The following is a 72,089-nucleotide window of genomic DNA, read 5'->3' on the forward strand; positions in this document are numbered from 1 at the left end:
AGTCACCACTGCACCCTTTGGTTTCTCCTTTCTTGTCTTGTTTCGAATGACTGGATATGACATGTGAGGGGAGGAGCTATATAGCAGCTCTGCTGTGGGTGATCCTCTTGCAACTTCCTGTTGGGAAGGGAATATATCCCACAAGTAATGGATGATCCGTGGACTGGATACACTACAAGAGAAATAAATTTATCAGGTAAGCATAAATTATGTTTTATATCGATTTGAAGGTAAGTGTGGAATCGAATGTTCTGATTATTATTAAAGGGACACTGAACCCAATATTTTTCTTTCGTGATTCAGATAGAGCATGCAATTTTAAGCACCTTTCTAATTTACTCCTTTTATCATTTTTTTCTTCGTTCTCTTGCTATCTTTATTTGCATCTAAGTTATTTTTTGGTTAAGGACCATGGACAGCACTTGTTTATTGGCCGGTTAAATTAATCCACCAATCAGCAAGAACAACCCAGGTTGTTCACCAAAAATGGGCCGGCATCTAAACTTACATTTTTGCTTTTCAAATAAAGATACCAAGAGAATGAAGAAAATGTGATAATAGGAGTAAATTAGAAAGTTGCTTAAAATTTCATGCTCTATCTGAATCACGAAAGAAAAAAATTGGGTTCAGTGTTCCTTTAAGTATTGTCGTCACTTGTTTGTAAAGTGGCGCCAAATTCTGTATCACTGTTTCAAATGTTAACTTGTTTTGAAAGATTTTTATATATTAATGAGGTTTTATACCGCAATAATACATTTACAAATATGTTTTCAGTGATATATCAAACCCCTTGCTTGCAGTTCTCTGATAACGACTGCTTGCCGAAAGTATGTTTTGTTTTGCTTTTGTGAAAGGCTGCAAATTACAATCCATGAATTTGCATTACACAGTAGCATTACAGGGCAGCCGGAGACCGGCTCATAGGAAAGATATGTAGTATCCGGGAGAAATAGTTGTTGGTACAGAAGCAAACAGCTTATTCTTGTTATATGTTGATGCCTTGAAGGAGCATGAGATAAGGGATTACTTGAAGCCAGCATCAGACTAACTGAGCCTTAATGGGGTGGAAAAATGATAGCTCTTATTTTTGTAAACATTGCGCACAGACCTGTTCTTTAGAGGCATGATGACTTGGTGTATTTCTATCTGTTACTCATTTCAGTACTGGCAAATCTGTAATCAGCTTTCAAAAGTGGAACATATCAACATTTTCTTTCCCCCTCAAGACATTTAAGTGCCACTGGAGTCTGACAACATAAATGCTACAATCATTTGTCTAACAATAATCTGTTTGATGCTTACTGTATGCAACATAAACTCCTATTGCTTGATTATTTCTTTAATGATAGCCTTTCCTGAGTGTGCTAATTTTGGTGCAAATGTTATTGTGTTTTACTGCCTGGTGGGTGACAACAACAAACATAATGCTATTAGCATGTAGTTAAGCACAAACATCTAGGCCTTTATTGTTAAATTTAGCTTCTATATAAGGTAATAGACTTCTGCTTGTTACTTTAGAGATTAGAATCAGGCTAAAGTTTACCATCACTCCGTATTTTCCAACAGTGCTATGACTGTCTTTGCTTGTTCGAAGGAAAAAAAGAACAGAAGGCGTACAAGACTTAATATGTAATATATATTTCTCAAGCCATACCCAATTTGTGTCAAATGAAGTTGTTGGTTGTTTTGTGTTTGTGTTCAGTTTAAATATGACTCAATTAAAACATGTACATTTAAAGGGACATTAAACACTTTGAGATGTTAATATAAAATGATAAATCGTATATATATATATATATATATATATATATATATATAAGTCTGCAATATACTTTATTTTGTCCCCTCTTCCCGTAATCCCATTTTAAAATTGTGAACTTTTCCGTTCCTGTTAGAAATGGAAGTGCAGAACACTTATATTCCATATAGCCATTGGCTGTACACTCTAGTGACCTATTTATAACTGTCTCTAATTGGCCACAGCAGAGAAGGTAACCTAAGTTACAACATGGCAGCTCCCATTGTTTTATAGACACTAAAACTTTACATTTATTTTGTCAATATTTAAACAGCTAATGAAATTAAAAAAAAATACATCAACATGTTATTCTCAAACTAATCTTTTCTTTGAATGCATCATTCTATGTAGCATTTATTTAGTGTTTAATGTCCCTTTTAAGGCAAGATTTTTTTGATGTATTAAAAGCAGGAGGTATATCCAGATTTCCACAAATAAAGAAGCTGTCTAATTAGGATTTAATTAACAAGGCACATATATTACTAAACTGCTCGCTCAAATCTGAGTATCTGTGAATGATCACATTATACAAATATGTTCGATTCAATTTGAAAATTTTGAATAACTGTGTATAATCTGAGGTTGCACATTTATAGGATTCATTAAAGAATAATTGCTATAGTACCTAACAGGATACAAGTGGTTTCATGAGTAATTAGCGAGCAATGCTAATAGATTAAAAAACATTTGTTAGTTGCATAGTGGATGAGGCGACAATCTGACGAATAACATTCAGCATTAAAGTTGTGTTTTCCAAATGAAATAAATAGTACAAGTGAACTAGAGGATACTAAATAAACATTGTCGTACAGCGCTGTGATGGAATGACATCCATGGAACAAATAGATTGCTGAGGTCTGCTCATAAGCTGACACAGAGATCACCTACATTATTGTTGAATTAAAATTGTATGCTGCTGAGTTTCATTACCGAGTTGTTTTCTCATATGATCATATTACTTTAGGTTTTGTGCTTTAAAGGGATATAAAGGTCAAAACTGAAACACGCATTTCAATTTAAAATAGAATTTTGCATTTTCCAATATACTTCCATAAGCAAAAATGTCTTTAGTAAATGTTATTACTGTTGTCAGTGGCATTTAAACACCACACTTTCTCAGAGAGTCTTATATGACACACATTAAAGGGACACTGGACCCAAATTTCTTCTTTCATGATTTAGATAGAGCATGACATTTTAAGCAATTTTCTATTTTACTCCTATTATCAATTTTTCTTCGTTCTCTTGCTATCTTGCTATCTTAATTGTCAAGAGTCCACGAGCTAGTGACGTATGGGATATACAATCCTACCAGGAGGGGCAAAGTTTCCCAAACCTCAAAATGCCTATAAATACACCCCCCACCACACCCACAATTCAGTATTACAAACCTTGGAGGTGGTGAAGTAAGTTTGTGCTTGATTTTCTTCTGTGATATGCGCTTCTCAGCATTTTGAAGCTCGATTCCTCTCAGAGTACAGTGTTTGTTAGAGGGACGTGAAGAGAGTATCACCTATTGATTCTATGGTTTTCCTCACAGGAAATCTTTTTAAAGGTTCTCTGTTATCGGTCGTAGAGATTCATCTCCTACCTCCCTTTTCAGATCGACAATATACTCTAATATTCCATTACCTCTACTGATACTTTTTCAGTACTGGTTTGGCTATCTGCTATATGTGGATGGGTGTCTTTTGGTAAGTATGTTTTCATTACTTAAGACACTCTCAGCTATGGTTTGGCACTTTATGTATTAATATAAAGTTTAAATATATGTATTGTACTTATATTTGCCATGAGTCAGGTTTATGTATATTTCCTTTTGCAGACTATAAATTTCAAAATTGGGAAACATATTTAGGAAGTTATTTTTTCTTACCTGGGGTATAGGCTTTTCTTCAACTTGACTGCATTTTCATTAATTTTCGCGGGGAAAATTAGGCTCGCGAGGTCGCAAAATGCTGATATTTATTGCGTCATTCTTGGCGCAATAATTTTTTTGGCGCGAAGGTATGTTCGGTGACGCAAAATTCGTCATTTCCTACAACTTAGTTAACGCCAGGTTTCCTTGCACAAGGTTGCGTCTGCTATGACGCGAGTTGCGTCATTTCCGGATGTTGTTAGCGCCAAAAAATTTCACTTTGCGTTGCGCCTAATACTTGGCGCCAAATAATTTAATTATTTAAACCCCACTTCCTATATGCCTCTTGCCTTTGTTTTATGCTCAGAGGGCTATGCTGTTTGCATTTTTTCCCATTCCTGAAACTGCCATATAAGGAAATTGATAATTTTGCTTTATATGTTGTTTTTTTTCTCTTACATTTGCAAGATGTCTCAATCTGATCCTGTCTCAGAAACCACTGTTGGAACCCTGCTGCCTGATAACAGTTCTACCAAAGCTAAGTGTATCTGTTGTAAGTTAGCGGAGATTATATCTCCAGCTGTACTATGTATCAGTTGTCATGATAAGCTTTTACATGCAGAGAATGTATCCATCAGTTCTAGTACAATGCCTGTTGTTACTTCAACATCTAATGTACATGATATTCCTGTGAATATAAAATATTTATTGCTGCTGCAATTCAGAAGGCTTTGTCTGCTATTCCGCCTTCTAATAAACATAAAAGGTCTTTTAAAACTTCTCATAAGGTTGACCGACAACATACTGAATTATCCTCCTCTGATGAGGATCTATCTGGTTCTGAAGATCCTACCTCAGATATTGACACTGACAAATCTACTTATCTCTTTAAGATGTAGTATATTTGTTCTTTCTCTATGTCTTTAGCTATTTTAGCTAGAAGAGCTTTGTGGCTCAAATATTGGAATGCTGACATGGTATCTAAGTCTAGATCTCTTTATTTCCAAGGTAACAATTTCTTTGGTTCTCAGTTGGATTCAATTATTTCAACTGTCACTGGGGGAAGGGAGTTTTTTTTTTACCTCAGGATAAAAGATCCAATAAATTCAAGTCTTTTAAGAAACCAAAGCCAGCCCCCAAGTCCGCATGAAGGTGCAGCCCTCATTCTAGCTCAGTTGGTGGGGGGCAGATTAAAATTTTTCAAAAACATTTGGGCAGATTCTGCCCAAAATCAAGGGATTCAGAGTATTGTCTCTCAAGGGTATCGAATATGTTTCAGAGTAAGACCTCCTGTGAGAAGATTTTCTCTCTCACACGTTCCAGCAAATCCAGTGAAGGCTCAGGCTTTTCTGAAGTGTGTTTCATATCTAGAGCATTCAGGGGTAATCATACCAGTTCCGTTTCAGGAACAAGGTCTGGGGTTCTATTCAAATCTATTCATTGTCCCAAAAAAAAGAAAATTAATTCAGGCCAGTTCTGGATCTGAAACTTTTTAGGTTTTGTAAGAGTGCCGACTTTCAAAATGGTGACTATAAGGACTATTCTGCCTTTTGTTCAGCAAGGTCATTATATGTCCACGATAGACTTAAAGAATGCATATCTTCATATTCCGATTCATCCAGACCACTATCGGTTTCTGAGATTCTCTTTTCTAGATGAGCATTACCAATTTGTCACTCTTCCATTTGGCCTAGCGACAGCTCCAAGAATTTTTTCAAAGGTTCTCGGTGCCCTACTCTCTGTAATCAGAGAACAGGGTATTGCAGTGTTTCCTTATTTGGACAATATCTTGGTACTAGCTCAGTCTTTACATTCTGCCGAATTTCACACAAATAAACTAGTGTTGTTTCTTCAAAGACATGGTTGGAGGATCAATTTACCAAAAATTTCCTTGATTCCTCAGACAAGAGTCACCTTTTTAGGTTTCCAGATAGATTCAGTGTCCATGACTCTGTCTCTAACAGACAAGAGACAAATAAAATTGGTTTCAGCTTGTCGAAACCTTCAGTCTCAATCATTCCCTTCAATGGCTATGTGCATGGAAGTTTTAGGTCTCATGACTGCAGTATCGGACATGATCCCCTTTGCTCGTTTTCATATGAGACCTCTTCAGCTTTGTATGCTGAATCAATGGTGCAGGAATTATTCAAGGATATCACAATTAATATCCTTAACTCCCAATGTTCAACTCTCTCTAACTTGGTGGTTAGATCACCATCGTATAGCTCAAGGGGCCTCTTTTGTTCGTCCAACCTGGACTGTAATCACAACAGATGCAAGTCTTTCAGGTTGGGGAGCTGTCTGGGGATTTCTGACAGCACAAGGGGTTTGGAAATCTCAAGAGGCAAGGTTACCAATCAATATTTTAGAACTCTGTGCTATTTTCAGGACTCTTCAGGTTTGGCCTCTGTTGAAGAGAGAACCATTCAATATCACAACTGTGGCATATGTCAATCATCAGGGTGGGACTCACAGTCCCCTAGCTATGAAAGAAGTATATCAGATACTTTCTTGGGTGGAATCCAGCTCTTGTCTAATTTCTGTGGTACATATCCCAGGTGTAGACAATTGCGAAGCGGATTATCTCAGCCGTCAGACTTTATATCCAGGGGAGTGGTCTCTCCATCCAGATATGTATTTTCAGATTGTTCAGCTGTGGGGTCTTCCAGAAATAGATCTGATGGCTTCCCATCTAAACAAGAAAATTCCCAGTTACTTGTCCAGGTCCAGGGATCCTCAGGCTGAGTTGGTGGATGCGTTAGCAGTACCTTGGTTTTACCAACCTGCTTATATCTTCCCGCCTCTAGTTCTTCCAAAGTGATCTCCAAGATCATCATGGAACAATCATTTGTGTTTCTGGTAGCACCAGCATGGCCTCTCAGGTTCTGGTATGCGGATCTTGTCCGGATGTCCAGTTGTCAACCTTGGCCACTTCCTTTAAGACCAGATCTTCTGTCTCAAGGACCGTTTTTCCATCAGGATCTCAAATTGTTAAATTTGAAGGTATGGAAATTGAAAGCTTAATGCTTAGTCATAGAGGTTTCTCTGACTCAGTGATTGATATTATGTTACAGGCTCGTAAATCTGTTTCTAGGAAGATTTATTATCGAGTTTGGAAGACTTATATTTCATGGTGTTCTCATAAATTCAGGCATTCTTTAAGAATTCCTAGAATTTTACAGTTTCTTCGGGATGGTTTGGATAAAGGTTTATCTGCAAGTTCCTTGAAGGGACAAATCTCTGCTCTTTCTGTTTTATTTCACAGAAAGATTGCTAAGCTTCCTGATATTCACTGTTTTGTGCAGGCTTTGGTCCGTATCAAGCCTGTCATTATATCATTCTCTCCTCCATGGAGACTTAATTTGGTTTTGAAAGCTTTACAGGCTCCTCATTTTGAGCCTATGCATTCTTTGGATATTAAACTACTTTATTGGAATGTGTTGTTCCTTTTGGCTATCTCTTCTGCTAGAAGAGTTTCTGAAGTATCTGCTCTTTCTTGTGAGTCTCCTTTTCTGATTTTCCATCAGGATAAGGCAGTTTTGCGGACTTCATTTAAGTTTTTACCTAAAGTTGTGAATTCAAACAACATTAATAGGGAAATTGTTGTTCCCTCTTTGTGTCCTAATCCTAAGAATTTTGGAGAGATCCTTGCATTCTATGGATGTTGTAAGAGCTTTGAAATATTATGTTGAAGCTACTAAAGATTTCAGGAAGACTTCTAGTCTATTTGTTGTCTTTTCTGGTCCTAGGAAAGATCAGAAAGCTTCTGCCATTTCCTTGGCATCCTGGTTAAAGCTTTTGATTCATCAGGTTTATTTGGAGTCGGGTCAGGCCCCGCCTCAGAGAATCACAGCTCATTCTACTAGATCAGTTTCCACTTTGTGGGCTTTTAAGAATGAAGCTTCAGTTGATCAGATTTGCAAAGCAGCAACTTGGTCTTCTTTGCATACACTTACTAAATTCTACCATTTTGATGTATTGCCTCTTCGGAAGCAGTTTTTGGTAGAAAAGTTCTTCAGGCAGCTGTTTCAGTTTGATTCCTTTGCTTATGTTTTAAGTTTTTTTATTTTCAATTATGAGAAAAACTTATTTTTTTGGATGTGGATTTAATTTTTTCAGCGGAAAATGGCTGTTTTTATTTTTATTCCTCCCTCTCTAGTGACTCTTCTGTGGAGTACCACATCTTGGGTATTACTATCCCATACGTCACTAGCTCATGGACTCTTGCCAATTACATGAAAGAAAACATAATTTATGTAAGAACTTACCTGATAAATTCATTTCTTTCATATTGGCAAGTGTCCATGAGACCCACCCTTTTTATGGTGGTTATGTTGTTTTTGTATAAAGCACAATTATATTTCCAGTTCCTTTTTTGATGCTTTTTACTCCTTTTTCTATCACCCCACTACTTGGCTATTCGTTAAACTGAATTGTGGGTGTGGTGAGGGGTGTATTTATAGGCATTTTGAGGTTTGGGAAACTTTGCCCTTCCTGGTAGGATTGTAAATACCATAAGTCACTAGCTCATGGACTCTTGCCAGGTAAGTTTTTACATAAATTATGTTTTTGAAAGCAGGAGTGTAAATCTTAGCATCCAGCCAATTTTAGATTCAGCACCATGGATAGCGCTTGTTTATTGGAGGCTTACATTTACCCACCAATAAGCAAGCATAACCCAGGTTCTCAACCAAAAATGGGCCGGCTCCTATGCATTACATTCTTGCTTTTTAAATAAAGATAGCAAGAGAACGAAGGAAAATTGATAATAGGAGTGAATTAGAAAGTTGCTTAAAATTGCATGCTCTATCAGAATCACAAAAGAAAATAAATTGGGTTTAGTGTCCCTTTAAGTCTTTAGACACAATACACACTAATGCCAGCTCTCTGAGCTTGAATACATGGGCCCTCACAGGATATGTGCGTAAGTCACTGAAAAACAGTAATAACTTTGACAAAAAGCATTTTTACTCTTGGAAGTATATTGCACAAATGCGTCTATATAAAATTTAAATGTACCCATGCACATTTTAATTTTGCCCTTTCTATCCCTTTAAGCTTTGCAGGTTTGTCATTTCAAGCTACTGATTCATTCCTTGTACAATAAATAGAAATAGAATAAAGATTTTTATTATTAGCTTCGTTTCATGCCCATAAAGAAATTACTGTTATTTCCTTTTTTTTTGTCATGCAGTGTGTTCTTTATCAATATGTTCAACAGCAGTTTTGATTAAGGTACTAAAAATTTGGTATTAATACACTGAAATATGTTTGTTTACCTTAACGTATTTTTATTTGTGTTTTCCTGTTTCATTTTACCGCGTTTCAACACCTAATGCAGAAGGATTTAGCTTCAGTTAACGACATTTTGGTGTAATAACAAAAGACAATAAATATTTTCTCCATATAAACGTTATTTCTGTTATTATTTTTAAACAATTCTATAAGCTATTGATAACGAGTAGCACTGACATTTGTTTGCATATTATGTCATCTCAAGCCTTGTTTCTCATTTATCGTTATCCAATGTATCAATACTTTATTACCTTTAATTAACTTATTTGTTTTTTGAAATGGTAACATTTAAAGGGACAATAAACACCTTGAGATTTTTATATAATATCTTATGTGTAATGAAACAACTTTGCAATATATATTTTTTTTCTTCATATAATTTAGCTCTGAAAATTAAGCGTTTTCTACTTCTAAGAACATGAAAAGCACCCTGCTGATTTTTCAGGGCTAATTCTTCTACATATCTTTTACTAATTGGCTGTACATGATAACAATCACAAAACAGAGTACTTTATACTGTACTAACTTTATTATGTGGTTAGCCTTTTTGTCTGCCGACTGAAGCCCAGATTGGTTCCTCAAAATAAGGCAAATGGTGGGTGGAGCTTGGCTATTGAAAAATAATTGCAGTAAAAATGCAAATTTAATTTGTTTTAAAAACATCAAGATTTGGCTGATATATTATTCTATAGCAAAGCAACTGAAACATCCTGTAATGACAAGATGTTTGCCGTCCCTTTAAGCACTTCCCTGACATGACTTTCTGGCATAATCTAGCTAGACTCCTACTTTGTTTGTAACATGTATTCAGTTAAAGGGACATTAAACACTTTAAATATTTCATATTTTATATTATAATATCATTTGTAGTTAAAGGGACGTGAAACCCATTATTTTTTTTTCATGATTCAGATAGAGTATGCATTTATAAAGCACTTTACAACTGAATTCTACTATATAATTTATTTCATTCTCTTGGTATCCTTTGTTGAAGGAGAAGCATGCACCACTGGGAGCTAGCTGAAAGAGGCATATATAGGTAGCCACCAATCAGCAGCTGCTGAGCCTACCTAGGTATACTCTTCAACAAAGTATAAAAAGAGAACAAAACAAATTAGATAATAGAAATAAATTGGAAAGTTATTTAAAAGTGCATGCTCTATCTGAATCATGAGAGAAACCTTTTTGGTTTTATGTCCCTTTAATAAAAAAAATTTGCAATATATTTTCATTATTTTATCCCCTTTTCCTGTATTTTAACTCTGAAAAATGTTAGCTTTTCTATCCCTGTTAAAAGTGATAGCGCAGATTCCAGGCTTAACCCTCATATGTTCCACACTGTCATTGGTTGCACCATCTAGTGACCCTTTTATAACTGAGCCTAATTGTCCTCAGCCGAGAAGAAAACTAGGTTACAACATGGCGGCTCCCATTGTTTTATGGATGCTAAAACTTTATTCTTATTTTTTCAATATTTTAACAACTGTTTTTTTTTTTTTTTTTTTTTTTTTTAAATACATCTGCATATTATTCCCAGGTTAATCTTTGCATTGAATACATTATTGCATCTCATTTATTTACTGTGTAATGTCCCTTTAACATAGTAGGTGAGGTTAAAAAAAAGGCCGAAGTCCATCGAGTTCAACCTATACAAATCTAATATACTTACAAAAAAGCTCAAGTTGAACTTAAATTAATCCCATGAAAAGGTGACCCATTTAACACAAGCAATCATATCTATGAATTCTGTTTCTAGCCAGAAATGTATCCAAACCATTTTTAAATGTATTAAAGGTATTGGCATTCACTACCTCCTTTGGTAATGAGTTCCACAATTGTATTGCTCTTACAGTGAAAAAAACATTTCAGTTGCAGGAGATTAAATCTCTTTGTGGCCCTTCTCTGAACTTTATCTAGGTCTGCCATGTGTTGTTTTTTTTTTTAAAGCATCCTTTCATTGCAACTCAAGGTTTTAGTTCTATTTAATTTAAAAACATTATACATGTAGTAATCTGGGATTTTTATAGATACTTTCTATAATAAGCATTTCAACTGGTATAGAGTCTATTAAGGTATAAAATGGATGTGTGTGGTAAGTCAGTTTGTAGACAACCTAAAGCTTGATTCCACCTAGGCATAATTTGATGACTCTGGATCCATTGATGACATACGCTGAAAGCTGTTTGCATGGGCGTGTGACTCAGGCATCGGAAGAAGACTGAAATAGCACTGAGCAGTCACCTAGTTATCATTGCATACATTTTTTATTTTTAAATGAATTTACCAACTGCCTTTATGACATGACTTGATAGTGCTGTTTTATTTTGTGCTGAGTATGTGTTAAAGGCACATACAACCCAAAAATGATTCTTTTGTGATTCAGATAGAGCATCCAATTTTAAACAACATTCTAATTTACTTTTATTAGCAAATTGTCTTTGTTGAAAAGCAGGAAGCTAAGCTCAGGAGAGTGCACGTGTCTGCAGCACTATATAGCAGCAGTTTTGCAACAATGTTAGATTAGCGAGAGCATTAGATGGCAGCACTATTTCCTGTCATGTAGTGCTCCAGGCATGTGCACGCTACCTATTTTGATACCTCTTCAACAAAGAAGAATGAGAGCAAAGCAAATTTGATAATAGAGCATATAATCTTTAAAAAGTTTCCAATTTACTTCTACCTGAATCATGAAAGAAAACAATTGTTTCTTATGTCCCTTTAATGATAAAGAAGATTCTCGTGTACCCTTTTTTTACATTTCTCAAAATGCTTGTTATTAGTTTGTATTTAAAATATTTGCAGTTCATGCGGATAGATCTCCTGATTGTTGGAGATCTGATGTCTTGAAAGATCTCAAAATTTTGACACAATATTTTATGATCTGTTGGAAATTCAAGACTTTCTAAAAGTTAATTTGAACTTGGCACAAGTCATCCAAAGCTTTTCTCTAACGCACTAGTGAAGTTAACATTATTGCCTTTGTCAGAACAATCTGAAATATTTTTTTTAAACATAGGTCAGGCATATGGAAGTATGAACAGATAAAATGACTTCCTTCTTTTCATTTTTATTTGCATTTTTGTGTGTTTAACTGTATGCTACACACAATCCTACCTTTATAATGTGCACTGTTGGCCACAGAACAGAATATATAGCCACTAGAAAAGGTCTTCGTTGATGGCATACTGAGCATCACTATAAAACCAATGTTATTAAAGAACGCATAGAAGGCATTCAAAACCGTATACAGGTGAATGTTTAATGCTAGTTCATAACTATCCCTGAAGACATAATCCTAACTTCCAATCAAAGCCTTGTATCATACGACTGGCATTTCATGTACACAGCCCCCTTTTTCTTTCTTTTTTTATAGACCAAGTTTGAATGTAATCATTTCCACTCTGGAATCGTTGTCAAAGTAGAACCAAACTTCATGTTGGCTTTGTTTATGTTCCCTATCAGGAAGTGTATTAATTCACAAAAGCCAATCATAGTATACTGAAACTTTATTGTAAAAACATCTTACAACTGTATTAAAGCTATTTTATTTGTATGTCATCTTTTAAGACATTCTCAGGTGTTTTACATTTTAAGATAGCGTTCTCAACTCCAGTCCCCCTAAAAGCCAGATTTTAATGATATCTTAACTAGAGCACAGCTGATAGGGGAGAGCAGGTTAGTAACCATGGTTACTGATCAGCTGATCATTTCACCTGTGCTCAAGTTAACTTATATAATATGCAGGCGTACCTCGGAGATATTGCGGGTTCGGTTCCAGACCACCGCATTAAAGCGAATATAGAAATACAGTAAGTCACACACATTTTTTTTTGTCCCAGTGCATGTAAAATTTATATTTCTTTCATGTAATTAGCAAGAGTCCATGAGCTAGTGACGTATGGGATATACATTCCTACCAGGAGGGGCAAAGTTTCCCAAACCTTAAAATGCCTATAAATACACCCCTCACCACACCCACAATTCAGTTTTACAAACTTTGCCTCCCGTGGAGGTGGTGAAGTAAGTTTGTGCTAGATTCTACGTTGATATGCGCTTCGCAGCAGGCTGGAGCCCGGTTTTCCTCTCAGAGTGCAGTGAATGTCAGAGGGATGTGAAGAGAGTATTGCCTATTTGAATTCAATGGTCTCCTTCTACGGGATCTATTTCATAGGTTCTCTGTTATCGGTCGTAGAGATTCATCTCTTACCTCCCTTTTCAGATCGACGATATACTCTTATATACCATTACCTCTACTGATTCTCGTTTCGGTACTGGTTTGGCTATCTGCTATATGTAGATGAGTGTCCTGGGGTAAGTAAGTCTTATTTTTTGTGACACTCTAAGCTATGGTTGGGCACTTTATACGTAAAGTTCTAAATATATGTCTTTAAACTTATATTTGCCATGATTCAGGATAATCAGTATTCCTTCTTTCAGACTGTCAGTTTCATTATTTGGGAAAAAAATGCATATGAATAAATATTTTTTCTTACCTTAAAGAAATTTTCTAATTGACTTTTTTCCTTGCGGGCTATTAGGCTCGCGGGGGCAGGAAATGCTTCAATTTATTGTGTCATTCTTGGCGCAAACTTTTTTGGCGCAAAATTTTGTCATTTCCGGTGCCATAGTTGACGCTGGAAGTTTACACGTGGTTGCATCATTTTTGACGCATGTGTGTTACAGGCGTTTTTTGCGCCAAAAAGTGTGGGCGTCATACTTGGCGCCAAAAAATGTGGGCGTCATACTTGGCGCCAAAAAATGTGGGCTTCATACTTGGCGCCAAAAAATGTGGGCGTCATACTTGGCGCCACTTTTTTTCACATTATTTAAGTCTCACTTTTTTGTTGCTTCTGGTTGCTAGAGGCTTGTTTGTTTTGCATTTTTCCCCGTTCCTGAAACTGACATTTAAGGAATTTGATAATTTTGCTTTATATGTTGTTTTTTTCTATTACATATTGCAAGATTTTCCATAAATTATTCCTGGATCAGAACATACTGAGGGATTCCTGTTGACTAAGAAGTCCTACCAAAGCTAAGTTCATTTATTTTAAATGTTATGAATCTTTATCTTTAGCTATGGTTTGTAATAAGTTATCATCATAAACTTTTACATACAGAATCCATTAGTATTTATGCTTTATGTATTGCTTTTCTTTTTACATCTTATGTATAAGATATACTTAGAAAATTTATAAGAATATTTTTCTGATTCTAGGTTAAAGGCTTTGTCTTACTTTGCGCCTTCTATTAAAAAGTTTTAGGTCTTTTTCAAACTTCTTTTTGATGAAGTTTCAAATAACCAACAACATATTGAATTATCCTTCTCTGATGATGTTTTTTCTCTTTCAGAACTTTTCTTCATCAGATATTGACACTAACAAATCTACTTTTTTATTTTTTATTAGAGTACATTTTCTTTTTGTTGAAAAGGTGTTGATTATTTTGGATATTGAGGTAACTAGTTCTTTTTCAAAACTAGCTAACATTTTATTTCTGCTTATTTTATCTTCTGTGTCTTCAGAGGTTTTTTTCCATTCCTTCATACTAGGGAATGGAATAGGCTGACAATTTTCTTCAAAGGTTTTAAATTGTATTCTTTCCGGCAGTTAAATTCAATTTTGAGGGTTCTCCAATTTAATGGGGCTATCTCTACTCCTGCTAAATTATGCTATTGTTTCTATAGCAAAATAGTATTTCTCTTGTTAAGTGTATCCAGTCCACGGATCATCCATTACTTATGGAATATATTCTCCTTCCCAACAGGAAGTTGCAAGAGTCCACCCACAGCAAAGCTGCTATATAGCTCCTCCCCTAACTGCCATATTCAGTCATTCTCTTGCAAGCCTCAACATAGATAGGAGGTCGTGAGAGTCTGTGGTGATTTATACTTAGTTTATTCTTCAATCAAAAGTTTGTTATTTTTAAATGGCACCGGAGTGTGCTGTTTTTCTCAGGCAGTATTTGGAAGAAGAATCTGCCTGTGTTTTTCTATGATCTTAGCAGACGTAACTGAGATCCATTTGCTGTTCTCACACATTCTGAGGAGTGAGGTACTTCAGAGGGGGAATGGCGTGCAGGTTTTCCTGCAAATAAGGTATGTGCAGTAAAATATTTTTCTAGGAATGGAATTGACTAAGAAAATACTGCTGATACCGAAGTAATGTAAGTAAAGCCTTAAATGCAGCGATAGCGACTGGTATCAGGCTTTTTAATAGAGATACATACTCTTATAAAAATGTGTTTTAAAACGTTTGCTGGCATGTTTAATCGTTTTTTAACGTACATTGGTGATAACACTGTAATGTTGGTATAGCCTTAAATGCAGTAAAAGCGACTGGTATCAGGCTTATTAATAGAGATACATACTCTTGTAAAAATGTGTTTTAAAACGTTTGCTGGCATGTTTAATCGTTTTTTACATATGTTTGGTGATAAAACTTATTGGGGCCTAAGTTTTTTCCACATGGCTGGCTTAAATTTTGTATAGAAACAGTTAACTTAAGCTTCCCACTGTTGTAATATGAGTGGGAGGGGCCTAATTTAGCGCTTTTTTGCGCAGTTAAAAGATGAATTATCCAGATTCCCTCAGCAGTCCCATGAATACTACAGGACATTTCTTAAGGGCTAAAAAGACTTCCAAAATCGTTTATAGGGAAGGTAATCCACAGCTCTGCTGTGGCAGTTTTGTTGTGTCTGTTTTTAAAAACGTCTATGTCGTTTTTTTTATCTGTTTTTTGCATTAAGGGGTTAATCATCCATTTGCAAGTGGGTGCAATGCTCTGTTACCTTATTACATGTACTGTAAAAATTTCGTTTGTTTTACTGCCTTTTTTCACTGTTTTTAAAATTTTGACAAAATTTGTTTCTCTTAAAGGCACAGTAACGTTTTATATATTTGCTTGTTAACTTGATTTAAAGTGTTTTCCAAGCTTATTAGTCTCATTATTAGTCTGTTCTAACATGTCTGACATAGAGGAAGCTCTGTGTTCATTATGTTTTAAAGCCATGGTGGAACCCCATCTTAGAATGTGTACCAGATGTACTGATTTCATGTTAAACAATAAAGATCATTTTTTGTCTTTAAAAACATTATCACCAGAGGATTCTGTCGTGGGGGTAGTTATGCCGACTAACTCTCCCCACGTGTCAGACCTTTTGACTCCCGCTTTAGGGACTCACGCTCAAATGGCGCCAAGTACATCAAGGGCACCCATAGCGTTTATTTTACCAGGGGATTCTGTCGAGGGGAAAGTTATGCCGATTAACTCTCCCCACGTGTCAGACCCTTCGACTCCCGCTTCAGGGACTCACGCTCAAATGGCGCCAAGTACATCAAGGGCGTCCATAGCGTTTATTTTACAAGACATGGCAAAGGTGGTGTATAATACTCTGGCAGCAGTATTAGTCAGACTACCTGAAATTAAAGGAAAGCAGATAGCTCTGGGGGTAGATACAGAGCATACAGACACTTTAAGAACCATATATGATACTACCTCACAATATGCTTAGTCTGTGGGTGATTTTTTTGTCTCAGGGAAGATGATTTAAGCTGATTCTGATATTTCTACATTTAAAATTTATGCTTGAGAACCTCCACTTGTTGCTCAGGGAGGCTTTGGCTGCTCTGAATGAATGTGTACAATCAAATACTTAGATATGTGTACCAAGCGCTAAAGTTTATAAAAAGGCCTTAAGCTTACTAACAGATTAGCCTCCTAGCAGGCTAAATAGTAGGTAACAGAATAGGGGGCGATAGTAAGCGCTGAATAGCTTAAAAGGCTGGAAACTAAATTCTGGCGAATAATTTATTCCATATACATTCAAATTAAAATCACAGATAAAATGTTAAAACACAATGTTCATATATAAATACAGTAAAATTCTGTTCATGGATCCATGAAATATTCCAGGAGTTTTGTACCTGGCTACTTTAGTTATACAAAACCTTGAATATAGCTATCTCCAAAGTTCTTATGTGTGTTTAGGATAGATTAATAAGTAGGTTACCTGACTTTGGCGTTCTAGATATGGTTCTATTGTCAGTAGATGAAAAAAATGTGTGGGCTGTGGTTCAGATCAAACCAATGTGATGTGTAACAATAAACAATAAACAATATATCTACTTTCAAATAAACATTAAAATCTCAGCACATGATGGTGTAAAAACATTTGTTCAAACTTCAATACAAAATTCAAAAAATAATGCAATAATCAAAGGCGTGTGAGATCCGTTACCGGACCAAGTGGAGGAGGGGCTGTGAAAGAACGTGACGTTGATGCAAAAAGTAGGTGTTTAACCCCAGAGAAATGTGAATCCACACTAGCGCTAGTGAAAAAAAAATTCAAAAAGAAAAAAATATATAAAAAATATATATAAAAATATAGAAATATATATATATAGTTCAATGTAGATCAATCTTGAACAGATGAAAAAAATGTGAGACAGATGAAAATAATGTGTATCTTCAAAAATAAATGAATAATCCCCTTGAAAAATAAAACAAAATTATCCGCAATCCAAAAGTGTAAAATTACGTAAAACAAATATAAATTTTGATGGGCAAAAGTCTTAATTGGCAGAGATTCTATATAGGTGCTCCTAAACACAGAGCCGCTTCAGCACCCTAGGTGCCAGATCCGGAGGTGGTAGTTACCAACTGGTAAGTGATATTGTTAGTGTCTATGATGGAAGTCCATATAGTATATATAGAAATGTTCATAAAGTCAATATCACAAAAATGTAAAAATATAAAAAGATGAAAAGCCTGAAAGAGAAAAAAAAAGAAACAATAGTGCAACACTGTATATAAGGGACAATAGTGGTATAAGAATCAAGCTCACCAGTATGTCTGTCAACGCGTTTCGGACACGATTTGGCCTTTCTCAAGACTATACTGAATTTGTGTGGACTGGGAGCTTATAAAGCCTAGATGTGGGATTGTTTGTGGGCGGTTTTGGCGCCAAATTTTGAGAGGGTAATCCCCTTCGTGTTTGCCTCAAAGCATCTCTGGGAAATTTTGAGAGGGTAATCCCCTTCCTGTTTGCCTCAAAGCATCTCTGGGAAATGTACAAATATTATCTTAGTCTAATTTTCATCATAGTTTTCTATCTTCTTATATCAGTATTGGTTATATGATATAGTGCAAATTATCAGAAATTTTTTTATTTTAAAAATGTGTCCCGGATCTATAACATACGTAATGCCGTTAGGGCTCTAAGTTAACCTTCTACCGTATTATGAAGTATAAATCTTTCTCTAGTATGTTACATCTTACAGTGTATTCCTTTCTTCGGAATAAGGAGTGTGGGGGCTAGTATTTGGATTTCGATCGCTTAGTTTGTTTTTATTGGGAGAAAATTGATATTTCAGAACTGCATGTGACGGCTCCCATGTTGTTGTCTGGTGTATGTAGCAGTAATAGAACAACAAACTGGAAGCCCATGATAGAATTACGTCATTTAAGATGGAAAATATTCGTACCATCTTAACTATGATCCAGGAGAGTCAATAGAGGACTACAATGGATTTGAAGGATGCTTATCCTCACATTGTGATGCATAAAGATCACCTTCGTTTTTCAGGTTTGCCTTTTTAGACAGGCATTACCAGTTTGTAGCTCTCTCCTTTGGGATATCTACAGCCCCAAGAATCTTTATGGAGGCTCTGGGGTCGCTTTGGCGGTCCTTAGGCCGCGGGGCATAGAAGTGGCCCCTTAGTTAGCCGACATCCTGATACAGGCGTCAAACATCCAAATTGCCACGTCTCATACGGACGTAGTACTGGCATTTCTGAGATCACATGGGTGGAAAGTGAACAAGGAAAGAGTTCTCTATCCCCAATCTCAAGGGTTTCCCTCCTAGGGACTCTGATAGATTCTGTAGAAATGAAAATTTACCTGACGGAGTCCAGGTTGTCAAAGTTTCTAAATTTCTGCCGTGTTTTTCATCCCATCTGCGCCCTTCGGTGGCTCAGTACATCAATGAAATCGGCTTAATAGGTAGCGGCAAGGGACATAGTACCGTTTGCACGTCTACATTTCAGACCGCTGCAACTATGCATGCTCAGTCAGAGGAACGGGGATTACACAGATTTGTCCCCCTGTTGAACCTGGACCAAGAGACCAGAGATTCTCTTCTCTGGTGACTATGTCGGGTCCATCTGTCCAAGGGTATGACCTTCCACAGGTCAGATGGGACAATTGTTACAATGGATGCCAGCCTTTTAGGTTGGGATGCAGTCTGGAACTCCCTGAAGGCTCAGGGATAGTGGACTTAGGAGGAGACCCTCCTTCTAATAAATATTCTGGGAGTGATATTCCATGCTCTTCAGACTTGGCCTCAGTTAGCAACTCTGAGGTACATCATACTCAGTCGGACAATATACACGACTGTGGCTTACATCAGCCATCAAGGGGGAACAAAAGTTCCCTAGTGATGTTAGAAGTCTTACAATAATTCACTGGACAGAGACTCACTCTTGTCTATCAGCTATCCATATCCCAGGTGTTGAGAACTGGGAGATGGATTTTCTAAGTCGTCAGACTTTTCTTCCGGGGGAGTGGGATTTCCTTCGGAGGTCAAGACCAAGCAGGAGAGGGCTTTGGTGTTTTTGACAGCGCCTGCGTAGCCACGAAGGACCTGGTATGCAGATCTGGTGGACATGTCATCCTCTGCTTCTGAGACAGGTCCCTCTACCTCAGGGTCCTTTCAACCATCTAAATAGAATCAATCTGAGATGGACTGCCTGGAGACTGAACGCTTGATGTTATCAAGGCATGGCTTCTCCAAGTCAGTCATTGATACCTTAATACAGACATGAAAGCCTGTCTCTAGGAAAATTGAACATAGATATGGTGTAAATATCTGATTGTTATGAATCCAAGGGTTACTCATGGAGTAAAGCCTGGATTCCCAGGATATTATCTTTTCTCCAAGATGTTTTTGAGAAAAGGGTTGTCAGCTAATTCCTTAAAAGGGACAGATTTTTACTCTGTCTATTTTTTTGCACCAGCGTCTGGCAGGTATTCTAGACGTTCAGGCATTTGGTCAGGCTTTGGTTAGATCCAAGCCTGTATTTAAAACTGTTGCTCCACCATGGAGCTTAAACCTGGTTCTTAAGGCTCTTCAAGAAGTTCCGTTTGAACCTTTTTTTGTTCCATAGATATCAATCTTTATCTTGGAAAGTTCCTTTTGGGTAGCTATTTCCTCGACTCGTAGAGTCTCCAAGTTATCTGTGTTACAATGTGATTCTCCTTATCTGGTCCTTCGTACGGATAAAGTAGTCCTGCGTACCAACCTGGGTTTTTTCCTAGGGTGGTATCTAACAAGAACATCACTCAAGAGATAGTTGTTCCATGCTTGTATCCTAATCCTTCCTCAGAGAAGGAACGTCTACTACACAATATTGGACGTGGTTTGTGCTTTAAAGTTTTACTTACAAGCTACTACAATTTTCATCAAACGTTCACCTTGTTTGTTGTCTATTCTGGACAGAGGAGAGGTCAAAAGACTTCAGCAGCCTCTCTGTCTTTTTGGTTAAAAAGCATAATTCATTTTGCTTATGAGACTGCTGGACAGCAGCCTCCTGAAGGGATTGCGGCTCATTCTACTAGAGCTGTGGTTTTCACTTGGGCCTTTTTTAAATGTGGCTTCTGTTGAACAGATTTACAAGACGGAGTCTTGGTCTGCGCTTCATACTTTTTCAAATTTAACAAATTTGATACCTTGCTTCTTCTGGAGGCTATTTTTGGGAGAAAGGGTTTTTTTTTTTACAGGCAGCGGTAACTTCCGTTTAAGTACCTGCCTTGTCCCTCCCATCATCCGTGTACTTTAGCTTTGGGATTGGTATTCCATAAGTAATGGATGATCCGTGGACTGGATACACTTAACAAGAGAAAACATAATTTATGCTTACCTGATAAATTTATTTCTCTTGTAGTGTATCCAGTCCACGGCCCGCCCTGTCACTTTAAGGCAGGTAATTTTTTCATTTGAACTACAGTCACCACTGCACCCTATTGTTTTTCCTTTCTCTGCATGTTTTCGGTCGAATGACTGAATATGGCAGTTAGGGGAGGAGCTATATAGCAGCTTTGCTGTGGGTGGACTCTTGCAACTTCCTGTTGGGAAGGAGAATATATTCCATAAGTAATGGATGATCCGTGGACTGGATACACTACAAGAGAAATAAATTTATCAGGTAAGCATAAATTATGTTTTATTTTCTCTGTTAATCAAGCTTTACATCCGGGAGAATGGTCTTTACCCAGATATGTTTTTCAATTTTTCAGATGTGAGGGCTTCCAGAAATAGATCTGTTGGCCTCTCGTCTTAACAAGGAACTTCCCAGGGGCCTATTTCAGGTCCGGGGATCCTCAGGCGGAAGTAGTGTATGCATTGACACTTCCTTGGAATTATCATTCTGTCTATATGTTCCGCCTCTAGTTCTTCCAAAATTCTAATGGAGCGTTCGTTTGTACTGCTGGTGGTTCCAGCATGGCCTCACAGGTTTTGGTATGCAGATCTCATTCGGATGGCCAGTTGCCAACCTTGGACATTTCCGTTAAGACCAGACCTTCTATCTCAAGGCCCATTTTTCCATCAGGATCTCAAATCATTTAATTTGAAGGTATGGAGATTGAACGTTTGATTCTTAGTCATAGAGGTTTCTCTGACTCAGTGATTAATACTATGTTACAGGTTTGTAAATCTGTCTCTAGAAAGATTTATTATCGAGTTTGGAAGATTTTCATTTCTTGGTGTTCTTCTCATAAATTCTTTTGGCATTCTTTTAGAATTCCTAGAATTTTACAATTTTTCAGGTTGGTTTAGATAAGGTTTTGTCTGCAAGTTCTTTGAAGGACAAATCTCTACTCTTTCTCTTCTTTTTCACAGAAAGATTGCTATTCATTCTGATATTCATTGTTTTGTACAGGCTTTGGTTTGTATCAAGCCTGTCATTAAGTAAATATCTCCTCCTTGGAGTCTCAATTTGGTACCCGGAGATTGGTAAATCGCTTCCACAGTAGGCATCCTGATCGTCCCTCTCCGGATCACCGGTGTTGATCCTTGGGGGGGGGGGGGTCCTGTCATATTTATTGTGCATGCCTACTTCTCTCATCTATCCTTTACAAATAACTGCTTTTTCACACTTGCCATTGACACCTCCCACAGAAATTAACATAAAATAACACAGGCACAAGGAATCACTGCTTGGTTATTTCTTAGGCAAGCTCTATACTACACAGCCGCACTTACTGAACAACCCGAACTACAGAGCTGCGCTCTCACAGCTGCATCCTCCTCTCGCGGAGTTAGCGGTGACGTCACACGCCAACGTATCCGGCCGCGCCGACCAGACCGCTCAATCACAGGAACGGAGCTAGCAATCCTCGCCACCTCCGCTTCAAGGAAATCTATCTCCAGGCTACTATTACCGGACCTCCACCTCTATTACTGGAAGTAAGTCACGCTGTTAAGTAATGCCACATTTCAAAGTCTTTGTTGCTGCTTAATCCAAACTTCGCTAAAAGCAGTTCTTGTTCTCTCTTAGTCCTTAATTAGAATGTATCTTGTCTAAAAGTTACCTCTGTCTTATCTCTCTAATATCTAACTGTCACACTGATACAAATGACCTAGTAGTTTCTGACTTAATACTTATACTAGAGCCAAACCGTGCTATATTTACATAAGTACTGAATTAGTGTACCAACCCTGGTATACCTAAAGCAATTGCTACAATACTTAACCAGGTATAGAGAACCAATACTGAGCTGGGCAAAATTAAAGTGCATTGGCTCATACTGCTACCCACGCTGCGCCCATTACTGTTAGCAGTTTGTCACATACACTTAAAACAACACCACTAAGCTACAGTTGTGGTCCTTACGTTAATCACATCCATTTTGACTTGCAGGGACTTACCGAATTATAGAAACCTGACAGTAATAACCAAGCCTTTATAAAATAAGATGGACCCAGCAGCCCTAGTATCTCATGTAGAGGCTCTTACACAAACAGTAGAAAACCTCTCTAAGGGGTTCAATGCACTACAAGCAGAAAACACCTCATTAAGACTATATATTAATGAGAGACTTGACACTATAAAAGCAACTCATACCCCACATGAACCACAACCAAACCCACCACAACCATTTAGTGGACAAAGAAGCGAGTTTAGAGAGTTCAGAAATTCTTGCCTTCTTTACTTTCAATTGAAACCTAAAACATATACAAGTGACCACTTAAAGGTTCTGACTACCATATCCTACCTATGTGGGGAACCCCGCATATGGGCAAACTTGTTCTTCGAGACCAACGACCCCATACTCCACTCCTTAGAACAATTCTTCAAGGCAATGGGTCAGCTGTATGATGACCCATACAAGCAGTTATCTGCTGAGACTGCTATAAGATCCCTGCGCCAAAACAAAAGGCCAGTGGAAGATTACATTGCGGAATTCAAAAAATGGTCTCCTGATACACAATGGAACGACCTCTCACTAAGGAATCAGTTTAGGCTAGGGCTCTCTGAAACTCTAAAAGATGAGCTAGCCCGACAGCCACTCCCAGACACTTTAGACAACCTCATAGACATGAGTATAACCTTAGACAGACGTATCAGGGAGAGACGCTCTGAAAGAGCTCAACACCCTACATGATTCCCAGTTGGCAAGACATCTGGGTATAAACAAAACCCAGGATCTGGTACAGAGGTTTTTCTGGTGGCCTAGTCTCCTCCCAGACACAGCTGAGTATGTCCAAACCTGTAAAACTTGTACTACTACTAAGACTGGGAAAACTTCCCCGTTTGGACAATTAATTCCGTTGCCAACGCCACACCGACCATGGACTGATATAGCTATCGATTTCGTCGTTGACCTCCCACAGTCGCAGAAATGTAATACCATACTCGTGGTAGTAGATTTATTTAGCAAGATGGCTCATTTCCTACCCTACCATAAACTACCTACTACTGCAGAAACTGTATCCCTTATGTTCAACCATATCTTCAAACTGCATGGACTTCCAAACACTATAACCTCTGACAGGGAAACTCAGTTTACCAGTAAATTCTGGAAACAGCTTTGTCAATCTCTCAACATCACTAGACGTCTCAGCACCTCTTTCCATCCCCAAACCAATGGACAAACAGAGAGAACCAACCAGTGGTTGGAACAATAATTGAGATGTTTTGTCTCTGCGAGACAGGATGATTGGGTTACACTCCTACCCTACGCAGAATTTGCTTTCAATAATTCTGTTCATGCCTCCACCAAGTCAACACCATTCTTCACTAATTATGGATTTCATCCTACCTTTGAATGGGATTCCTCAACCACTCACATGTCCCCTGTAGTAAACGAACTGATTAATACGATATCAGACACCTTCTCTTTGGTGAACCAGAATATCAATTTAGCAAAATCTTGGTATAAACTTCAATATGATAAAAAAAGGATTCCATCACCTATCTATACTATCGGGGATTATGTCTGGTTGTCTACCCGTAACCTGCATCTACCTGTACCGTCCAGGAAATTGACTTCTACTTTCATTGGACCCTTCCCTATCGTCAAAGTTGTTAACGCCAATGCTGTCACTCTTGGTTTGCCTGCCTCCATGAAGTCACACCCCACGTTCCATGTGTCCTTACTGAAACCTTATAGACAGCTTCAACAGCATTCTCCATTAGACCCTATCAATCCCAAGCTACCAGTTCCTTCCATGGAGTATGAAGTTCAAGACATGCTGGATTCACGACGGGTACGTGGTCAGCTACAGTATCTGGTTCACTGGAAGGGCTACCCAACTTCTGAGGACTCTTGGGAGCCGGCTACCCGGAGATTGGTAAATCGCTTCCACAGTAGGCATCCTGATCGTCCCTCTCCGGATCACCGGTGTTGATCCTTGGGGGGGGGGGGGTCCTGTCATATTTATTGTGCATGCCTACTTCTCTCATCTATCCTTTACAAATAACTGCTTTTTCACACTTGCCATTGACACCTCCCACAGAAATTAACATAAAATAACACAGGCACAAGGAATCACTGCTTGGTTATTTCTTAGGCAAGCTCTATACTACACAGCCGCACTTACTGAACAACCCGAACTACAGAGCTGCGCTCTCACAGCTGCATCCTCCTCTCGCGGAGTTAGCGGTGACGTCACACGCCAACGTATCCGGCCGCGCCGACCAGACCGCTCAATCACAGGAACGGAGCTAGCAATCCTCGCCACCTCCGCTTCAAGGAAATCTATCTCCAGGCTACTATTACCGGACCTCCACCTCTATTACTGGAAGTAAGTCACGCTGTTAAGTAATGCCACATTTCAAAGTCTTTGTTGCTGCTTAATCCAAACTTCGCTAAAAGCAGTTCTTGTTCTCTCTTAGTCCTTAATTAGAATGTATCTTGTCTAAAAGTTACCTCTGTCTTATCTCTCTAATATCTAACTGTCACACTGATACAAATGACCTAGTAGTTTCTGACTTAATACTTATACTAGAGCCAAACCGTGCTATATTTACATAAGTACTGAATTAGTGTACCAACCCTGGTATACCTAAAGCAATTGCTACAATACTTAACCAGGTATAGAGAACCAATACTGAGCTGGGCTAGAAGTTATCTCAGCCATTAATCTCTAGAACCTAATATAAAATTTAAGTGCATTGGCTCATACTGCTACCCACGCTACGCCCATTACTGTTAGCAGTTTGTCACATACACTTAAAACAACACCACTAAGCTGCAGTTGTGGTCCTTACGTTAATCACATCCATTTTGACTTGCAGGGACTTACCGAATTATAGAAACCTGACAGGTACTGAGGGCTTTACAGGCTCCTCCGTTTGAACCTTTGCGTTCTCTGGACATTAAAATTACTTTCTTGGAAAGTATTGTTCCTTTTGGTTATCTCTTCTGCTAGAAGAGTTTCTGAGTTTTCTGCTCTTTCTTGTGGATCTCCTTTTCTGATTTTTCATCAGGGTAAGGCAGTGTTCCTTCTTGTTATTCATTATTTTGTTCAGGCTTTGGTTCTTATCAAACCTGTCATTAAGCCAATTTCTCCTCCTTGGAGTTTTAATTTGGTTCTAAAGGCTTTACAGGCTCTTCTATTTGAGCATATGTTTTCTCTAGGCATTTTTTACTTTCATGGAAAGTATTGTTCTTTTTAGACATCTCTTCAGCTAGAACCATTTATAATTATCTGTTCTTTCTTGTGAGTCTCCTTTTTCTGATTTTTTCATCAGGATAAGGTGGTTTTTGCTATCCTCATTTCAATTTTTACCTAAAGTTGTGATTTTTATCAACATTAGCGAGGAATTATTGTCTTTTCCTAAGACTTCTTTGGTAAGATTCTTACATTCTTTCGATATGGTAAGAGTTTTGAAATCTTATGTTGAAGCTATTTAGATTTCAGATAGTCTTCTAGTCTATTTGTTATCTTTTCTGGTGTTAAGAAGGTCAAACGGCTTCTGCCATTTATTTGGCATCTTGCTTAAACTTTTGATTCATCATGCTTATTTGGAGTCGGGTGGATTCCCGCCTCGGAGGATTATGGTTCATTCTACTAGGTAAGTTTCTACTTCCTGGGCTTTTTAAGAATGAAGCTTCTGTTGATCAGATTTGCAAAGCAATGACTTGGTCTTCTTTGCATACTTTTTCTATGTTCTACCATTTTGATGTTTTCTCTTCTTTAGAAGCAGTTTTGGTAGAATGGTACTTCAGGCAGCTGTTTCAGTTTGATTCTTCTGCTTATATTTTCAGTTTTTTTCCATTCTAAAAATTGAAACTTTTTTGATTTGGGTAGTGGATTAATTTTTCAGCGGAATTGGCTGTCTTTATTTTATCCCTCCCTCTCTAGTTGACTCTTGCGTGGAAGTTCCACATCTTGGGTATTTATTATCCCATACGTCACTAGCTCATGGACTCTTGCTAATTACATGAAAGAAAACATAATTTATGTAAGAACTTACCTGATAAATTCATTTCTTTCATATTAGCAAGAGTCCATGAGGCCCACCCTTTTTTGTGGTGGTTATGATTTTTTGTATAAAGCACAATTATTCCAATTCCTTATTTTTTTGATGCTTTCGCTCCTTTTTTATAACCCCACTTCTTGGCTATTCATTAAACTGAATTGTGGGTGTGGTGAGGGGTGTATTTATAGGCATTTTAAGGTTTGGGAAACTTTGCCCCTCCTGGTAGGAATGTATATCCCATACGTCACTAGCTCATGGACTCTTGCTAATATGAAAGAAATGAATTTATCAGGTAAGTTCTTACATAAATTATGTTTCTTTCATGTAATTAGCAAGAGTCCATGAGCTAGTGACGTATGGGATATACATTCCTACCAGGAGGGGCAAAGTTTCCCAAACCTCAAAATGCCTATAAATACACCCCTCACCACACCCACAATTCAGTTTTACAAACTTTGCCTCCTATGGAGGTGGTGAAGTAAGTTTGTGCTAGATTCTACGTTGATATGCGCTCCGCAGCAAGTTGGAGCCCGGTTTTCCTCTCAGCGTGCAGTGAATGTCAGAGGCATGTGAGGAGAGTATTGCCTGTTTGAATGCAGTGATCTCCTTCTACGGGGTCTATTTCATAGGTTCTCTGTTATCGGTCGTAGAGATTCATCTCTTACCTCCCTTTTCAGATCGACGATATACTCTTATTTATATACCATTATCTCTGCTGATTTTCGTTTCAGTACTGGTTTGGCTTTCTACAAACATGTAGATGAGTGTCCTGGGGTAAGTAAATCTTATTTTCTGTGACACTCTAAGCTATGGTTGGGCACTTTATTTATAAAGTTCTAAATATATGTATTCAAACATTTATTTGCCTTGACTCAGGATGTTCAACATTCCTTATTTTCAGACAGTCAGTTTCATATTTGGGATAATGCATTTGAATCAATTTTTTTCTTACCTTAAAATTTGACTCTTTTTTCCCTGTGGGCTGTTAGGCTCGCGGGGGCTGAAAATGCTTCATTTTATTGCGTCATTCTTGGCGCGGACTTTTTTGGCGCAAAAAATCTTTTCTGTTTCCGGCGTCATACGTGTCGCCGGAAGTTGCGTCATTTTTGACGTCCTTTTGCGCCAAAAATGTTGGCGTTCCGGATGTGGCGTCATATAGGCCCCAAATAATGTGGGCGTCTTATTTGGCGCCAAAAAATATGGGCTTCGCTTTTGTCTCCACATTATTTCAGTCTCATTTTTTCTTTCCTTCTGGTTACTAGAAGCTTGTTTATTGGCATTTTTTCCCATTCCTGAAACTGTCATTTAAGGAATTTGATCAATTTTGCTTTATATGTTGTTTTTTCTCTTACATATTGCAAGATGTCTCACGTTGCATCTGAGTCAGAAGATACTTCAGGAAAATCGCTGTCTAGTGCTGGAACTACCAAAGCTAAGTGTATCTGCTGTAAACTTTTGGTAGCTATTCCTCCGGCTGTTGTTTGTATTAATTGTCATGACAAACTTGTTAAAGCAGATAATATTTCCTTTAGTAATGTACCATTGCCTGTTGCAGTTCCTTCAACATCTAAGGTGCAGAATGTTCCTGATAACATAAGAGATTTTGTTTCTGAATCCATCAAGAAGGCTATGTCTGTTATTTCTCCTTCTAGTAAACATAAAAAATCTTTTAAAACTTCTCTCTCTACAGATGAATTTTTAAATGAACATCATCATTCTGATTCTGATGACTCTTCTGGTTCAGAGGATTCTGTCTCAGAGATTGATGCTGATAAATCTTCATATTTATTTAAAATGGAATTTATTCGTTCTTTACTTAAAGAAGTACTAATTGCTTTGGAAATAGAGGATTCTGGTCCTCTTGATACTAATTCTAAACGTTTAGATAAGGTATTTAAATCTCCTGTGGTTATTCCAGAAGTTTTTCCTGTTCCTAATGCTATTTCTGAAGTAATTTCCAGAGAATGGGATAAATTGGGTAATTCATTTACTCCTTCTAAACGTTTTAAGCAATTATATCCTGTGCCGTCTGACAGATTAGAATCGATGGGGCTATTTCTACCCTTGCTAAACGTACTACTATTCCTACGTCAGATGGTACTTCGTTTAAAGATCCTTTAGATAGGAAAATTGAATCCTTTCTAAGAAAAGCTTATCTGTGTTCAGGTAATCTTTTTAGACCTGCTATATCATTGGCTGATGTTGCTGCAGCTTCAACTTTTTGGTTGGAGACTTTAGCGCAACAAGTAACAGATCATGATTCTCATAATATTATTATTCTTCTTCAGCATGCTAATAATTTTATCTGTGATGCCATTTTTGATATTATCAGAGTTGTCAGGTTTATGTCTCTAGCTATTTTAGCTAGAAGAGCTTTATGGCTTAAAACTTGGAATGCTGATATGGCTTCTAAATCAACTCTACTTTCCATTTCTTTCCAGGGTAACAAATTATTTGGTTCTCAGTTGGATTCTATTATCTCAACTGTTACTGGTGGGAAAGGAACTTTTTTACCACAGGATAAAAAATCTAAGGGTAAAAACAGGGCTAATAATCGTTTTCGTTCCTTTCGTTTCAACAAAGAACAAAAGCCTGATCCTTCATCCTCAGGAGCAGTTTCAGTTTGGAAACCATCTCCAGTCTGGAATAAATCCAAGCCTTCTAGAAAGGCAAAGCCTGCTTCTAAGTCCACATGAAGGTGCGGCCCTCATTCCAGCTCAGCTGGTAGGGGGCAGGTTACGTTTTTTCAGAGAAATTTGGATCACTTCTGTTCACAATCTTTGGATTCAGAACATTGTTTCAGAAGGGTACAGAATTGGTTTCAAGATGAGACCTCCTGCAAAGAGATTTTTTCTTTCCCGTGTCCCAGTAAATCCAGTGAAAGCTCAAGCATTTCTGAATTGTGTTTCAGATCTAGAGTTGGCTGGAGTAATTATGCCAGTTCCAGTTCTGGAACAGGGGATGGGGTTTTATTCAAATCTCTTCATTGTACCAAAGAAGGAGAATTCCTTCAGACCAGTTCTGGATCTAAAAATATTGAATCGTTATGTAAGGATACCAACGTTCAAAATGGTAACTGTAAGGACTATCTTGCCTTTTGTTCAGCAAGGGCATTATATGTCCACAATAGATTTACAGGATGCATATCTGCATATTCCGATTCATCCAGATCATTATCAGTTCCTGAGATTCTCTTATCTGGACAAGCATTACCAGTTTGTGGCTCTGCCGTTTGGCCTAGCTACAGCTCCAAGAATTTTTACAAAGGTTCTCGGTGCCCTTCTGTCTGTAATCAGAGAACAGGGTATTGTGGTATTTCCTTATTTGGACGATATCTTGGTACTTGCTCAGTCTTTACATTTAGCAGAATCTCATACGAATCGACTTGTGTTGTTTCTTCAAGATCATGGTTGGAGGATCAATTCACCAAAAAGTTCATTGATTCCTCAGACAAGGGTAACCTTTCTGGGTTTCCAGATAGATTCAGTGTCCATGACTCTGTCTTTAACAGACAAGAGACGTCTAAAATTGATTTCAGCTTGTCGAAACCTTCAGTCACAATCATTCCCTTCGGTAGCCTTATGCATGGAAATTCTAGGTCTTATGACTGCTGCATCGGACGCGATCCCCTTTGCTCGTTTTCACATGCGACCTCTTCAGCTCTGTATGCTGAATCAATGGTGCAGGGATTACACAAAGATATCTCAATTAATATCTTTAAAACCGATTGTACGACACTCTCTAACGTGGTGGACAGATCACCATCGTTTAATTCAGGGGGCTTCTTTTGTGCTTCCGACCTGGACTGTAATTTCAACAGATGCAAGTCTCACAGGTTGGGGAGCTGTGTGGGGATCTCTGACGGCACAAGGAGTTTGGGAATCTCAGGAGGTGAGATTACCGATCAATATTTTGGAACTCCGTGCAATTTTCAGAGCTCTTCAGTCTTGGCCTCTTCTGAAGAGAGAATCGTTCATTTGTTTTCAGACAGACAATGTCACTACTGTGGCATACATCAATCATCAAGGAGGGACTCACAGTCCTCTGGCTATGAAAGAAGTATCTCGAATTATGGTTTGGGCGGAATCCAGCTCCTGTCTAATATCTGCGGTTCATATCCCAGGTATAGACAATTGGGAAGCGGATTATCTCAGTCGCCAAACGTTGCATCCGGGCGAATGGTCTCTTCACCCAGAGGTATTTCTTCAGATTGTTCAAATGTGGGAGCTTCCAGAAATAGATCTGATGGCGTCTCATCTAAACAAGAAACTTCCCAGGTATCTGTCCAGATCCTGGGATCCTCAGGCGGAAGCAGTGGATGCATTATCACTTCCTTGGAAGTATCATCCTGCTTATATCTTTCCGCCTCTAGTTCTTCTTCCAAGAGTAATCTCCAAGATTCTGAAGGAATGCTCGTTTGTTCTGCTGGTAGCTCCAGCATGGCCTCACAGGTTTTGGTATGCGGATCTTGTCCGGATGGCCTCTTGCCATCCGTGGACTCTTCCGCTACGACCAGACCTTCTGTCGCAAGGTCCTTTTTTCCATCAGGATCTCAAATCCTTAAATTTAAAGGTATGGAGATTGAACGCTTGATTCTTGGTCAAAGAGGTTTCTCTGACTCTGTGATTAATACTATGTTACAGGCTCGTAAATCTGTATCCAGAGAGATATATTATAGAGTCTGGAAGACTTATATTTCTTGGTGTCTTTCTCATCATTTTTCTTGGCATTCTTTTAGAATTCCGAGAATTTTACAGTTTCTTCAGGATGGTTTAGATAAAGGTTTATCCGCAAGTTCTTTGAAAGGACAAATCTCTGCTCTTTCTGTTCTTTTTCACAGAAAGATTGCTAATCTTCCTGATATTCATTGTTTTGTACAAGCTTTGGTTCGTATAAAACCTGTCATTAAGTCAATTTCTCCTCCTTGGAGTTTGAATTTGGTTCTGGGGGCTCTTCAAGCTCCTCCGTTTGAACCTATGCATTCATTGGACATTAAATTACTTTCTTGGAAAGTTTTGTTCCTTTTGGCAATCTCTTCTGCCAGAAGAGTTTCTGAATTATCTGCTCTTTCTTGTGAGTCTCCTTTTCTGATTTTTCATCAGGATAAGGCAGTGTTGCGAACTTCTTTTGAATTTTTACCTAAAGTTGTGAATTCTAACAACATTAGTAGAGAAATTGTGGTTCCTTCATTATGTCCTAATCCTAAGAATTCTAAGGAGAAATCATTGCATTCTTTGGATGTTGTTAGAGCTTTGAAATATTATGTTGAAGCTACTAAGTCTTTCCGAAAGACTTCTAGTTTATTTGTTATCTTTTCCGGTTCTAGAAAAGGCCAGAAAGCTTCTGCCATTTCTTTGGCATCTTGGTTGAAATGTTTAATTCATCTTGCCTATGTTGAGTCGGGTAAAACTCCGCCTCAAAGGATTACAGCTCATTCTACTGGGTCAGTTTCTACTTCCTGGGCGTTTAGGAATGAAGCTTCGATTGATCAGATTTGCAAAGCAGCAACTTGGTCCTCTTTGCATACTTTTACTAAATTCTACCATTTTGATGTATTTTCTTCTTCTGAAGCAGTTTTTGGTAGAAAAGTACTTCAGGCAGCGGTTTCAGTTTGAATCTTCTGCTTATGTTTTTCATTAAACTTTATTTTGGGTGTGGATTATTTTCAGCAGGAATTGGCTGTCTTTATTTTATCCCTCCCTCTCTAGTGACTCTTGCGTGGAAAGATCCACATCTTGGGTAATCATTATCCCATACGTCACTAGCTCATGGACTCTTGCTAATTACATGAAAGAAAACATAATTTATGTAAGAACTTACCTGATAAATTCATTTCTTTCATATTAGCAAGAGTCCATGAGGCCCGCCCTTTTTTTGGGGTGGTTATGATTTTTGTATAAAGCACAATTATTCCAATTCCTTATTTTATATGCTTTCGCACTTTTTTATCACCCCACTTCTTGGCTATTCGTTAAACTGAATTGTGGGTGTGGTGAGGGGTGTATTTATAGGCATTTTGAGGTTTGGGAAACTTTGCCCCTCCTGGTAGGAATGTATATCCCATACGTCACTAGCTCATGGACTCTTGCTAATATGAAAGAAATGAATTTATCAGGTAAGTTCTTACATAAATTATGTTTTTACACTATACTGTAGTCTATTAAGTGTGAAATAGCATTATATCTTAATAAACAATGTAAATACCTGAATTATTATGGCTAAGAATGCTAACTATCATCTGAACCTTCAGTGAGTCATAATCTTTTTGCTAGTGATGTGTGTATATACAATATATATATATACTAGTCCTAAAGCCCGTTCACATGGGCCATTTTTTGCAGTACAGTGGTCCCACCCCTTGCTCTCTCCCCCTCTCTTTCTCCCCCTCTTTTTTGTGCGCTCTCCCCCTCTTTTTTTCTCTCTCCCCCTCTCTTTTGTGCTCTCTCTGCCCCCTCTCTTTTGCTCTCTCTCTCCCCCCTCTCTTTTGCTCTCTCTCTCCCCCCTCTATTTTGCTCTCTCCTCCTCTCTTTTGCGCTCTCTCCTCCTCTCTTTTGCGCTCTCTCCTCCTCTCTTTTGCGCTCTCTCCTCCTCTCTTTTGCGCCTCTCTCCTCCTCTCTTTTGCGCCTCTCTCCTCCTCTCTTTTGCGCCTCTCTCCTCCTCTCTTTTGCGCCTCTCTCCTCCTCTCTTTTGCGCTCTCTCCTCTCTTTTGCGCTCTCTCCCCCTCTCTTTTGCGCTCTCTCTCGCTCCACCTCTCTTTTGCTCCCTCTCTCCCCCTCTCTTTTGTTTTCTCTCCCCTCTCTCTTTTGCACTCTCTCTCCCCCCTCTCTTTTACACTCTCACTCTCTCCCCCCTCTCTTTTGCGCTCTCTCTCTCCCCCCTTTTGCGCTCTCTCTCTCCCCCATTTTGCGCTCTCTCTCTCCCCCATTTTGCGCTCTCTCTCCCCCATTTTGCGCTCTCTCTCCCCCCTCTTTTGCGCTCTCTCTCTCCCCCCTCTTTTGCGCTCTCTCTCTCCCCCCTCTTTTGCGCTCTCTCTCTCTCTCCCCCCTCTTTTGCGCTCTCTCTCCTCCTTTCTTTTGCGCTCTCTCCTCCTCTCTTTTGCGCTCTCTCCTCCTCTCTTTTGCGCCTCTCTCCTCCTCTCTTTTGCGCCTCTCTCCTCCTCTCTTTTGCGCTCTCTCCTCCTCTCTTTTGCGCTCTCTCCCCCTCTCTTTTGCGCGCTCTCTCGCTCCACCTCTCTTTTGCTCCCTCTCTCCCCTCTCTTTTGTTTTCTCTCCCCCCTCTCTTTTACACTCTCCCCCCTCTCTTTTACACTCTCACTCTCTCCCCCCTCTCTTTTGCGCTCTCTCTCTCCCCCCTTTTGCGCTCTCTCTCTCCCCCCTTTTGCTCTCTCTCTCTCCCCTTTTGCACTCTCTCTCTCCCCCCTCTTTTGCACTCTCTCTCTCCCCCCTCTTTTGCGCTCTCTCTCTCCCCCCTCTTTTGCGCTCTCTCTCTCCCCCCTCTTTTGCGCTCTCTCTCTCCCCCCTCTTTTGCGCTCTCTCTCTCCCCCCACTTTTGCGCTCTCTCTCTTCCCCCTCTTTTGCGCTCTCTCTCCCCCCTCTTTTGCGCTCTCTCTCTCCCCCCTCTTTTGCGCTCTCTCTCCCCCCTCTTTTGCGCTCTCTCTCTCCCCCTCTCTTTTGCTCTGTCTCTCTCTCCCCCTCTCTTTTGCTCTGTCTCTCTCTCCCCCCTCTCTTTTGCTCTGTCTCTCTCTCTCCCCCCTCTCTTTTGCTCTGTCTCTCTCTCTCCCCCCTCTCTTTTGCTCTGTCTCTCTCTCTCCCCCCTCTCTTTTGCTCTGTCTCTCTCTCTCCCCCCTCTCTTTTTGCTCTGTCTCTCTCCTTTATTTTGCTCTCTCTCTCCATCCCTCTCTTTTGCTCTGTCTCTCTCTCCCCTCTCTTTTGCTCTCTCTCTCCCCCCTCTCTTTTGCTCTCTCTCTCCCCCCCTCTCTTTTGCTCTGTCTCTCCCCCCTCTCTTTTGCTCTCTCTCTCCCCCTCTCTATTGCTCTTTCTCCCCCCTCTCTATTTTCCTCTTTCCCCTCTCTTTTGCTCTTTCCCCTCTATTTTGCTCTCTCTCTCCCCTCTCTTCTGCAATGTCCCCTCTCTTCTGCTCTTCCCCCTCTCTTTAACTCTTTCCTATCTCTTTTTGTCGCCCACTTTCGCTGCAAACAGCATGTCAGATAAGACCAGGTGTGTTTGTCCTCGTGCTGTCTCTACTGCGCATGACAGCTTCGGACAAACACACTTGGCCTTTTATATTATAGGATATATATATATATATATATATATATATATATATATATATATATATATATATTATGTGTGTGTATATATATATATATATATATATATATATATATAATGATATAATGTGTATACTGTAGATGTGTTTATTATATATGAATATATGTGTATTGATGTGTTTATATGTGTATATATGTTGGAAAAATGGCTCAGATAGACTTGCTTGACACAGGGTTGCCACTAACCTTCAGTTTGTGAAAAGAGCAATATCTGGAATTAAAATAAAGTGAGGTATGCCTATTATCTGGCCTGTTAGGGATATTTGAGGACTGGAGTTGAGAAACACTGTTTTAAGACATTGTTTTACAGTTATACTACAACAGTTTACAGAAAGACGGGACAGACCACTGCTACAGACTTTTGCATCTAATTACAAATAACAAGAAAAATTTAAAAGCGTCTATCCAAATAATAAGCTGTGGCATCCTATTGCAAGACAGGAAACGGATACATAATAAAGTGAGGCAATAGACTGGATTATCTGTATGAGTAGAGAGCAGGGCTGTACAGCAGATATCAGTATATCTAGTTATGACGTCTTACTGAGAAATATCATAGTGCCATCTGTGTTAAACCCAGTGGGTAGCTGAAGAAAAACAAGAAACTGTTACAGTTAATTATCAACTGCTGCTTAACCCCTCCAGTTCACAAGTACCCTCCTGTGCTCTGCTTTACATTTGAATTGGCATTATTTATATAATGCCTTGCATTTCTCAGCCCTTTAATAGGGTCATTTTCGGAAATAAAAGCTTCACAACGCTCCGCAGGAAGGAACAATTTGATATTACAGAAGTTCAGAGGGTTTTTTGCACAAAAGATATCTTTACTAGTTTGAATGTTGTGTTGCTTTTCAGTGTAACATTTGCATAACAGAGTAAAATATAACAATTATTGCCATTTATAGATAAAGCAACTATTGACATTATTAGGTTTATAGATTTTAACCAAATACATTTTTTTCCCCAAATAACTTTCTCAGCTTGATCTTCCTGTCTTTCATTTTGTATGAGATCCTATTTTCTTTTTCTTTCATGTAATTGGCAAGAGTCCATGAGCTAGTGACGTATGGGATATACATTCCTACCAGGAGGGGCAAAGTTTCCCAAACCTCAAAATGCCTATAAATACACCCCTCACCACACCCACAATTCAGTTTTACAAACTTTGCCTCCTATGGAGGTGGTGAAGTAAGTTTGTGCTAGATTTCTGCGTTGATATGCGCTTCGCAGCATGCTGAAGCCCGGTTCCTCTCAGAGTGCAGTGAATGACTGAGGGATGTCAAGGGAGTATTACCTATTGAATGCAATGGTCATCCTAACAGGGATCTATTTCATAGGTTCTCTGTTATCGGTCGTAGAGATTCATCTCCTACCTCCCTTTTCAGATCGACGATATACTCTTATATACCATTACCTCTGCTGATTCTCGTTTCAGTACTGGTTTGGCTATCTACTTTATGTAGATGAGTGTCTTTTGGTAAGTATGTTTTCCTTTATTAAGACACTCTCAGCTATGGTTTGGCACTTTAAAATGTAAAGTTCTTGTACGGTAAAATATATTGATGTTTATATGACATGCTGACCTGCCGAGATATACCTCAATGTGTTTTAAGTTATGTTGATGTAACATTTGCATCTACTTTGTTATGTAATTAAGGAAAATTCAATAAAAATCTTTTCAATTAAAATGTAAAGTTTTAAATATAATGTTTGTACTTATATTTGCCATGATTCAGGTTTATCAGGATATTTGCTTTTTGCAGACTGTCAGTTTCATTTTGGGAAATGCATATATAAAATAAAAAATCTTACCTGAAATTTTTCAAATTGACTTTTCTTTCATGTAATTAGCAAGAGTCCATGAGCTAGTGACGTATGGGATATACATTCCTACCAGGAGGGGCAAAGTTTCCCAAACCTTAAAATGCCTATAAATACACCCCTCACCACACCCACTATTCAGTTTTACAAACTTTGCCTCCGATGGAGGTGGTGAAGTAAGTTTGTGCTAGATTCTACGTTGATATGCGCTCCGCAGCAAGTTGGAGCCCGGTTTTCCTCTCAGCGTGCAGTGAATGTCAGAGGGATGTGAGAAGAGTATTGCCTATTTGAATGCAGTGATCTCCTTCTACGGGGTCTATTTCATAGGTTCTCTGTTATCGGTCGTAGAGATTCATCTCTTACCTCCCTTTTCAGATCGACGATATACTCTTATATATACCATTACCTCTGCTGATTCTCGTTTCAGTACTGGTTTGGCTATCTGCTATATGTAGATGAGTGTCCTGGGGTAAGTAAGTCTTATTTTCTGTGACACTCCAAGCTATGGTTGGGCACTTTGTTTATAAAGTTCTAAATATATGTATTCAAACATTTATTTGCCTTGACTCAGAATGTTCAACTTTCCTTATTTTCAGACAGTCAGTTTCATATTTGGGATAATGCATTTTTTGATTTATTCATTTTTTCTTACCTTCAAAAATTTGACTCTTCCCGGTGGGCTATTAGGCTCGCGGGGGCTGGAAATGCCTCATTTTATTACGTCATTTTTGGCGCGGACTTTTTTGGCGCAAAATTCTATTTCCGTTTCCGGCGTCATACGTGTCGCCGGAAGTTACGTCATTTTTTGACGTTATTTTGCGCCAAAAATGTCGGCGTTCCGGATATGGCGTCATTTTGGCGCCAAAAACATTTAGGCGCCAAATAATATGGGCGTCGCTTTAGTCTCCTCAATTATTTAAGTCTCATTTTTTATTGCTTCTGGTTGTTAGAGGCTTGTTCTTGGCATTTTTTCCCATTCCTGAAACTGTCATTTAAGGAATTTGATCAATTTTGCTTTATATATATGTTGTTTTTTCTCTTACATATTGCAAGATGTCTCACGTTGCATCTGAGTCAGAAGATACTACAGGAAAATCGCTGTCAAGTGCTGAATCTACCAAAGCTAAGTGCATATGCTGTAAACTTTTGGTAGCCATTTCTCCAGCTGTTGTTTGTATTGATTGTCATGACAAACTTGTTAAAGCAGATAATATTTCCTTTAGTAAAGTACCATTGCCTGTTGCAGTTCCTTCAACATCTAAGGTGCAGAATGTTCCTGATAATATAAGAGATTTTGTTTCTGAATCCATAAAGAAGGCTATGTCTGTTATTTCTCCTTCTAGTAAACGTAAAAAATCTTTTAAAACTTCTCTCCCTACAGATGAATTTTTAAATGAACATCATCATTCTGATTCTGATGACTCCTCTGGTTCAGAGGATTCTGTCTCTGAGGTTGATGCTGATAAATCTTCATATTTATTTAAAATGGAATTTATTCGTTCTTTACTTAAAGAAGTACTAATTGCTTTAGAAATAGAGGATTCTGGTCCTCTTGATACTAATTCTAAACGTTTGGATAAGGTATTTAAAGCTCCTGTGGTTATTCCAGAAGTTTTTCCTGTTCCTAATGCTATTTCTGCAGTAATTTCCAAAGAATGGGATAAATTGGGTAATTCATTTACTCCTTCTAAACGTTTTAAGCATTTATATCCTGTGCCGTCTGACAGATTGGAATTTTGGGACAAAATCCCTAAAGTTGATGGGGCTATTTCTACCCTTGCTAAACGTACTACTATTCCTACGTCAGATGGTACTTCGTTTAAGGATCCTCTAGATAGGAAAATTGAGTCCTTTCTAAGAAAAGCTTATCTGTGTTCAGGTAATCTTCTTAGACCTGCTATATCTTTGGCTGATGTTGCTGCAGCTTCAACTTTTTGGTTGGAAACTTTAGCGCAACAAGTAACACATCGTGATTCTCATGATATTATTATTCTTCTACAGCATGCTAATAATTTTATCTGTGATGCCATTTTTGATATTATCAGAGTTGATGTCAGGTTTATGTCTCTAGCTATTTTAGCTAGAAGAGCTTTATGGCTTAAAACTTGGAATGCTGATATGGCTTCTAAATCAACTTTACTTTCTATTTCTTTCCAGGGTAACAAATTATTTGGTTCTCAGTTGGATTCCATCATTTCAACTGTTACTGGTGGGAAAGGAACTTTTTTACCACAGGATAAAAAATCTAAAGGTAAAAGTAGGGCTAATAATCGTTTTCGTTCCTTTCGTTTCAACAAAGAACAAAAGCCTGATCCTTCATCCTCAGGAGCAGTTTCAGTTTGGAAACCATCTCCAGTCTGGAATAAATCCAAGCCAGCTAGAAAGGCAAAGCCTGCTTCTAAGTCCACATGAAGGTGCGGCCCTCATTCCAGCTCAGCTGGTAGGGGGCAGGTTACGTTTTTTCAAAGAAATTTGGATCAATTCTGTTCACAATCTTTGGATTCAGAACATTGTTTCGGAAGGGTACAGGATTGGTTTCAAAATGAGACCTCCTGCAAAGAGATTTTTTCTTTCCCGTGTCCCAGTATATCCAGTAAAAGCTCAAGCATTTCTGAAATGTGTTTCAGATCTAGAGTTGACTGGAGTAATTATGCCAGTTCCAGTTCTGGAACAGGGGATGGGGTTTTATTCAAATCTCTTCATTGTACCAAAGAAGGAGAACTCCTTCAGACCAGTTCTGGATCTAAAAATATTGAATCGTTATGTACGAATACCAACGTTCAAAATGGTAACTGTAAGGACTATCTTGCCTTTTGTTCAGCAAGGGAATTATATGTCCACAATAGATTTGCAGGATGCATATCTGCATATTCCGATTCATCCAGATCATTATCAGTTCCTGAGATTCTCTTTTCTGGACAAGCATTACCAGTTTGTGGCTCTGCCGTTTGGCCTAGCTACAGCTCCAAGAATTTTTACAAAGGTTCTCGGTGCCCTTCTGTCTGTAATCAGAGAACAGGGTATTGTGGTATTTCCTTATTTGGACGATATCTTGGTACTTGCTCAGTCTTTACATTTAGCAGAATTTCATACGAATCGACTTGTGTTGTTTCTTCAAGATCATGGTTGGAGGATCAATTTACCAAAAAAGTTCTTTGATTCCTCAGACAAGGGTAACCTTTCTGGGTTTCCAGATGGATTCTGTGTCCATGACTCTGTCTTTAACAGACAAGAGACGTCTAAAATTGATTGCAGCTTGTCGAAACCTTCAGTCACAATCATTCCCTTCGGTAGCCTTATGCATGGAAATTCTAGGTCTTATGACTGCTGCATCGGACGCGATCCCCTTTGCTCGTTTTCACATGCGACCTCTTCAGCTCTGTATGCTGAAGCAATGGTGCAAGGATTACACGAAGATATCTCAAACAATATCTTTAAAACCGATTGTTCGACACTCTCTAACATGGTGGACAGATCACCATCGTTTAATTCAGGGGGCTTCTTTTGTGCTTCCGACCTGGACTGTAATTTCAACAGATGCAAGTCTCACAGGTTGGGGAGCTGTGTGGGGATCTCTGACAGCACAAGGAGTTTGGGAATCTCAGGAGGTGAGATTTCCGATCAATATTTTGGAACTCCGTGCAATTTTCAGAGCTCTTCAGTTTTGGCCTCTTCTGAAGAGAGAATCGTTCATTTGTTTTCAGACAGACAATGTCACAACTGTGGCATACATCAATCATCAAGGAGGGACTCACAGTCCTCTGGCTATGAAAGAAGTATCTCGAATTTTGGTTTGGGCGGAATCCAGCTCCTGTCTAATCTCTGCGGTTCATATCCCAGGTATAGACAATTGGGAAGCTGATTATCTCAGTCGCCAAACGTTGCATCCGGGCGAATGGTCTCTTCACCCAGAGGTATTTCTTCAGATTGTTCAAATGTGGGAACTTCCAGAAATAGATCTGATGGCGTCCCATCTAAACAAGAAACTTCCCAGGTATCTGTCCAGATCCCGGGATCCTCAGGCGGAGGCAGTGGATGCATTATCACTTCCTTGGAAGTATCATCCTGCCTATATCTTTCCGCCTCTAGTTCTTCTTCCAAGAGTAATCTCCAAGATTCTGAAGGAATGCTCGTTTGTTCTGCTGGTAGCTCCGGCATGGCCTCACAGGTTTTGGTATGCGGATCTTGTCCGGATGGCCTCTTGCCAACCGTGGACTCTTCCGTTAAGACCAGACCTTCTGTCACAAGGTCCCTTTTTCCATCAGGATCTGAAATCCTTAAATTTAAAGGTATGGAGATTGAACGCTTGATTCTTGGTCAAAGAGGTTTCTCTGACTCTGTCATTAATACTATGTTACAGGCTCGTAAATCTGTATCTCGAGAGATATATTATAGAGTCTGGAAGACTTATATTTCTTGGTGTCTTTCTCATCATTTTTCTTGGCATTCTTTTAGAATACCGAGAATTTTACAGTTTCTTCAGGATGGTTTAGATAAGGGTTTGTCTGCAAGTTCTTTGAAAGGACAAATCTCTGCTCTTTCAGTTCTTTTTCATAGAAAGATTGCTATTCTTCCTGATATTCATTGTTTTGTACAAGCTTTGGTACGTATAAAACCTGTCATTAAGTCAATTTCTCCTCCTTGGAGTTTGAATTTGGTTCTGGGAGCTCTTCAAGCTTCTCCGTTTGAACCTATGCATTCATTGGACATTAAATTACTTTCTTGGAAAGTTTTGTTCCTTTTGGCCATCTCTTCTGCCAGAAGAGTTTCTGAATTATCTGCTCTTTCTTGTGAGTCTCCTTTTCTGATTTTTCATCAGGATAAGGCGGTGTTGCGAACTTCTTTTGAATTTTTACCTAAAGTTGTGAATTCCAACAACATTAGTAGGGAAATTGTGGTTCCTTCATTATGTCCTAATCCTAAGAATTCTAAGGAGAAATCGTTGCATTCTTTGGATGTTGTTAGAGCTTTGAAATATTATGTTGAAGCTACGAAATCTTTCCGTAAGACTTCTAGTCTATTTGTTATCTTTTCCGGTTCTAGAAAAGGTCAGAAAGCTTCTGCCATTTCTTTGGCATCTTGGTTGAAATCTTTAATTCATCTTGCCTATGTTGAGTCGGGTAAAACTCCGCCTCATAGGATTACAGCTCATTCTACTAGGTCAGTTTCTACTTCCTGGGCGTTTAGGAATGAAGCTTCGGTTGACCAGATCTGCAAAGCAGCAACTTGGTCCTCTTTGCATACTTTTACTAAATTCTACCATTTTGATGTATTTTCTTCTTCTGAAGCAGTTTTTGGTAGAAAAGTACTTCAGGCAGCGGTTTCAGTTTGAATCTTCTGCTTATGTTTTTCGTTAAACTTTATTTTGGGTGTGGATTATTTTCAGCAGGAATTGGCTGTCTTTATTTTATCCCTCCCTCTCTAGTGACTCTTGTGTGGAAAGATCCACATCTTGGGTAGTCATTATCCCATACGTCACTAGCTCATGGACTCTTGCTAATTACATGAAAGAAAACATAATTTATGTAAGAACTTACCTGATAAATTCATTTCTTTCATATTAGCAAGAGTCCATGAGGCCCGCCCTTTTTTTGTGGTGGTTATGATTTTGTATAAAGCACAATTATTCCAATTCCTTATTTTATATGCTTTCGCACTTTTTTTATCACCCCACTTCTTGGCTATTCGTTAAACTGAATTGTGGGTGTGGTGAGGGGTGTATTTATAGGCATTTTGAGGTTTGGGAAACTTTGCCCCTCCTGGTAGGAATGTATATCCCATACGTCACTAGCTCATGGACTCTTGCTAATATGAAAGAAATGAATTTATCAGGTAAGTTCTTACATAAATTATGTTTTTTTGCTTCTGGTTGCTAGAAGCTTGTTCACTGGCATTTTTTTCCCATTCCTGAAACTGTCATTTAAGGAATTTGATCAATTTTGCTTTATATGTTGTTTTTTTCTTTTACATATTGCAAGATGTTCCACGTTGCAACTGAGTCAGAAGATACTTCAGGAAAATCACTGCCCAGTGCTGGAGCTACCAAGCTAAGTGTATCTGCTATAAACTTTTGGTATCTGTTTCTCCAGCTGTTGTTTGTATTGCATGTCATGTCAAACTTATTAATGCAGATAAAATTTCCTTTAGTACTGTTACATTACCTGTTGCTGTTCCGTCAACATCTAATTTTCAGAGTGTTCCTGATAACATAAGAGATTTTATTTTTTTAAATCCATTAAGAAGGCTATGTCTGTTATTTCTCCTTCTAGTATACATAAAAGTCTTTTAAAACTTCTCTTTTTTCAGCTGAATTTTTAAATGAACATCATCATTCTGATACTGATAATGGTTCTTCTGGTTCAGAGGTTCTGTCTCAGAGGTTGATGCTGATAAATCTTTGTATTTGTTCAAGATGGAATTTATTCGTTCTTTACTTAAAGAAGTATTATTTGCATTAGAAATAGAGGATTCTGGTCCTCTTGATACTAAATGTAAACGTTTAAATAAGGTTTTTAAATCTCCTGTAGTTATTCCAGAAGTGTTTAATCTCCCTGATGCTATTTCTGAAGTAATTTTCAGGGAATGGAATAATTTGGGTAATTTATTTACTCCTTCTAGACGTTTAAGCAATTATATCCTGTGCCATCTGACAGATTAGAGTTTTTTTGGGACAAAAATCCCTAAGGTTATGGGGCTGTCTCTACTCCTGCTAATGTACTACTATTCCTACGGCAGATAGTACTTCATTTAAGGATCCTTTAGATAGGAAAATTGAATCCTTTCTAAGAAAAGCTTACTTATGTTCAGGTAATCTTCTTAGACCTGCTATATTTTTAGTGGATGTTGCTGCAGCTTCAACTTTTTGGTTAGAAGCTTTAGCGCAACAAGTAACAGATCATAATTTTATAGCATTATTATTATTCTATAACATGCTAATAATTTTATTGGTGATACCATCTTTTGATATCATTAGAGTTGATGTCAGGTATATGTCTCTAGCTATTTTAGCTAGAAAAGCTTTATGGATTAAACTTGGAATGCTGATATGTCTTCTAAGTCAACTTTGCTTTCCCTTTCTTTCCAGGGTAAATAATCATTTTCGTTCCTTTCCTCACAACAAGGAACAAAAGCCTGATCCTTCATCCTCAGGAGCGGTATCAGTTTGGAAACTATTTCCAGTTTGGAATATATCCAAGCCTTATAGAAACCTATAGCCAGCTCTTAAGTACCTATGAAGGTGCGGCCCTTATTCCAGCTCAGCTGGTATGGGGCAGATTACGTTTTCTTCAAAGAAATTTGGATCAATTCCGTTCTCAATCTCTGGTCTCAGAACATTGTTTCAGAAAGGTACAGAATTGGCTTCAAGTTAAGGCCTCCTGCTAAGAGATTTTTTTCTTTCCCGTGTCCCAGTTAACACAGCAAAGGCTCAGCATTTCTGAAATGTGTTTCAGATCTAGAGTTGGCTGGAGTAATTATGCCAGTTCCAGTTCTGGAACAGGGGCTGGGGTTTTATTTTATCTCTTCATTGTACCAAAGAAGGTCAATTCCTTCAGACCAGTTCCGGATCTATCATTATTGAATCGTTGTTAGGATACCAACATTCAAGATGGTTACTGTAGGACTATCCTGCCTTTTGTTTAGCAAGGGCATTATATGTCTACAATAGATTTACAGGATGTGTATCTGCATATTCCGATTCATCCAGATCACTTTTAGTGTCTGAGATTCTCTTTTTAGACAAGCATTACCAGTTTTGTGGCTCTACCGTTTGGCCTAGCCTCAGTTCCAAGAATTTTTTTCAAAGGTTCTCGGTGCCCTTTCTGTAATCAGAGAACAGGGTTTTGGTATTTCCTTATTTGGACGATATCTTGGTACTTGCTCAGTCGTCTCATTTTCGAAGAATATCATACGAATCGACTTGTGTTGTTTCTTCAAGTTCATGGTTGGAGGATCAATTTACCAATCAGTTCATTGATTCCTCAGACAAGGGTAACCTTTTTAGGTTTCTAGATAGATTCAGTGTCTATGACTCTGTCCTTGTCAGACAAGAGAAGTTTAACATTGATATCAGCTTGTCAAAACCTTCAGTCACAATCATTCCCTTTGGTAGCCTTATGCATGGAAATGTTAGGTCTTAGGACTGCCGCATCAGATGCGATCTCCTTTGCTCGTTTTCACATGCGACCTCTTCAGCTCTGTATGCTGAACCAATGGTGCAGGGATTACTCAAAGATATCTCAATTAATATCTTTAAACCGATTTTACGACACTCTCTGACATGGTGGACAGATCACCATCGTTTAGTTCAGGGGGCTTCTTTGTTCTTCCGCCCTGGACTATAATCTCAACAGATGCAAGTCTTACAGGTTGGGGAGCTGTGTGGGGGTATCTGACGGCACAAGGGGTTTGGGAATCTCAGGAGGTGAGATTTCCGATCAATATTTTGGAACTCCGTGCAATTTTCAGAGTTCTTCAGTCTTGGCCTCTTCTGAAGAGAGAGTTGTTCATTTGTTTTCAGATAGACAATGTCACAACTGTGGCATACATCAATCATCAAGGAGGGACTCACAGTCCTCTGGCTATGAAAGAAGTATCTCGAATTTTGGTTTGGGCGGAATCCAGCTCCTGTCTAATCTCTGCGGTTCATATCCCAGGTATGGACAATTGGAAAGCGGATTATCTCAGTCGCCAAACGTTGCACTTGGGCGAATGGTCTCTTCACCCAGAGGTATTTCCTCAGATTGTTCAAATGTGGGAACTCCCAGAAATAGATCTGATGGCTTCTCATCTAAACAAGAAACTTCCCTGGTATCTGTCCGGATCCCGGGATCCTCGGGCGGAGGCAGTGGATGCATTTTTCACTTCCTTGGAAGTATCATCCTGCCTATATCTTTCCGCCTCTAGTTTTTCTTCCAAGAGTAATCTCCAAGATTCTGAAGGAATGCTCGTTTGTTCTGCTGGTAGCTCCGGCATGGCCTCACAGGTTTTGGTATGCGGATCTGGTCCGGATGGCCTCTTGCCAACCGTGGACTCTTCCGTTAAGACCAGACCTTCTGTCGCAAGGTCCTTTTTTCCATCAGGATCTGAAATCCTTAAATTTAAAGGTATGGAGATTGAACGCTTGATTCTTGGTCAAAGAGGTTTCTCTGACTCTGTGATTAATACTATGTTACAGGCGCGTAAATCTGTATCTAGAGAGATATATTATAGAGTCTGGAAGACTTATATTTCTTGGTGTCTTTCTCATCATTTTTTGGCATTCTTTTAGAATACCGAGAATTTTACAGTTTCTTCAGGATGGTTTAGATAAGGGTTTGTCCGCAAGTTCCTTGAAAGGTCAAATCTCTGCTCTTTCTGTTCTTTTTCATAGAAAGATTGCTATTCTTCCTGATATTCATTGTTTTGTACAAGCTTTGGTTCGTATAAAACCTGTCATTAAGTCAATTTCTCCTCTTTGGAGTTTGAATTTGGTTCTGGGGGCTCTTCAGTTCCTCCATTTGAACCTATGCATTCATTGGACATTAAATTACTTTCTTGGAAAGTTTTGTTCCTTTTGGCAATCTCTTCTGCCAGAAGAGTTTCTGAATTATCTGCTCTTTCTTGTGAGTCTCCTTTTCTGATTTTTCATCAGGATAAGGCGGTGTTGCGACCTTCTTTTGATTTTTTACCTAAAGTTGTGAATTCCAACAACATTAGTAGAGAATTTGTGGTTCCTTCATTATGTCCTAATCCTAAGAATTCTAGGGAGAAATCGTTGCATTCTTTGGATGTTGTTAGAGCTTTGAAATATTATGTTGAAGCTACTAAGTCTTTCCGTAAGACTTCTAGTTTATTTGTTATCTTTTCCGGTTCTAGAAAAGGCCAGAAAGCTTCTGCCATTTCTTTGGCATCTTGGTTGAAATCTTTATTTCATCATGCTTATGTCGAGTCGGGTAAAACTCCGCCTCTAAAGGATTACAGTTCATTCTACTAGTTCAGTTTCTACTTCCTGGGCGTTTAGGAATGAAGCTTCGATTGATCAGATTTGCAAAGCAGCAACTTGGTCCTCTTTGCATACTTTTTCTAAATTCTACCATTTTGATGTGTTTTCTTCTTCTGAAGCAGTTTTTGGTAGAAAAGTTCTTCTGGCAGTGGTTTCAGTTTGAATCTTCTGCTTATGTTTTTCATTAAACTTTATTTTGGGTGTGGATTATTTTCAGCAGGAATTGGCTGTCTTTATTTTATCCCTCCCTCTCTAGTGACTCTTGTGTGGAAAGATCCACATCTTGGGTAGTCATTATCCCATACGTCACTAGCTCATGGACTCTTGCTAATTACATGAAAGAAAACATAATTTATGTAAGAACTTACCTGATAAATTCATTTCTTTCATATTAGCAAGAGTCCATGAGGCCCGCCCTTTTTTGTGGTGGTTATGATTTTTTTGTATAAAGCACAATTATTCCAATTCCTTATTTTATATGCTTTCGCACTTTTTTCTTATCACCCCACTTCTTGGCTATTCGTTAAACTGAATTGTGGGTGTGGTGAGGGGTGTATTTATAGGCATTTTAAGGTTTGGGAAACTTTGCCCCTCCTGGTAGGAATGTATATCCCATACGTCACTAGCTCATGGACTCTTGCTAATATGAAAGAAATGAATTTATCAGGTAAGTTCTTACATAAATTATGTTTTTTCTAAATTGCGGGCTGTTAGGCTCGCGGGTGCGCAAAATGCTATAATTTATTGCATCATTCTTGGCGCAAGACTTTTTTGGCGCGAGAATTACGTTTGTTGACGTAATTTCCGGTGTCTTAGCATCAAGTATTTTCACGTAGTTGCGTCATCTGTGACGCTCGTGTTTGTTGCAGACGTTTTTGGCGCCAAAAAATATTTTGTCAGTTATGGGCGTCATACTTGGCGTCAGATTTTGACATTGTTTAAGTCTTCATGCATTTTTGCTTCTGGTTTAGAGAGGCTTATTCTGTTTGCATTTTTTCCCATTCCTGAAATTGTCATATAAGGAAATTGATAATTTTGCTTTATATGTTATTTTTTCTCTTACATATTGAAAGATGTCTCAATCTGATCCTGTTTCAGAATCCACTATGGGAATCCTGCTGCCTGATGTCGGTTCTACCAAAGCTAAGTGCATTTGTTGTAAACTTGTGGTAACTGTTCCTCCGGCTGTAGTTTGTGATAATTGTCATAACAAACTTTTACATGCAGAAAATATTTCCATTAGTAGTACTCCATTACCTGTTGTTATTCCTTCAACATCTAATGCAAAGGATATTCCTGTTAATGTGAGAGAATTTGTTTCTAATTCTATTCAGAAGGCTTTGTCTGTCATACCACCTTCTAATAAACGTAAAAGGTCTTTTAAAACTTCTCATAAAATTGATGAATTTTTATATGACCAACAACATTCTGATTTATCTATCTCTGATGAGGATCTGTCTGGTTCAGAAGATTCTACCTCAGATATTGACACTGACAAATCTTCATACTTATTTAAAATGGAGTATATTCGTTCATTATTAAAAGAAGTGTTGATTGCATTAGATATGGAGGAAACTAGTCCTCTTGATATTAAAACCAGTAAACGTTTAAATTCGGTTTTTAAACCTCATGTGGTTATTCCAGAGGTTTTTCCAGTTCCTGATTCTATTTCAGATGTAATTTCTAGGGAATGGAATAGACTGGGTACTTAATTTACTCCTTCAAGGTTTAAGAAACTGTATCCTTTGCCGTCTGATAGGTTGGAGTTTTGGGAAAAGATCCTCAAAGTTGATGGGGCTATCTCTACTCTTGCAAAGCGTACTACTATTCCTACGGCAGATAGTACTTCTTTTAAAGATCCTTTAGACAGGAAGCTTGAATCTTTTTGGTTGGAAACTTTAGCGCAACAAGTACCAGATCATAATGTATATAGCATTGTTAAGCTAATTTAACATGCTAATAATTTCATTTGTTATGCCATTTTTATATCATTAGAATTGATGTCAGGTATATGTCTTTATCTATTTTAGCTAGAAGAGCTTTATGGCTTAAATCTTGGAATGCTGATATGACTTCTAAATCAACATTGCTATCTCTTTCTTTCCAAGGTAATAAATTATTTGGTTCTCAGTTGGATTCTATTATTTCAACTGTCACTGGGGGGAAGGGAGCTTTTTTGCCTCAGGATAAAAAATCTAAGGGTAAATCCAGGGCCGCTAATCGTTTTCGTTCCTTTCGTCAGACTAAGGAACAGAAACCTGACCCTTCCCCTAAGGGAACGGTTTCCAATTGGAAGCCTTCTCCAGTCTGGAATAAATCCAAGCCATTTAGAAAATCAAAATCAGCCCCCAAGTCCGCATGAAGGTGCGCGGCCCTCATTCCAGCGCAGCTGGTAGGGGGCAGATTAAGATTTTACAAGGATGTTTGGATCAATTCAATCCAAAATCATTGGATTCAGAACATTGTTTCTCAAGGGTACAGAATAGGTTTCAAAGTAAGACCGCCTGTGAAAAATTTCTTTCTCTCACGCATTCCAGTGAACCCAGTAAAGGCTCAGGCTTTCCTGAAGTGTGTTTCAGACCTGGAGTTATCTGGGGTAATTGTGCCAGTTCCTTTTCAGGAACGGGATCTGGGATTTTATTCAAATCTGTTCATTGTTCCAAAGAAGGAGAATTCTTTCAGACCAGTGCTGGATCTAAAAATTTTGAATCGTTATGTAAGAATACCAACATTCAAGATGGTGACTATAAGGACTATTCTGCCTTTTTTTCAGCAAGGGCATTATATGTCCACAATAGACTTACAGGATGCATATCTTCATATTCCAATTCATCCAGATCACTATAAGTTCCTGAGATTCTCTTTTCTAGACAAGCATTACCAATTTGTTGCTCTTCCCTTTGGCTTAGCAACAGCTCCAAGGATCTTTTAGAAGGTTCTCTGTGCTCTTCTCTCTGTAATCAGAGAGCAGGGTATTGCGGTGTTTCCTTATTTGGACGATATCTTGGTACTTGCTCAGTCTTTACATTCTGCAGAATCTCACAAGAATCAACTTGTGTTGTTTCTTCAAAAACATGGTTGGAGGATCAATTTACCAAAAAGTTCCTTGATTCCTCAGACAAGGGTAACCTTTTTAGGATTCCAAATAGATTCAGTATCCATGACTTTATCTCTAACAGACAAGAGACGTCTGAAATTGGTTTCAGCTTGTCGGAAACTTCAGTTTCAATCATTCCCTTCAGTAGCTATGTGCATGGAGGTTTTAGGTCTCATGACTGCAACATCGGATGCGATCCCCTTTGCTTGTTTTCACATGAGACCTCTTCAGCTTTGTATGCTGAGCCAATGGTACAGGGATTATACAAAGATATCACAATTAATATCCTTAAATCCCAATATTCGACTATCTCTGACTTGGTGGTTAGATCACCATCGTTTAGTTCAAGGGGCATCTTTTGTTCGTCCAACCTGGACTGTGATCACAACAGATGCGAGTCTTTCAGGTTGGGGAACTGTCTGGGGATCTCTGACAGCGCAAGGGGTTTGGAAATCTCAAGAGGCAAGATTACCAATCAATATTTTGGAACTCCGTGCGATTCTCAGAGCTCTTCAGTTTTGGCCTCTTCTGAAGAGAGAACCGTTTATTTGTTTTCAGACAGACAATATCACAACCGTGGCATATGTCAATCATCAAGGTGGGACTCTCAGTCCTCAAGCTATGAAAGAAGTATCTCGGATACTTGCATGGGCGGAATCCAGCTCCTGTCTAATTTCTGCAGTCCATATCCCAGGTATAGACAACTGGGAAGCGGATTATCTCAGTCGCCAGACTTTACATCCAGGGGAGTGGTCTCTTCACCCAGATGTATTTTTTCAGATTGTTCAGATGTGGGGGCTTCCAGAGATAGATCTCATGGCCTCTCATCTAAACAGGAAACTTCCCAGGTATCTGTCCAGGTCCAGGGATCCTCAGGCGGAAGCAGTGGATGCGTTGACACTTCCTTGGAGTTATCAACCTGCTTATATCTTTCCGCCTCTAGTTCTTCTTCCAAGAGTGATTTCCAAAATCATAATGGAGCGTTCGTTTGTACTGCTGGTGGCTCCAGCACGGCCACAAAGGTTTTGGTATGCGGATCTTGTTCGGATGTCCAGTTGCCAGCCTTGGCCACTTCCGTTAAGGCCAGACCTTCTATCTCAAGGCCCATTTTTCCATCAGGATCTCAAATCATTAAATTTGAAGGTATGGAGATTGAACGCTTAGTGCTTAGTCATAGAGGTTTCTCTGACTTAGTGATTAATACTATGTTGCAGGCTCGTAAATCTGTGTCTAGAAAGATTTATTAACGAGTTTGGAAGACTTACATTTCATGGTGTTCTTCTCATAAATTCTCTTGGCATTCTTTTAGAATTCCTAGAATTTTACAGTTTCTTCAGGATGGTTTAGATAAGGGTTTGTCTGCAAATTCCTTGAAAGGATAAATCTCTGCTCTTTCTGTTCTGTTTCACAGAAAAATTGCTAATCTTCCTGATATTCATTGTTTTGTACAGGCTTTGGTTCATATCAAGCCTGTCATTAAATCAATCTCTCCTCCTTGGAGTCTTAATTTGGTTTTGAAAGCTTTACAGGCTCCTCCGTTTGAGCCTATGCATTCTCTGGACATTATATTACTTTCTTGGAAAGTATTGTTCCTTTTGGCCATCTCTTCTGCTAGAAGAGTTTCTGAATTATCTGCTCTTTCTTGTGAGTCTCCTTTTCTGATTTTTCTTAAGGATAAAGCGGTCTTGCGGACTTCATTTAAATTTTTACCTAAGGTTGTGAATTCCAACAACATTAGTAGAGAAATTGATGTCCCTTCATTGTGTTCTAATCCTTAGAATTCTCTGGAAAGATCTTTACATTCTTTGGATGTGGTAAGAGCTTTGAAATATTATGTTGAAGCTACTAAAGATTTCAGAAAGACTTCTAGTCTATTTGTTATCTTTTCTGGTTCTAGGAAAGGTCAGAAGGCTTCTGCCATTTCTTTGGCATCTTGGTTAAAGCTTTTGATTCATCATACTTATTTGGAGTCGGGTAAATCCCCGCCTCAGAGGATTACGGCTCATTCTACTAGGTCAGTTTCTACTTCCTGGGCTTTTAAGAATGAAGCTTCTGTTGATCAGATTTGCAAAGCAGCAGCTTGGTCTTCTTTGCATACTTTTACTAAATTCTACCATTTTGACGTTTTCTCTTCTTCAAAAGAAGTTTTTGGTAGAAAAGTACTTCAGGCAGCTGTTTCAGTTTGATTCCTATGCTTATAATTTCAGTTTTTTTCATTATAAGATTAAAACTTTTGATTTGGGTTGTGGATTAATTTTTCAGTGGAATTGGCTGTCTTTATTTTTATCCCTCCCTCTCTAGTGACTCTTGCGTGGAGTTCCACATCTTGGGTATTTGCTATCCCATACGTTACTAGCTCATGGACTCTTGCCAATTACATGAAAGAAAACATAATTTATGTAAGAATTTACCTGATAAATTCATTTCTATCATATTGGCAAGAGTCCATGAGGCCCACCCTTTTTATGGTGGTTATGATTTTTTTGTATAAAGCACAATTATTCCAATTCCTTGTTGATGCTTTCGCTCCTTTCTTATCACCCCACTTCTTGGCTATTCGTTAAACTGAATTGTGGGTGTGGTGGGGGGTGTATTTATAGGCATTTTGAGGTTTGGGAAACTTTGCCCCTCCTGGTAGGAATGTATATCCCATACGTCACTAGCTCATGGACTCTTGCTAATATGAAAGAAATGCATTTATCAGGTAAATTCTTACATAAATTATGTTTTTTTCATTTAGACTGATTTAAAATTAATTTGTACGCTTGTTTTTTTCAAAACACACATTATACTAGATGAATACTTAAAGGGACAGTCAACACTAAAATGGTTATTGTTTAAAACGTTAGATAACGCCTTTACTACCCATTCCCCAGCTTTGCAAAACCAACATTGTTATATTAATATAATTTATAACATTTAAACCTCTACATTTCTGCCTGTTTCTAAGCCACTATAGACAGCCTCTTAATCACATGCTTTTTTATTTGCTTTTCACAACAGGAGACTGCTAGATCATGTGAGCCATATAGATAAGATTGTGCTCCCTGTGGGTTGTGGATGACACAGCACTAATTGGCTAAAATGCAAGTCAATAGATAATAAATAAATAAACTCATGTGATCAGGGAGCTGTGAAAAGAGACCTAGATACAAGGTAATCACAGAGGTTAAAAGTATATTAATATAACCATGTTGGCTGTGCAAAACTGGGGAATTTGTATTAAAGGGATTATCTATTTTTTTTTAAACAATAAAAAAAAATTGAGTTGACTGTCCCTTTAACACTCTAATATGTTAAAGATGAATACTGTAAAACATATACAACACAACCTACATACAGCTGGAAGCAGAACAGGGTATATAGCAAATACCTCCCTGTTCTGTTTTGGTTGTGTTGTTTATGGTTTGTAAGGGGTGTGCACTTAGTTTGACAGTGTTGGAGACTGCTCCCTTATTGGCCTACAGTAGGCACTCTTTGACCCAAATGTCATCACCATGCTGAAGCAGGGGCGTATTAAGGCATAGGCCAACAAGGCCGGTGCCTAGTGCAGCAGATTTTTAAGGGGCAGCAGAATTTTGAGTCCCTAGGGCCACTCTACTGAACTCAGGGCCGGGTGGCTAAATCAACCAGTGCCCGGCTATTGCTGTCCTATGTGGGTGTGCATGACCTGGTGACAGTGGAGGCGGAGCTCACTTGAGCAGCCTGGCCTGGACTGAGAGGGAATGCGGTATTCTTCCTGGCTCCACCGCATGATTGAGACTCACACAGACTACACAGTGCAGTGTGCACTACACTGTGACCACTGTTAAACAGCATATGCCTTTCTCCCTTCAATACATCTTCATTAGGCATTAAAATACTTAAACTGTTTGTCTATCTGTCATACATGCAAAAATAAGTATTTCTTTCATGTAATTAGCAAGAGTCCATGAGCTAGTGACGTATGGGATATACATTCCTACCAGGAGGGGCAAAGTTTCCCAAACCTCAAAATGCCTATAAATACACCCCTCACCACACCCACAATTCAGTTTTACAAACTTTGCCTCCGATGGAGGTGGTGAAGTAAGTTTGTGCTAGATTCTACGTTGATATGCGCTCCGCAGCAAGTTGGAGCCCGGTTTTCCTCTCAGCGTGCAGTGAATGTCAGAGGGATGTGAGGAGTATTGCCTATTTGAATGCAGTGATCTCCTTCTAAGGGGTCTATTTCATAGGTTCTCTGTTATCGGTCGTAGAGATTCATCTCTTACCTCCCTTTTCAGATCGACGATATACTCTTATATATACCATTACCTCTGCTGATTCTCGTTTCAGTACTGGTTTGGCTATCTACTATATGTAGATGAGTGTCCTGGGGTAAGTAAGCCTTATTTTCTGTGACACTCCTAGCTATGGTTGGGCACTTTGTTTATAAAGTTCTAATATATGTATTCAAACATTTATTTGCCTTGACTCAGAATGTTCAACTTTCCTTATTTTCAGACAGTCAGTTTCATATTTGGGATAATGCATTTTTACATTTTTCTTACCTTAAAATTTGACTTTTTCCCTGTGGGCTGTTAGGCTCGCGGGGGCTGAAAATGCTTCATTTTATTGCGTCATTCTTGGCGCGGACTTTTTTGGCGCAAAAATTCTATTTCCGTTTCCGGCGTCATACGTGTCGCCGGAAGTTGCGTCATTTTTTGACGTTATTTTGCGCCAAAAATGTCGGCGTTCCGGATGTGGCGTCATTTTTGGCGCCAAAAAGCATTTAGGCGCCAAATAATGTGGGCGTCTTATTTGGCGCGAAAAAATATGGGCGTCACTTTTGTCTCCACATTATTTAAGTCTCATTTTTTATTGCTTCTGGTTGCTAGAAGCTTGTTCTTTGGCATTTTTTCCCATTCCTGAAACTGTCATTTAAGGAATTTGATCAATTTTGCTTTATATATATGTTGTTTTTTCTCTTACATATTGCAAGATGTCTCACGTTGCATCTGAGTCAGAAGATACTACAGGAAAATCGCTGTCAAGTGCTGAATCTACCAAAGCTAAGTGTATCTGCTGTAAACTTTTGGTAGCTATTTCTCCAGCTGTTGTTTGTATTGATTGTCATGACAAACTTGTTAAAGCAGATAATATTTCCTTTAGTAAAGTACCATTGCCTGTTGCAGTTCCTTCAACATCTAAGGTGCAGAATGTTCCTGATAATATAAGAGATTTTGTTTCTGAATCCATAAAGAAGGCTATGTCTGTTATTTCTCCTTCTAGTAAACGTAAAAAATCTTTTAAAACTTCTCTCCCTACAGATGAATTTTTAACTGAACATCATCATTCTGATTCTGATGATTCCTCTGGTTCAGAGGATTCTGTCTCAGAGGTTGATGCTGATAAATCTTCATATTTATTTAAAATGGAATTTATTCGTTCTTTACTTAAAGAAGTCCTAATTGCTTTAGAAATAGAGGATTCTGGTCCTCTTGATACTAAATCTAAACGTTTAAATAAGGTTTTTAAATCTCCTGTAGTTATTCCAGAAGTTTTTCCTGTTCCTGATGCTATTTCTGCAGTAATTTCCAAAGAATGGGATAATTTGGGTAATTCATTTACTCCTTCTAAACGTTTTAAGCAATTATATCCTGTGCCGTCTGACAGATTAGAATTTTGGGACAAGATCCCTAAAGTTGATGGGGCTATTTCTACCCTTGCTAAACGTACTACTATTCCTACGTCAGATGGTACTTCGTTTAAGGATCCTCTAGATAGGAAAATTGAGTCCTTTCTAAGAAAAGCTTATCTGTGTTCAGGTAATCTTCTTAGACCTGCTATATCTTTGGCTGATGTTGCTGCAGCTTCAACTTTTTGGTTGGAAACTTTAGCGCAACAAGTAACACATCGTGATTCTCATGATATTATTATTCTTCTTCAACATGCTAATAATTTTATCTGTGATGCCATTTTTGATATTATCAGAGTTGATGTCAGGTTTATGTCTCTAGCTATTTTAGCTAGAAGAGCTTTATGGCTTAAAACTTGGAATGCTGATATGGCTTCTAAATCAACTTTACTTTCCATTTCTTTCCAGGGTAACAAATTATTTGGTTCTCAGTTGGATTCCATTATTTCAACTGTTACTGGTGGGAAAGGAACTTTTTTACCACAGGATAAAAAATCTAAAGGTAAAAACAGGGCTAATAATCGTTTTCGTTCCTTTCGTTTCAACAAAGAACAAAAGCCTGATCCTTCATCCTCAGGAGCAGTTTCAGTTTGGAGACCATCTCCAGTTTGGAATAAATCCAAGCCAGCTAGAAAGGCAAAGCCTGCTTCTAAGTCCACATGAAGGTGCGGCCCTCATTCCAGCTCAGCTGGTAGGGGGCAGGTTACGTTTTTTCAAGGATTGGTTTCAAGTTGAGACCTCCTGCAAAGAGATTTTTTCTTTCCCGTGTCCCAGTAAATCCAGTAAAAGCTCAAGCATTTCTGAAATGTGTTTCAGATCTAGAGTTGACTGGAGTAATTATGCCAGTTCCAGTTCCGGAACAAGGGATGGGGTTTTATTCAAATCTCTTCATTGTACCAAAGAAGGAGAATTCTTTCAGACCAGTTCTGGATCTAAAAATATTGAATCGTTATTTAAGGATACCAACGTTCAAGATGGTAACTGTAAGGACTATCTTACCTTTTGTTCAGCAAGGGAATTATATGTCCACAATAGATTTACAGGATGCATATTTGCATATTCCGATTCATCCAGATCATTATCAGTTCCTGAGATTCTCGTTTCTGGACAAGCATTACCAGTTTGTGGCTCTGCCGTTTGGCCTAGCTACAGCTCCAAGAATTTTTACAAAGGTTCTCGGTGCCCTGCTGTCTGTAATCAGAGAACAGGGTATTGTGGTATTTCCTTATTTGGACGATATCTTGGTACTTGCTCAGTCTTTACATTTAGCAGAATCTCATACGAATCGACTTGTGTTGTTTCTTCAAGATCATGGTTGGAGGATCAATTTACCAAAAAGTTCTTTGATTCCTCAGACAAGGGTAACCTTTCTGGGTTTCCAGATGGATTCAGTGTCCATGACTCTGTCTTTAACAGACAAGAGACGTCTAAAGTTGATTTCAGCTTGTCGAAACCTTCAGTCACAATCATTCCCTTCGGTAGCCTTATGCATGGAAATTCTAGGTCTTATGACTGCTGCATCGGACGCGATCCCCTTTGCTCGTTTTCACATGCGACCTCTTCAGCTCTGTATGCTGAAGCAATGGTGCAAGGATTACACGAAGATATCTCAATTAATATCTTTAAAACCGATTGTTCGACACTCTCTAACATGGTGGACAAATCACCATCGTTTAATTCAGGGGGCTTCTTTTGTGCTTCCGACCTGGACTGTAATTTCAACAGATGCAAGTCTCACAGGTTGGGGAGCTGTGTGGGGATCTCTGACGGCACAAGGAGTTTGGGAATCTCAGGAGGTGAGATTACCGATCAATATTTTGGAACTCCGTGCAATTTTCAGAGCTCTTCAGTTTTGGCCTCTTCTGAAGAGAGAATCGTTCATTTGTTTTCAGACAGACAATGTCACAACTGTGGCATACATCAATCATCAAGGAGGGACTCACAGTCCTCTGGCTATGAAAGAAGTATCTCGAATTTTGGTTTGGGCGGAATCCAGCTCCCGTCTAATCTCTGCGGTTCATATCCCAGGTGTAGACAATTGGGAAGCGGATTATCTCAGTCGCCAAACGTTGCATCCGGGCGAATGGTCTCTTCACCCAGAGGTATTTCTTCAGATTGTTCAAATGTGGGAACTTCCAGAAATAGATCTGATGGCGTCCCATCTAAACAAGAAACTTCCCAGGTATCTGTCCAGATCCCGGGATCCTCAGGCGGAGGCAGTGGATGCATTATCACTTCCTTGGAAGTATCATCCTGCCTATATCTTTCCGCCTCTAGTTCTTCTTCCAAGAGTAATCTCCAAGATTCTGAAGGAATGCTCGTTTGTTCTGCTGGTAGCTCCGGCATGGCCTCACAGGTTTTGGTATGCGGATCTTGTCCGGATGGCCTCTTGCCAACCGTGGACTCTTCCGTTAAGACCAGACCTTCTGTCACAAGGTCCTTTTTTCCATCAGGATCTGAAATCCTTAAATTTAAAGGTATGGAGATTGAACGCTTGATTCTTGGTCAAAGAGGTTTCTCTGACTCTGTGATTAATACTATGTTACAGGCTCGTAAATCTGTATCTCGAGAGATATATTATAGAGTCTGGAAGACTTATATTTCTTGGTGTCTTTCTCATCATTTTTCCTGGCATTCTTTTAGAATACCGAGAATTTTACAGTTCCTTCAGGATGGTTTAGATAAAGGTTTGTCCGCAAGTTCTTTGAAAGGACAAATCTCTGCTCTTTCTGTTCTTTTTCACAGAAAGATTGCTATTCTTCCTGATATTCATTGTTTTGTACAAGCTTTGGTTCGTATAAAACCTGTCATTAAGTCAATTTCTCCTCCTTGGAGTTTGAATTTGGTTCTGGGAGCTCTTCAAGCTCCTCCGTTTGAACCTATGCATTCATTGGACATTAAATTACTTTCTTGGAAAGTTTTGTTCCTTTTGGCCATCTCTTCTACCAGAAGAGTTTCTGAATTATCTGCTCTTTCTTGTGAGTCTCCTTTTCTGATTTTTCATCAGGATAAGGCGGTGTTGCGAACTTCTTTTGAATTTTTACCTAAAGTTGTGAATTCCAACAACATTAGTAGAGAAATTGTGGTTCCTTCATTATGTCCTAATCCTAAGAATTCTAAGGAGAAATCGTTGCATTCTTTGGATGTTGTTAGAGCTTTGAAATATTATGTTGAAGCTACGAAATCTTTTCGTAAGACTTCTAGTCTATTTGTTATCTTTTCCGGTTCTAGAAAAGGCCAGAAAGCTTCTGCCATTTCTTTGGCATCTTGGTTGAAATCTTTAATTCATCTTGCCTATGTTGAGTCGGGTAAAACTCCGCCTCAGAGAATTACAGCTCATTCTACTAGGTCAGTTTCTACTTCCTGGGCGTTTAGGAATGAAGCTTCGGTTGACCAGATCTGCAAAGCAGCGACTTGGTCCTCTTTGCATACTTTTACTAAATTCTACCATTTTGATGTATTTTCTTCTTCTGAAGCAGTTTTTGGTAGAAAAGTACTTCAGGCAGCGGTTTCAGTTTGAATCTTCTGCTTATGTTTTTCGTTAAACTTTATTTTGGGTGTGGATTATTTTCGGCAGGAATTGGCTGTCTTTATTTTATCCCTCCCTCTCTAGTGACTCTTGTGTGGAAAGATCCACTTCTTGGGTAGTCATTATCCCATATGTCACTAGCTCATGGACTCTTGCTAATTACATGAAAGAAAACATAATTTATGTAAGAACTTACCTGATAAATTCATTTCTTTCATATTAGCAAGAGTCCATGAGGCCCGCCCTTTTTTTGTGGTGGTTATGATTTTGTATAAAGCACAATTATTCCAATTCCTTATTTTTTATGCTTTCGCACTTTTTTATCACCCCACTTCTTGGCTATTCGTTAAACTGAATTGTGGGTGTGGTGAGGGGTGTATTTATAGGCATTTTGAGGTTTGGGAAACTTTGCCCCTCCTGGTAGGAATGTATATCCCATACGTCACTAGCTCATGGACTCTTGCTAATATGAAAGAAATGAATTTATCAGGTAAGTTCTTACATAAATTATGTTTTATTGTTGAATCTATACAACCATGTGACTTAAAACACAACTAAAAATATGTTGTATGCATTTAATACATTCAGAAAAAATACAAGTATATACTTTATTATGATTGTATTATGTGACTTTATCCCCTAGGATACAATTCCTAAACCTATAATAACTACTGTTGTATTTTTTTAAGTACTTTTAAAGGCCAGTTTGTATATTCATTACATATTTATCCAAGCAGATATTTTGCTTAAAGGATTACTTTCTGTTATAATTTTTAAGCTAAACAACTAACATATTAAAGTTAATAAACATTAATTAAAACCTACTGACCTATATTTTCTGCAAAACGAAGTTTCATAACGTTCTAAAAGTTATATCTTTTATTCGCCGATGATGTCACGTTATCCTGCCCACTATTTTCAGCACTGCATGTTCAAAATACTTAAACCAATAACTTTGTGTTTAAAGCGCCATTTTGAAACCTAGGTATTGTAAACGGATTGGTACAGAGCAAAGGATACCCACGGAGTGGGTTTGGAAAACAATTACATTTGCAGACAAGATTTCTGATATACGGTAGAGATATGTTAATGAAATGCTATTGATAAAAAGCGTATTTGGGGTAGTTAGTTAGTAACAGGCATAGAAAATATTTACTTACAGTGGCCCTTTAAATAACTGTCAATCACCAAAGAAGATGTTTAAGGTTAAACAACTGCCTACTGACAAACTATCAAACAGTGAAGGATATTTTTTTCTGATATAAACACTTTAATCATCTGACTTGCAAAATAATGTCTTAATATATATATATATATATATATATATATATACACATATATACTGTATATATATATATATATATATATATATATATATACACACACACACACACATATATATATATATATATATATACACACATATATATATCTATATCTATATATATATATACACACACACATATATATATACACACACATATATATATATATACACACACACATATATATATATATATATATATATATATATATATATATATATATATATATATATATATATATATATATATATATATATATATATATATATATATATATATATATATGTGTGTGTGAGTGTATGCAAGCCCTGGTGAACATCTACTTAAAAAGACATTATTTTTTTTAATTTTTTACACCCTGCCCCAAAAATATTATGTCTAAAAAAGGGCCTTAAACCTGGGGAGGGGGGGCAGCAGAATTTTGAGTGCCTAGGGCAGCACAAAACCTAAATACGCCCCTGTGCTGAAGGCTTAGTTACCTCACACTGTGATATGGCTTTGTGTATTATGATTGACTTTCTATGAGTTAAAGGGACATGGAATGCAAAATGTATGTACATGAAAGAACAGCAATCATATTCTAGCATGAGAAGAAGCTGAAGTAAAATCTGATCAAATGCTTTCCTGTACAATTAGCAGGACAAGATGGCTTTGCTTAATAGATACATAACATACTCCATGGTTGATGAGGTCACCTTTCACATCTTTATTGGAGGACATGGTCAAGTCTGTAACAGCATGAAAAACAAATGTTTAAAAAAAAATTCATGCAGAAGAAAAAAACATTTGCCTTTTCTGTCAGTGTAAGAAATGCTAAACCTTAACCCCCTGATATAGCTGCATTTGTTGCTAATATAGAAAGGTTTTTACTATGTAAAATATTGCCTAGTTTTTGATTCTTCTTAGATTCAGTATATACAATACCTGCATGTAATAGCTGAAATGACTTGGTGCAGTTCACTTGGACTTCATTATGTTGTTAGGGGATATCATCATATTAATGTACCATTAGTATATATATTTTTTCCGTACCTCCAGACAATGTCAAACCATCAACTTTAGTTTTCTGCATATAACTCTGTATCAGATAACGTTACATTCAATTTTCTCCTTTTCAAAATATGTCATGATTTACGTAGAAGATATGCAGAACCACACAGATACAGGTAACTGTAACAGAGCACAATACAGTTATGACTGCTGGAGGGGGGGAGAGTATTTCAGAACCTTCATTTTCTAAATTATAATAGCTGATGTTAAAGCTTCTGAATATTCTTATGGTTGTTCATTTTTTTCTGATCTAGAAGCAACCCTTAAAGAGACAGTAAGTCAAAATTAAGCAATCGCGATTCAGATAGAACATACAGTTTTAAACAACATTCCAATTTACTTATATTATCAATTTTGCTTAGTTCACTTGGTATCCTTTGTTAAAGAGAAATCCTCTGTGAGCATGCACTTGTCTTTAGCCATCTGGCAGCAGTGATTGCAACAATCTTTATAGCAATGCTATACATAGTTGCAAACCCTGCTGCTGCACAGTGTCTAACATTCTATGGCAGCTGTGTTTGTAACTATGTATAACAGTTCTATAAACATTGTTGTAAACACTGCTGCCAGATGGCTAAGGACACGTGCACACTCCTGAGCTCACCTAGAAATACTCTTTATCAAAGTATACCAAGAGAAAAAAAACTAAATTTAGGACAGATGTAAATTGGAAAGTTGTTTTAAATTCTATGCTCTATCCAATCCATTTGTTTAATTTGGACTTTACTGTCCCTTTATTACATTAGAATTTGAGATGCACTGTCTAGTACGTCTTAACTCAACAGGACCATTATACATGCACAATACTCTCATACAAAATATTGGATAGTCCTGGTTGAGTTCAATTCATGGATAAAACATAATGATAATAATATAAAATGGCAACACTAAAAATTAGGAGTTTTATTGTAGGACTTCTCCTTAAAGAAGCAACATTTTTAGCCTTTAATCATGCTTAATCAAGAGAGCTGCCCTTTATTGAAATTGAGGCGGCCATATTGCTTACAACTTGCTTGTGACTCAAACACCATTTATGTTGCTAAGGTTACTAGAATGATGCCCATAAGTGTCTAACCTTTTGTATGTTCTTTATCTGTAGTTAAGATCAAATTGAAGTGTAGTTGATCAGAAGCTCAAACTTCTAAAAAAAATTTAAAAAGTTAACATACAAAGTTGGTATCATTTTAATGTTGAGAACCCCTGAATGGCAATACAAATACTTCATTTAATGGGTGCATTTTTCATTATATGAGATTTATCTCTCTTCCTCTTAGAAAATATTGACCTTTGTTTTGATACTGAAAATATAGACAACACCCATCCAGTCAGTTTATATACATTATTAGCACAATTTAATTAATTTAAGCACATGTAAAAAACATGAAGATTTCAGCATTCTAATATCCTGTAAAACGTGTTCTGCTAAATCCATATATGGACTTAAGTTTTGCTCATTTTCCTTGTATAATCTAACATATAAGGATCTGAGAATTAAATAAAATCAGAATGCATAGAATAGTAGCAGACTTTGCCATATTCTACCAAAGTGAGAAACCTGACAAATAATATTGCAATAAAACAATTATCTGTACTGCAATTAATGCAAAAAATTTTGCTATTCTTAAAATATGACTTCATAAATGCTGGAATGGGTATGGTTGGCAAATTATCCTGTAATGTCTAATTAAAGCTCCACTTTAATTCTAAGACTTGGTTTGACTGATGCTCCTAATAATGTCCCACAATGTTTTTGTATTGTGTGATAAATTGAAATATATATATACTAATCCTAAAGCCCGTTTACACGGGCCATTTTTTGCAGTACAGCGGTCCCACCCCTTGCTCTCTCTCCCCCTCTCTTTTGCTCTCTCTCTTCCCCCTTTCTTTTTGCTCTCTCTCCCCCCTCTCTTTCTCCCCCCTATTGCTTTCTCTCCCCCTCTCTCTTTCTCCCCCCTCTCTCTTTCTCCCCCCTCTCTTTTGCTCTTTCTCTTCCCCCTTTTTGCTCTCTCCCCCCTCTCTCTTTCTCCCCCTCTTTTGCTTTCTCTCCCCCTCTCTTTTGCTCTCTCTCCCCCCTCTTTTTCTCTCTTCCCCCCCTCTCTCTTGCTCTCTCTCCCCCTCTCTTTTGCTCTCTCTCCCCCCTCTCTTTTGCTCTCACTCCCCTCTTTTTTACTTTTTCTGCCCCTCTCTTTTGCGCTCTCTCTCTACCCCTCTCTTTTGCGCTCTCTCTCTACCCCTCTCTTTTGCTCTCTCTCTCCCCCTCTCTTTTGCTCTCTCTCTCCCCCTCTCTTTTGCTTTCTCTCTCCCCCTCTCTTTTGCTCTCTCTCGCCCCCCTCTTTTTCTCTCTCTCGCCCCCTCTCTTTTTCTCTCTCTCGCCCCTTCTCTTTTGCTCTCACTCCCCTCTCTTTTGCTCACTCTCTCCTCTCTTTTGCTCTCTCTCTCTCCCCCGCTCTCTCTCTCTCCCCCCCTCTCTTTTGCTCTCTCTCCCCCACTCTATTTTTGCTCTCTCCCCAATCTTTTGCTCTCTCATCCCTCTCTTTTGCTCTTTTCCCCCTCTTTTGCGCTCTCCCCCCTCTCTTTTGCTCTCTCCCCCCCTTCTCTTTTGCTCTCTCCCCCCCTTCTCTTTTGCTCTCTCCCCCCCCTCTCTTTTGCTCTCCCCCCCCTCTATTTTGCTCTCTCCCCCCATCTCTCTCTTGCGCTCTCTCTCTCACAGCCATGGCCGCTCCAACCCCCATCATGCCCGCCCGGTCCCGCCACCGTCATGCCCAGACTGCCCTGCTCCCATCATACCTACAGTTCTCACGGCGGACAGGTTAGTTTGTTGAAGGCCAGGTGTGTTTGTCCTCGCTCAGTCTTTACTGCGCATGACAGCTTGAGACAAACACACTTGTCCTTTTATATTATAGGATATATATTTGCAAATATTTTAAAATACATTTTTTTACTGAAAGTTCTTTGCTGTATATGAAAGGTTGCAATGATATTTAAAGGGACAATCTACTCCAGAATTTGTATTTATTAAAAAGATAGTAGATCCCTATATTACCAACTCCCCTGTTTTGCATAACCAACACGGTTATATTAATATACTTTTTATCTCTGTGATGACCTTGTATCTAAGGCTTTGCAGACTGCCCCCTTATTTCAGTTCTTTTGACAGACTTGCATTTAGCCAATCAGTGCCCTCTCACTTGTAACTCCATGGACGTGGTCATAATGTTATCTGTATTGCACACATGAACTAATGTCCTCTGGCTGTAAAAAAAACTGCCAAATGCGTTAAAATAAGGGGCAGCCTTCAAGGGCTTAGAAATTAGCATATGAGCCTACCTAGGTTTAGCTATCAACAAAGAATACCATAGAAAAAGCAAATTTGATGATAAAAGTGAATTGGAAAGTTGTTAAAACTTTCATGATTTAGATAGGGCATGCAATTTTTAATTTTTTTACTAGACTGTCCCTATAAGCACAACATCTGTGCATTTTGCCCTATTTTATGTGCAACAAAGAAAAAAAAAAGTTAAATGTCTAAATGGGAATTAAACGTTTCTTGCTTAAAATATGCTTGATGCACACTCCCTAGAAAGGATCAAAAGCAAATTCTGTCACATAGGTATTCAAAATGTTGCCAATCAAATCCCTATTTTAGCAAATTTGCAGCAATTTGTAAACCTATGTGACAGAATTAGCTTTTTGACCAGCTCTAGAGAGTGTGGGATGAGCACAATATTTTACATAAATGACAGAACTGCTGACATAACACAAATGTATTGACCTCTGCTCACATAACGCAACAGAAAATATTTTTTCTTCAGTATCAGAAAAACAGGAGCTGATTTTTTCCAGTAACAAAGTGATCACAATCTTTCTGAGTCAAAATCAGCTGGTAGGCTACCAATAATGGATTCCAATCAACAAACACTGGAACCGTTGCACCAAACAAAACAACTACGCAAATCTAAAAATGGAGAATTTGCACTTTTTTTTTTACCTTGAATCACATTCCTATTGCCCCCAAAGCCAATCAGAAATATTGACATCATGACCAGCATGCAACATGGCCAGGGATAGGCACGGACCAAGACTGTGGTGGACATTTTGCAAAGTACAGACCTAAGTGAAAGACACCAAGGTACATATCAAATTAAAACCATAAACAAAACAACAACAAAAAACACACTCTTTACCGAGAGGGTAGCGGATGCATGGTAGAATAGTCATCCAGCAGAAGTGGAAGAGACAGTGAAGGAGTTTAAAAATGCATGGGATATGCATAAGGCTATGCTAGGTATAAGATAAGGCCAGGAAATAATAAAAGTATTCAGAAAATTGGGCAGACTAGATGGGCCGAATGGTTTCGATCTGCCAACACATTCTAAGTTTCTATAAGTCACAAGAGCGGCACTTTGTTGTCAAATGGGCTGCTTGTTGGATTCCCCACTAGTTCCACAAGTACAAATTAGTCATCTAATCAAACAAGTTTAAAATAACATTTATATAAAGACTGCTTGTGGTATACTAGTATAAAATGTTTTCAAAAATCTAACCTTTCTTTTGTTGTTGTTGTTGTTGTATTGAGAGTCTGCAACTCCTAACCAAACTCACCCACCTTGTTGTTAATCGCATGATCATCATGGTTGGTTACCTACTTGGTTAGGTAAGGTTTATCAGAGTAGGCGGCGGTCTTCTACACACAGACACCAGCACCATGCTGCCGCACAGATCAAGGAATCGGGACAGGTCACAGGTGGTTGACACAGGCTCCACTGCAGGCAGCTTGCTTCTTCCCTCTCTTTCACTCACTTTCCCACTACTGAGCGGCGTCCCGTGGGTGCGGCCCCAACTCCCCAAAACGTGGTGCCGCCTGCATCAAGGAGGAGTCAGGACCAGCATTCATCTATCCTACTCTTCCCTCCCCACCGCAAAATGGGTGGTGGACACTGCAAGGGCCAGTTACGGACACCAGTGTCCGTGTAGAGACACATTGCCTATCCCTAAACAAGGCCCCTATAAGTATGTGCTTTCTTTTACAGTGGGTTAATGGTGTTAATTAAGTACACGTGAGTAAAAAAAAACAAGTCATCTCAGGTTTCACAACGTGTATATTTGTTTTCCAACTGAGAGTTAGTAAATTACATTCAAAAATCATTTTAATAAAAAACAGAGGTATACTCTGGAATTGATATCTGTATTTATTTCACAACTGGTGATTTCTTGCAGATATGTTTTATTCATGTTTATACAATAAAATATTGATGATGATGTATTCAATATCATTTATTATTTGGCAAAATTCTCAGGTCATCCAAAAAGGCTATCACCATGGCTGCAAATGACTATGCCATGCTCAAATCATTGGCCCATATGTGCCCTTGGCTGTTAAACTCAATGTGTCTATTTTGTGGTTGATATTTAGTCGATAACTTGAGGTCACATAGATTGTGATCACCAGTGAATATTGCATGTTATGGGTGAATTTTTCAAAATCCAATATAGAACTACATATATAAATTAAATTAATATATTTCTACATAAATAAACATCAGAATAAAGTATTTATTTTTAAGAGGATATAGTAATGTAAACAGAATGAAATACTAAAATTCACAATACCTCGTAATATAAGAATAATTAAATATTGTAAAATGCCAAACAACTTTAACAAGTTTATAACGATTTAATCATAATTTATTAAATATAGTATTATGTATCCTTTTAGCAAAAGCTATAATAAAACACTTTTAATCTCTTTTTTTTCCCCTTGCTTAAATTTCTTTATTTCGGAATGAGGAGATTCCATGGGTGGGATTTATTTCCTGCCAGCAGGTAGAGGTCAAGAACCCTAAGAGCTTTTAATCCCTCCCAACTCTACTCCTATTTCCAGTTAACGTATAGCCGATCAGAGGGGAGAGGTAGAAAAAATTTAAGGAAAGACCGAAAGCAGGGTTGATAACTGCAAATAAGAACAGTCGCCCTTCGATTCTAGAAAATATGGTAGGTCCCATGGACTTTCCCAAAGAAAGAAATGTATCGGTAAGTATAAATTCTGTTTTCTTTTGTATAATAAAGAGAGTCCATGGGTCCATAACATGTGGGATACAATATCAAAGCTGAGAGTCCATGTTAAGGATAGGTGGGACAAATAAAGGGCAGCTCCTATTTGCCGGACATTGCAGCTTGAAGGACTTTCCTGCCAAAATCAGCTTCTGAAAAAGCATTAACATCAAAACGGTAAAATTTGGAAAATGTATGAAGAGAAGACCAAGTTGCCACTTGCTAAAGTCACTGCCGCGGCTTTTTGACCTTTTCTATTATCTGAAAAATGGACAAATAAGCTAGAGGTCTGACTGAAATCTTTAGTAGCCTGAAGATAATATTTTAAGGCTCTATCCACATCCAAATTGTAAATAAGGCATTCCTTAGAAATAGAAGTATTTAAGAAGATTAAGTGGTAGCGAAGTATCAGATTAGTAGATCTTTGGCTTAAAGGACGTTGGTAGACTTCCAAAGTGGGCCAGGCATGAGAACACGCACATAGCTGGCGTCCATGGGCCAAAATCTATGCCACAAACCGCCGTGTCCATATTTGGCCCATTGGTGGGGGATTACCTGAGCCCTACCGGGTGCTTACGGAGGGAACAATACATCTCTCCCCCGGATTTGAAACACGGCACAGAGGTCTCCTGAAGCCTTAATCTGCCCTATCGCTGGGGCCGCAACCCAAAAAACACTTGCGACTTCGCAAAGTTGTGGAACATCTATAAGGAAACTCAGCAGCAAGGATATCTTGCTGGGAATGCGAAACATAGAGGATCTCTAATCTCTACTGCCTATCTATGTGCTCTACTAACTCTTGGCAGAACTCCCAGGACCCAGTAAAAGGCTTGAGTGGTAAGAGAGTAGTTTTACACCGCGGCTCCAGTCAATTTGCCTCTGGGATAGGAGTAGAAGGCAAGGACAGCCAATGTTTTCCTGTGGGCAATTAAGAACTGAAAAAGTTGCTGTGTATTTCTTGAAAATGAACAGCCAGCTCTACTTATAAAGGGAGTTAACCATTCATCTCCTTGAACTGTGAAACACACGTTATTCGTCAGAAGATCTTCACTATCGTCACAGATAAGTACTACAACTTTTTATGCCCTTCTTCTGTTCTGTGCTCGGTTATTAAGCCATATCTATACTGAGATGTTACTAAGACTTTATGCTTACACATTAGTTTCTGCCTTGTACAACTCTGTTTTCCTCTCTTTGCCTGTTGGTAGGGGAGGATGAAATTATCGCTTTATTAGAAATGAAATTGCTTGGATTCCCTTCTTGTGTCCTTTTGAATCATATATGGGTAGTGTTTGCAAAGTATAGGACAAACAGGAATAGTTCAAATAAGAGTCTAAATTAGTTACCTCTCAGAAATATGAATGTCTAACATTGAGGTAACCGCAGAGTGGCCTGACTTAAGGTTCTAAGCAGAGGACTATATACTATAGTCGTTTAATGTGTATGTTATTTAGTTACTATAATAGTGTAGTAGTTCTCAGAGTCATTATCTGCATGTTTCTGAGCAAGTCATGAGAAGGGCATGTCAGGAGGTAAGGTATTTAAAAAGGACCTAAATATAAGAGGTCTCCTGTGATGGTACCATAATATTTGTGTTTAAAGGGTCTAGAGGCTTGGCACATTAACGCATGCCGAACCACTGTAGCCCCTATTAGACCAATAGCATATATAAAATTAATGTAGAAACAAGATTTACCTGCCCCACCTCGGCCGCAGGCAGCAGGGTTCACCCTGTACCCCCACATTAAAGGACATCTATTAATCTATTATCACCTATCTAACCTTCTGGACTGTGAGCTGTAATAGCATTGCATTATGAGTGTTTCAAGCTCTAGGATGCATGTGAGAGGACCTGTTCTCAACTAGGCATGCTGACTCTTTATATATATATATATATATATATATACATGTTAAACCAAAATATTAAAAAATGTGAGACTTGCATAAGCCTTTAAAAAAATATTGCTAGAGGAAATAGGCTCCAAGTTAAACATAAGGGAACTAGTGCAAACAGAATTTTCCTCAGAAAAGGAAATTTATAATCACCTATTGAACCATCCAGGTCCTAGGCTGTGATATTGTGACATTGTTAAAATTTAAAGTTCTATATATGTGAGAGAACGTTTTACAACTAAGCATGCTGACTCAGTATATATACATTGCAAACCATAGAAAAAATTAATAAAAAAAAAGGCTAGACTTGTATTAACAGTCGTAAGAATATCTCTATCAGAATTAGACTCTAAGAACCTAAGATAACTAATAGAAACAGAGCTAAAAAAAAAAATAAAAAAAAATCTTAGACAGTAAACATACAAACTTTTAGATATAGTGTCATCGGCAGGAATAAATGTCCTAGATACTGAATATCCAGCAGGGTAAAGCTGAATAGCTTGGCAGCGGACCTATTCCTATCATGAGATCTAAGGCAATAGACCTCTGTAGCATTATGGATAGTTCCTGTTGGTAGATAACTATAGCAGCAATTCTTATGCAGTCACCGCACTAAGAGGTTAACGCAGTTCTGCTATGGAGATTGTAGTAATCTACCCCACACCAGTACTGTCAAGATCCTGTGTGATAGGAATATTGTGAGGTCACAGTAGAGGTATGTACTCGATCGCCTCAGCCTCTTGGAAGTAGCGATCCGGTAGTAAATTTGATATGACATCTGACTCTGCTTCAATCCAGTGTATGGATGCCTCCTCAGTGTACGTCTTCCAGGCGGATAAATGGCAATCACAGACTGGTTCGCTAGGTTCCTGTACTCCTAGTGTCAACATTTGAGACGTGTATTGGGAGAGTTTGCATGGCGACTTGCAGATCCGTTACTCCGATACTTCTACGCAATAGGTGTGTAGTGGCCTGCTCCCCAGGGTCAGCCGCATTGCATAGGGTTAAATCAGTGCAGGTTAGCTTGGGGCATCTAGAGGCTTGTCTCTGCATATATCGGTTCTTCTGGGAGTGGTATCACAGGCTCCGGGAATTGTGTAATTTCAGAACGAAGAGACTGTAGCATGCATCCCAAAGCTTGAACCACTGATGTTTCAAAGTCTGAACAGATGAGCTGTAATGTCTGCGAGAGATCCTCCATGTTGAGGGATACAGAGAATAGTTTAGAATAGCCTTAATTTTGTCATCGGGTGGTAAAGAGAGTGTGCTTCAGCACAACCGGCTGGTAAAATCTGATGCGTCAGAACTATGGAGGGGTAGGTGAGGTTCCAGGCCGTCGACAGACCTCCGCTGCATACCTCATAAACTCTGGTCTGCTGGGCTAAGATCAACAACAAATAGTGCTTAAATCTTCTCCACGGATACTAGATAACTTTATATTTCTAGGATTAAGCTTGGTATGTGAGATATAGAAGTGTTAAACAACGGTTTTAACAGCTCCTCTGTTGAGCCCTAGTTAAAAGCAGCCTTCTCAGTCGGTGGTCGGACACGCCCCCCAATATGTTCTGTTTTTGAGATGTGAAATACTTAAAAGAAGAAAAGGAAAGAGATATGTATTCTGGATAAGATAATTGCCTGTGTTTCCTGAGTGTTGTACTTATTTTTACCACCGGACTTCATGCAAAATAACTTTTTTAAGTGTGTTTTCTAATAACACATTCTATCCGGTTGATTTGATTGCTTTAATACAGACTTAACTAAATGTCATGGACTCAGATAACTATTCTTTTTTCTTCTGTTGTCTTGCAAAGTAATGTATGGCATACTGCTTTAATATGTATGCTAATCAAAACATGATCTACACCAGCCTAACTATTCAGGGCTATATGTATATTAAGTAGTTAAACCAGGAAAAATAGTATTTTTGTGAGTTCTAAAACTCTGGATAATATCAGTAATCTATATTATATTTTGGTATAAAACTAATAAGGATACTAGACTACTATATGGTATAAATTGAGAAAGTCAGAGAATTCTATAGTTTTCAATAACTGTCTGAGACTTTTAAGGAGGCTGTCACTTTTAGTTTTGGGTGGGTAAATAAAACTAACTCACTTTAAAAAAAAAAAAAAGAATTAGAACGAACAACAATTTCCTGGTTAATGTTCTCAGAAGAGACAACCTTTGGAAGAAAATCATATTTTTTTTCTAAGAACTGCTTTATCCTGAAGAAAAACAAAGGGAGGAAGATCAGAAGAAAGATCTGAGAGTTCAAAAACTTGTCTAGCTGAAGAGATGGCTATAAGAAAAATAACCTTCCAAGAGAACAAATTATGCATAAGTTCAAAAGGAGGACCTGGCAAATCTACAAACAGCGATCTACAAACAGCTGGGCTCATAGGCTTACATTCTAAGGGGT

The sequence above is a fragment of the Bombina bombina genome, chromosome 3 (genome assembly GCF_027579735.1).
Source record: "Bombina bombina isolate aBomBom1 chromosome 3, aBomBom1.pri, whole genome shotgun sequence".
Taxonomy (NCBI): domain Eukaryota; kingdom Metazoa; phylum Chordata; class Amphibia; order Anura; family Bombinatoridae; genus Bombina; species Bombina bombina.